The sequence below is a fragment of the Sabethes cyaneus genome, chromosome 2 (genome assembly GCF_943734655.1).
Source record: "Sabethes cyaneus chromosome 2, idSabCyanKW18_F2, whole genome shotgun sequence".
Lineage (NCBI taxonomy): Eukaryota > Metazoa > Arthropoda > Insecta > Diptera > Culicidae > Sabethes > Sabethes cyaneus.
In genome coordinates this window covers 168,950,438-169,005,830 of record NC_071354.1, presented here as the reverse complement: position 1 = coordinate 169,005,830, position 55,393 = coordinate 168,950,438, and the positions used below count along the sequence as shown (strand labels likewise).

Genomic DNA, 55,393 nt, shown 5'->3' with positions numbered 1-55,393 from the left:
AAGAAATCTTGTTGGGGTGACTTCTCTAACACAGACATCAAATTGGTCTAGGTTTATAGCTCTCACAGTTCATGGAACTAATGTAACGATGAACAAACTCTCAGTAGAAATAACGAATAATGCGTTCCTCACGTGTAAGCTGATTGATAACACTTTCGATTTTATCCATAGTGTGTGAACCAATCAAGAGGTATGATTGAACATCTTTGTGGAGACTGATGCTTACAGTATGTTCAGCACTGTAGTTCTACATAGTGGCACGTTCAGTTTTCTATGGTTCAATGGTAGCGGAAGAGGAAGTGAGACAATTACTTCAGGTGTTTCCACAATCACTGGCAGTTTAGTTGCTATAGATGATGCCTTACCAATGCACTTTATATAATCCACAGCATTTGGATCAAATGGCTATAAATCCGTACACACGGAATCCGTTCTGGATTGCTTTAGAACCTTTAGACGTAAGTTTTTTCAAGAACGATTCCAAAGCACAGCATTGTAAGTGCACATGCCTGGTTCTCAAAACTCCACATTTCAACTGATCGTTTCAATTTGCTCTTTGAAGGCTTGAACACAGCTGCATCCGCAGTTTTTTTATTTACTTGGAGCAGAGAAAAGCCCATTTGAGTGAACCGGTAATTATTTGCCTTGTAAACGTAAATATTATCGTTGTTTTGCCTTCTAAGAGCTTACTCGACTTCATACACGATGCGAGAACCTGTTGTACGGACAGTGGCCTACTTCGATTTTGGATAAAAATAAAAAGCGATTTCGTCCCCGTTAAAAACTTTTGTTGGGTCCTCCAATAACTATTCCGCGTATTTGGTTCACAGAAAGCCAGTTATGTACTACCGGAAATCTCTTTCTCAGTTTCCCGGCCGCTTGCTAATGATACTACTTCTGGTATGCGGATAGAAAATCCGGGATTGCGACCCATTAGAAATTGGAGTATTTCCGATTATAGCCACGGATAGGCTTGGGTTGATCCAAGAAATGTTGGACGCTTCTTCCTAGTTGCCTTCCTCATTTCATACCCTTTAGAATTTTTTTTTAATATTTAACCATTTTCTTTATTTGTTATTTATTTACAAAAAAATAAAATGTTTTTGACAAAAGTTCGTATCAAACCTTGCGCTGATGTTTGCACTAGAATTTGATTGCTACATTTTTCCGTTAAAATATAGATAAGAAAAGCAGAGCGAGCACTTTTATTCATGCAACCCAAGAATGCACATTTCTACCGTCGGTCATCGCCAATGTTCGCTATTTATATTATTGAGGATATGTCCACACAAATGTCACATATTGCACAGGCGCAGTTTACCTCTCTCACGCGAGATGCGGTTACGAAATTTTGCATGTTTTTATTGCTAAATCTTCATCACACCGCACGGCAAGTATTGTGCCATAGGGACGACTCTCTTCCATTGTGTCGGCGACTGCCACGCTGTTCGAGTCGTCTGGTCTCCGTATCCGTAACCGTAGCGTGTCGCGTATTTCAACCTGTTCAAAAGGAGAAAAACATGGCGCCCGAAGGTAGACTGCAGACCTGCCCGACTTATCACCTCTAGAAAGCTGACCATAGTTGTAACGTGAAGCCAAGCCCATTAGAATGATAGTCGTGTCAAACGCAACCGTATATCCGCCAGTATTATCAACCATATAGCCTGAGGAGCGCGAGTGCTGGCCTCTCCATCAGTGCTGTATGGTAAAATATTAAATTTGTTTCAATCTCAATCACCAGTACCACAGTGTTCGTGTTTTATGTATTATTTGATAAACAAATAGTCATCACCTCAGTAATTAGCATGCAGCAGTATAGTGCATAGAATGAATGTTAAATTAGATTCTTTCAAATAGCCTGCCGTGTCCTGTCCTCTAGTCGAGAATACCAAATGTAACGAACAAAAGAAGAAAAATCGATTTGCAGCAGAAACGTGTATATAGCAATAAGCAAAATTGCGGAGTGCGTGATCTCTAGAACAGGTGGAAAGTCAACATTCTAAGGTTATCGACATCGTCTAGTTAAGTAGTTAGATCTAGTTTGGTCCAACTATCGGTCCAGGCCAAACTACACAATGAACGCAGATCGCAGCAAGAGACAGTATCGATCCGGAAACAATCTGTACAGCGATGATGAGCTGGAATTATCGTCGGTAAGTATTCTACGTGGATGCCGATATCTCATATCAGGTGTATAGCTGTGCGGGTTGCGGACTTAGCTCTCATCGCATTAGAATATTGCACAGAATAGTAATGAGGCCGTGAATCACCGCCGAGCCGCCTTTTCGTTCTGTCGCACACTGGAGCTCGGTTCTACCGCCGCCGTTGTATTTGTGATCAACAAATGCAATTATTATTGCTGTATAAACCTAACAGGCTTCGCTTGTCCGGGCCGTTTTTGTTTTTCTTTTTATCGGCAAGGCTGTAATGTTCGTTCACAAGGCTACGTTTAATTCGCGGTTGGAAGCTTCGTTCTATATAATTCGGTATCTATTTGATTAGGTTTAATCAATCTGGTAATTTTTGGTACACAAACTGTATTGTGAGTATGCTGAGGTTTATTGAATTTCGGTTAAATCGATCGTAATTAAATAGCTATCGTAACAATCAGCTTTCTATGCGCTACTAGTAAGAAGAGACTGATTCTATTCGATCAGCTTTAGAAAAACAAACCAATAAGCCAAGCTATCATTCTACATTCTTTATATCATTCATAAATAGAATGACTAGATTGCACATCGTTTAATTTAATCATTAGTATGCTAACAGCAACTTATTGTTTGACAATTTATGATAGACGATTGTTCTATAATAGAAAAAAAATAACACTATCGTGAAATTATATCCGGAAAGCTAACGATTAACGACGGTACATGTCCTTACCTTATCGCTATTGTGATCTTTATCACTAAAGAACAGTAAATTAACAAATAAGAAAAAAATATTTGAAACATTTTCTAACAATCAGAACATTGTTTTTCGACTTTCTTTAAAATTTTCAACTGTCGTGGAAAATTTTGTGGAAAAGTTTTTCCTGCTGATATTTTTGTTGACTGAGTTATTCTATAACACTTACTTCAAGGATTTTTGTGGATATATCCGAAAAAATCGGAAATTTTTCTGGAAAAATAAGCGATCTCGAATTTTTTAATTATTGTTTGCATTGATAAATCAATAAACTCGTAGGGGAACAGTGGGTAAAACCGACACCCTAACAATTTTCACAGAAATTCCATATTTGTACGTCAATTATTGTCCAACAAACCTCCCAGAATCTTAGATTAACTCTAAATCCTTCATTCCACGAGGTACGATTGATACATAGTTTGAATTGTTTTGATATATAATGAAAAAGAAAACTCTGTATCTTCAGGCGAAACAAGCAGCAGTGCGGGTAAACTCGACACCCTGTCTGGGTAAAACCGACACTTCATAAATATCAAGTGAAATCTTTTCTTTAAAAAAATATGATTCTCAAGGAAGGTGCCTATAGTGCCTAGTGTGTCACCTGACTCACTGCGAATATGCGTTCTGTTCGCGGGATCATGTGGGTTCGAAAGGTTTCGAAAAATATCGTCCTTGTATCGAACATATCATTAATTTTGATCACTAAAAATAACGTACTTAAACGTTATATTTCATGTGCCAGTAGGACGCAATAATTTTATTGTGAAACTGAATTATGATTTATGCAACTTTTTATAAGTTAAATGAAATAATAAAAGCATCTTATATATAAAAATGGAAGTGAAAAAGTTCGACCGCGCATCACTTGAGAACGGAGCGTCCGATTTGAGCCGTCTTTTCTTTATTGTGTTCGTTTCCACCACCGCTATGTTTTTACGGGGAGAAAAGTTGAAAAATTTACTCGGAAGATAGGAAAACTCGAAAAATTAGTTTTCCATATAAAACCCGCCACGCATTGTATGCGCCATGTCGTTGGCTGCTATGATCATCGTACGATTTTTTGCAGCACCGTTGTCGCATTCAAACAAACACGTGGTTACCTTCATTGGAATCGCCACATCTAATAATGCTATTAAACATTTTGGGGGTTTACAATTTCAGAAAAAAACCAATCAATAGGTCCAACTTATTAATCAACCTAAACTCAAGCCTAAAGTGTCAGCAATAAAATTCGTTAATTTCATTCATTTATCAAATTTATGAAACAAACACGAATCATTTTTATTCCTTTTTACTTCGGATGCGTAGCCAGAAGATCCAATGCAGGTTAACAAAAGGTTTAAGCACTAAATTCACTAAATTGCCATTTCCCAATCGTCAAATGAAGAATACATTTTGCATATGTTAACGGATTATGAGCATATTCGGTTTAACTGAATATCAAGCTAATAAATCAACAGTAAGAGCATATGATTTAGAATTTAAAAAAAAATAGTGAACGAATCAACTATTATACATCGTATTTAGGGGTTCAGTCCCGGGGTAGTGGTTAGCATTGAATACATGTCAGAATATAAAATTGGCCTTAAAATTATCGAGAAATTCCAAAGTTGCAGCAGACGATATTAGCCGTCGTACCAAATTTTACAACAAATATATTAACATCCAGTATTACTATTTTTAACCAGCAGAGTATATAAAACAAGACTCAATGCAACTACCACAAACACGACTGTTGATATTGCGGGGATTGGCAAACCAACTTTTACACCGATATGCATTTCTTACTAATGACTTAATATAGTTGATAAATTTAGACATTCTCTGAAATCCCAGCGTTTAATAAACCAAACGCAGAACTCCTTAGACAACAGCAAAACTTGACTTATACCTATAAAATATCCCTTTTTCTAAAACGCAGCAGGAGTTCATCTGAAGTTTACATATCATATATTTAGCCCAATTTGAGGCATGACGAAGTTTGCCGGGTCTTCTAGTAACTTATAAAAATTAGTTTGTTATCGATATTAACTGCATATGCGTTATAAACGAATAAAACTTATGGTTACGTTTTATTTCAATAACACGTATATTCGCAATGAGTCAGGTAAAACAGTAGCGATAGCGAGGAAGAATCAAGCCCCTCTCCTCCTTCCCCTTTTTTAATTCAACGGTCAATAGCACTTTTGACATTTTTCACTTATTTTTCGGCCCAGACCTCTTAATTTTATAACAAAACATAAAAATAAACGCATTGAACTTAAAACACCTAATATCTAGAAGCGCCAAGCCTGTGTCGGTTAACTTCCCGTTTGGTACCGTCGTCGGTTTGGTAACAGGAACTCAACCAAAAAAAATATGCTCTAAACTAAATGGGTTAAACCGAATTCGGTTCTACGGTCTTCTTTACATAAATTTATTAGGGTTTTGAGCTTTGTTTTCTAAAAGCTTTGCTTGGTATAGTCGAATAAGTGCAAAAATAATCAGAGGGGTTGTGTATAAGACACGACCGCATATTCAACGTAGGACTACGCAAAGTTAATGTAAAGGTGCGTTTAGAATGGGCAATTTTGGCTACGTTGGGAATGCGATATGTTGCTAGTTTTTGCTCAATGTTGCTTCTGTCGCCACCTGCACATTTGTGGTACGTCGCCATAGTTACTTGGAAACATCAGCAACTGTTAGGAACAATGGCATGCCACTAGTTGCCAATCTAGACACACATTACTAAAAACACTTATGAGAAAATTGGTTGCTAATGGAAATCATAATACTCTTCATTGACAGTTAGGATGGTTCTGAAAAGAACCATTTTGAAAGTTTAAAATTGACTGAAACGATTGGATTGGCTACTTTGTGCTGTAGAGAAAAAGCATAGTGTTAGCATTACAAAAACATTACATTACATTACATATTGCAGAACTTCGCATCGTGTAAATTATAAGCAATCTGGCACATGCTAAACCGTTATTTAGAGCAGCGTGGGGTCGAAATCAGACATCATGATAATGCTGATAATTTAAGTTTTCTATTTCACACTGTGAATTAAAGTAGTGTACGGCATAATCATAAATGACATTCTTTTTCTTACATCTAATTTCCTGTGGCAACATTATCGAGTTGATGTCGCTTGTCCGAATATTTCAACTGGATTGTTTAAAGGGTTCAAGGGAAGAAATCACATTGACTCTGGTTAAGATAGTGGTGAATACAGAGTAACAATTATTAAAAAAATTGATTTGGCTAATCAGAAACTTACTAGCCGTTAAAATCAGGTACATGGTGTCATCTCCTTACCGGTTGGTAAGGAAAAGCTCCCTGCACTAATATCGATATGGAAATAACTTCATTACTGTCCATCCATGTTTCGCTGAGCGCGAGGATATCTGCCTGTCTGAGAACCGCATCGGTTGAAATATCTGCTGAATGTGCGTGCGTTTAGACTCTGTACATTCAGGCTCAGCAGTACAGTAAAATGGCTTACGTTAGATATAAATTCTAGAAGTTTAGTACCTAAAGTAACCAATTTGTGGTTTTTCAGGCTCCTAAGTTCCGTACGTAATTCCTGGATTCTCGGTGGTGCAGTTCCCTTGGCATGGTAAAACTTAAATATGCCTCTGTTATTCGTCAAGTACAATCCTTCAATCGATGTAACCCTTGACATTCCCACGTACACCAACTGCTGTTCCTGTCCCTTGCCACACTCGTACGCGATTTCAGAAAATGTGCCGCCTTGACTCTTGTGTACAGTAAGAGCATTCGCACCTACTAAAGAAAATTGTATATGTTTGCACTTAATGCTACTACTTAGCTTAATATTTGCAGATCGCTTTTCAATAGGTGTCCAATCGGGCTGAAGAACGTCATGCTTAGAGTACACAGCGGGCCTCGATTTGACCCGCAAGACCTTTCCAATGGAGTCGTTTTCAAATTTGAACAATAATAATAAAGCACAGGTTGCGAGTATTTCACATATTAATATTTTGAACCTACATTATTTTTTATAATATTCTATCCGGCAAGTTAAAAGCATGGAATGGTATATCCATAAACAAGCCGAAAATGTTTGATGACTGATCCCGTACCCTACATTTTTCCATCTTTTCGGCTTCTATAGGACTCAGCTGTTACGTTAGGCGATACGCTGAGCTCTACGTGCGCCGGAGCGGTCACCTCACGCAACACTTCAACGTTGGACGGACCAGCTATTTCGTGCGATGCACCATCTAACGATGTATTGCCCACTTCAGGATACATTGAATCACTACGATTTCCTTTTCTTCTCAAATGGTAGAATTTACAGTGCTCTGTCACCGTCAACGCTGGCCTCTTGCTGGTCCAGTTAATAATGCCTGCTCACGGACTCGCTTGCGGTATTTACGCATATATTTTGCTTGAAGCAATTGAGACATTGTATTATGGTAACTATGGCGACGATTGAACGAATACTGTAGGGAATTTGGAAAAATTGTTCAACTTTACGTGGAAATTCCAGAAGTTACATACAAAATACAATCTTCTAATAAAAACTATACAAAAGACTGATATTTTGTGATTCGAATGGTATGCAAACCATAAAAATATATTCAGAATTGGCTGAGCTATAAGCGTTCAAAATCTATCACTTTGTCGTGTCGCGGTCATTTTTGCTTCTCCAACGTGCCACCTTATTAAAGTAAGACGTAGTCCTACGTCAAAAATGATAAAAATAGGGAAAATCGAGCAAAATAGGGCACTTCCCGATGACACACAGGAAAGGGATTGCGTCCGTTTTCATGCTCGTTTTTGCCCATAATGCAATGGTTTATGGCAGCAATAAACGGAAAAATCGCCTGTATTTTTACAAAGTAGACTACAGAATAATCGCTGATAAATCAAGGATGCAAAAAGCATCGAATTTTATAAATTTTTCCTACTAAAACACTTAAATTCCATTTGCGAAATTTTACAAGGACTGTTTCTTCACTGCTAACCGGTCTTGTTTTGATGTTTCTTTTGACAGCTACCCGATCAGGAAAACCTAACAAAATTATAACAGATCTTGTTATTTTGTTATCAAATTTTCTATCAACAGTTGTTATTAATTTGATATATTTGATCATATTCTAACAACCGTTGGTATAAATTATCCTCCGTAAGTGGTGAAAATATCAAAAATTATAACTAAACTGCCTCTAATTAATACCTGATTCATAACAAACCATGTAATAAGTTTATCTTAATTGTAACACATTGCGTTAAAGGTTAATTGTCAACATTTTCAAAATATTCCAAAAATAACAGCTAATAAAGATATATTAGCAAGTATTAGTAACCCGTTAGAAAACAGTGAACTCTCGGAAAAGTTAATCGATTGGGGAATGGGTCGATTAACTTTTCCGAACTATTAACTTTTCCGAGTAGTCCTAAAAATCATTGAAAATGATAAATACAAAGGCGAAAAATGCATTCCGGGATATAGGATACACATTTTTATGTATTTGCAAGTTGTAATGGAAAGAAATATGTGGCAAGATCTTTATGAAATAATACTTAGTTCCTTTCAGTAAGTTTAAAATAATCGGTTACACTAGTTTACTCTTGTTTTTTTCTGCGACTACGTTTTGATAATGCTCGCGCTTATTATTAGTTCCTTGCTGTTCCTTTTTTGCATTTAAAATTCATCTGAGTTTGCGCTTTTCCAGTATGTTTTCAATAATCCTGAAGTAACTATGTGCTCGTATTGAACTATTGTTGCGACTGTCCGGTACAAAAATTTAATTTAATCTCAGTTATGATGCGACTCTGTATGAAACTGTGGAAAGGCGACAATAAACTGAAAAATGAGAAATAAAGATAGAAGGTAAACTCACGTGTGTGGACGAACGCTTGGACAACCAATAAATTCAAACTCTCAGAAAAGTTAAGGCAAAAATTAACTTTTTAGAGCGTTGCATGAGAGCTGATATTCGCTTAACTTTTCTGAACAATTAACTTTTCAGAGAGTTAGCTTTTCCGAGATTCTACTGTATTAGAAAATCCCGAGAAATAAAAAAAAATTATCAACTTTTAAATGAATTACCGTAATCGGATAATGTAAATAAATTAATAAGCAAATAAAGTTCAAAATAGTTTTTCAAAAATAGTCCATTAATTTTAGATTTGCCGGAAGATTTACATCTATATTTAACAGCTGCAATAGCTTGTTTCGATGACAAACTAACGAATTGTTCAAAGTTTCTGCAAAAGTGACTGAGAGCCAGATCAATGGAATACGGTGGGTGCTTAAGCAATTCGTACTTTGATTAATCTTATTTAGACATCGTCAAAACAATTCCAAGAATTTTATTATGTTGGATCAACAAACAGTAAAGGAAATATGCGCATAGAATATATTGAATGAACACTTACAATGGCTCCACTTTTGAATCACCTACGTAAAGTTCAATCTTAGGTTCAACATTTACACATGACCTAATAGCGAAACTCTCTGTTCATGTATAACAACTAAAGCCGCAGCTCCATATTACTTTTTAATATTAAACCACGAATGTGTTTCACCGAACACAATGAAAAAAACTCAACGTGGCATAACACGCAGGAGGGTATGTAAAAAAGGAATAAAATGCACCCTTCGAATAATTATATAGGAAATATTAAAATGATGAAAAACTGAATGAATAATAAAATAAATTGTTAAAATTTCTAATAATGGTTTTAACCATTTCGTCATTCACCACGCTTAATTAATTTAATTATAACAATACTTAAATTTTGGATAAACTTAATGATGCATATGTTGTTAATGATGGTACATCATAATGTAAAAAAATTATGCCGAGTTATTTTTGCTGAAACAAATGTTTCACAGTACAACTCTATGTTTTACAGTAAGGATGCGTTTGGCGCAACTACCCTTGCCTCGCCTGTGCGGATTAATATTCGTGCTATACTTTGCCTAATGTAAAAGAAGACATGGAAATAGGGGGCAATCTGTGATAGCTGCAGGACTTTTGCTACGATTAACCTTAGAACCGAAGATATTAACGCGAAGTATGTCATGGAGTGCAATAGAAAGCAATCTTGCTTTGTGTAAACATGCACCAGCACCAAAGGGAAGAAAAAGAAAGCTTGCCTCCGAATATGATTTCTGAACATTTGTGGTTACGCTATTGACATAGTTGAAAAGATCCTGCTGTTAAGACCGATAGAGATTGCGACTTCAAGTACTTTCTCATAAAGAAAGTGCTTTTATATCAATACACAGAAGGCAGCACTGTGTCTATATCTGATTTTTATGCAAACGCTTTTCTTCATTTGCTTACCGTATCTCTCACGTGATAATATTCCTATTTTAATTTTTGCGCTATTAGTCTTACGACAAATGTTTAGAAAATAGAGTTCAACTATTTAAATCAATTGCCAATAACAACATTTTCTAGCATTTAAAACACCAAAATACAGTTCCGTAAACTTTTGGGAAAGTTTTCTAATTAACCAATTTTACGCCAACTCGACCAGAAGCTGGCATGACTCTTTCAGATTTCAATGAAACTTTTTGTGTGTAAAGAGTTCATGTAAATAAACAACTTTGCATACTTAGTTCTTTGAAAATTGGTCTAGACTAACATTTGGAAAGGGCTCAATTTTTTCTTTTTTATTATAAAAATATAACTCGAAAACTATAAAACCTACAAAAAATGATCTATGGGTAACTTTTAGAAAATCTTCTGAATTTTCGTAAAAAAATACCGAAAAAAATTAAAATTAATTTCTGCTAAAAAACCCGAATCCACCCAGCCAAAAAAGCACAGTAAAAAAGCGTTCCACACACGCGCGCACACACACATACACGCACACACACACGCACACACACACACACACACACACACACACACACACACACACACACACACACACACACACACACACACACACACACACACACGCGCGCGCACACACACACGCGCACACACACACGCGCACAAACACACGCGCACACACACACACACACCTGACGGTCCAAAGCTCGAAGTAAAAGGACCTGGTGGAACAGTCCCTGGGTAAGACAGACCAGGTCAGGGCCCTATAACAGCGTACTCTTGTCGAGTGTAAAAACCCCGACGAGGTTACGACGGCAGATGACCAGCTTGAAGTCGGGGTGGCACCCTCAGACATCAAAAGTTTACAGCAGCCAGGTTGGCGCTTAACAAAGAGGTTAGGCATAAGAAATCCTGTTTTTAGGAGCTATGTCGTGATGCGAATTCAATAACCCCTGGGGTGATACTCACCAGGTGGTGATGAAAAAGATGATGGGTGCATCTACTCCGCTGGAAACCTGCTCACACAAGCTGAAAGTCATCGTGGAAGGGCTACTCCCGTAACACGATCCAGTGACCAGGGATGGTTCGATCACTTTGACTCAATTTTGATTCATTTGACACTACCGTCTCAGCCGAGCAAAATTTGACAAATTGATGTATGGGACATTTGTAGATAATAACTAGATCTACAATTTTGCTGAATAAAGTGTTGCTGTAACTTTTGTAGTTACGGCGTTACAATGCTAGTACCTTTTTAGTAACTAAATGAACGTTCATTTAGTTACTAATGAGGTACTAGCATTGTAGCACCGTAACTACAAAAGTTACAGCAACACTTTATTCAGCAAAATTGTAGATCTAGTTATTATCTACAAATGTCCCATACATCAATTTGTCAAATTTTGCTCGGCTGAGACGGTAGTGTCAAATGAATCAAAATTGAGTCAAAGTGATCGAACCATCCCTGCCAGTGACGTGGCCTCCGACCTCGTACGGTCAAGCGAATGCCATCCTCGTTCCGGTCACGAATAAGGAGCTCATTGCTCAAAACGAAAAAAAAACTTCCGGTCCTGACGGGATTCCGAACGAGGCACTGAAAGCGACGATCCAAACATACTCTGATATGTTTATAGAGACTCTTCAGAACTGCCTTAAGTATGCGAATTTCCAGACAAATAGAAAATTCAGAGACTGGTACTACTACCGAAGCCGGGGAAAACACCTGGGGATCTGTCATATAAACCAATTTGCCTACTTGACACGTTAGGCAAGTTACTAGAGCGGGTCATCCTAAACAGGTTACTCTAGTGGGCTTCATGACCAATTTCGTAAAATCGCTAATAAAACTATGAGCTCCACCAGAACCCACTCTTCAGAAGGTTTTTATTACCTCTATAAGAATCGGGTTATAAGCTCAAATAGTAGAATAAGTTTTCGCTGCTTGACAGCCACCGCCATGCTTTAATGATGCTTTTCGCTTTTTGCTTTGGTAAAAGCTTAATCTGTCCACCAATTTCAGCAGCTTGAAAATATATCCGTGAATACGAAAAAAGTTAAATTTTTACTGTCAGCTCATCCTGACTGATTTGGTTTATAGCGATCATAATAAAATATCCCATATTTCATCAATTTTGAGCAATTTGGTTGGTTTGCAGCATGTGAGCATTAAATTTTATCGTGTCTATTGATATGATAGATGGATAAAATCGACGCGTTCCAGATATTGCAATTTTCGAAAACCGGTGGGTTTAACAAAATAAATTTATTCAGTTAGTTAATCTCAATTTCCAACAAAATCATGTTAGTTGCTTCCTGTTACAGGAAAACCGATTGATAATAACTTTCCTTCTGCAAAACACGTTGCTTTGATAAATTTTTGCTTGCGAGCTAAAACTAGAATATGTCAAAATGGCCTCGCATAAAAAAATGATTTCGGCGTTGCACTTTAATGTTCTTCATCATAGCAACAATAAATCTGATTAGTCAGGATGTTACTGTTTTAATAGCTCTATAAAACTAACATGTTCATTACGTGATACAGCCAACTAGTTTTATTGTGGTAATTAAACCAACCACAATAAATTTGCTTTATCAACAATTTTATTATGGTTTTATAGCTAGCTATAAGTGTGTTTCGACTCATATCCTCTTGGTATTGCGTAATACTAGGATAAAACCAGAGGTAATAACTAATACCACATTTTTCAATTAAAACCAAGTGGCTTTGGAATTGTCACTTGGGTAACGCCTGCTGTGGAAAGTGATACCGGGCTGGCAAGGACGAAGTTTGGATTCCGTAAGGGGAAGTCCACTGTCGACCCCATCAAGTCCGTTATAGAGATGTCTTGAACAAAGTTTTCAGACTAATGGCGCTACGCGTAGCGTGCGAATACCGTACCATATCGCCGGATGCGGTCGGGGTCATTGTAGCCATGATTGCCATATGCATACTTCTAGGTGAGGATGTCGATTGCCATAGGCAGAGGAACGCCAGGGGCGCTCGGGACAGACTTAGGCTCGACTCTATTAGGCGGTGGCAGGCGGAATGGGGCCACACTGAACACGGCAAGTGGACCCATACTCTGATCCAGAACATATCGTCCTGCATCGATAAAACACACGGTGAGGTAAACTTTGATCTCACTCAATTTTTATCAGGTCATGGATGCTTTAAGATCTATCCTCTTAAAGTATCTACCATACGCGAGGACGGGTAGTGTTACCCTTTTGCCTTGTTTGCACGATAGCTGAGGAAACGCCGGAGCATGTGCCTCGTTGCCTATCGTGTCGGATTTCGAAGCTGAACACAATCTATAGCATGCCTCGTCATACGCGGAAAATTTCATCACTACTGTTGAACATTGAATCAGTCTTAACTTTGTTGAATTTTGCCAACAATTTTGTTTCATTAAAATTAAAAAATAAGTCATATATTTAATCAAAGTGAAACTTATTGCGCATAGGAAAGCAGGCTAGACCATGAATAATAGTAACAATAACACAACTGAAATAATCAATTTCTCCATACTTTCAGTCTCAGATCCTGGAGAAGGTCAAGTCCGATCGCATTCCTTCGACTAAACCGGACGAAGATCGTCGCCGGCGAACGATCATCGTCGAGAAGAAGAACGGTTCCTATGGATTCACGTTGCAGAGCTACGGGATCCATTATAAGAAGGAACAGGAAGTCGAAATGATCACCTACGTTGACTATGTCGAGTACGATGGCCCGGCCTACCGAGCGGGAATGCGCGAGGGCGATGTCATCTTGTCAATCAACGGGTACGACATGGAGAAAGCCGAACACAAGACCCTCGTTAATTTCATCAAAAACTGTGATAACCGTATGCGAATGGTGGTGCTGTTTGAGGATTGCTGCCGGAAGGTTGTGTCAGAAAGAAATATTCGATGAATAGAAGATGAAATTGCTGTTGTTTTTTTAGGTTGAACTTCATCTCAAGTACATAGAGCTGCAAGAACTGCTGAAAAGTAAAATGAATGATCTGGAACGAATCTGTCTCCGAGAACGAGAATTGCTGGAAGGAAAGTGGAAAACACATAGTCTGCCAGCACGTAAGAAAACTACAGTTGCCAGTGACGATATTGATCCGGGTTCTACAACTGATGTTGAATCAGCATCTGGTCCATCATTCTGTCGGCCAGCCGCTTCGACCGAAGATGTTAAAAAGTTACTACGACAAAAAACCTACATTGTACCACCTCCCGCCCAGTTTATGCTGGCGTATCATGTAAGTATACAGATTAATATGAAAACGTTGATAAGTTTAAACTGATATAAGCATAATTATTTTTCAACACAGTGCCTGGACAGCAATTACCGTTATGTAATTCATCCTTCAAATTCACCCAGTGGTAGCGGAAATGCCGACTATACATCCGGTGCTGCATCATTCAATAAAAGTTGTGCTCAACCGTCGGCCAAATTGTGTAAGGATCATCAATACGTAATGCGCGGTTCTTCACTTGACAATAGTAGTTTAGGGGGCAGAAACACTGCCGGTAACCAGCAGCCAAAGTCTAGTTCACCCACGAAAAGTCTACACAACTATGATACCAAATCAACAAAGTCGTCATCGCGTCGACATTTGCATGGCCATTCGTGCAATCCATGCATGGGCCATTTCCTGCGAAGTAGCGATAAAACCGGCAAGGGCGCAGAGAAGGACAACACTAGCTTGGATGCATACGATCTTGCCAGTCCGTGCTGCGATCCACAGTGTGTTCCCACACGGCGAAAGTCCAAACACCATAAAGATCACCACCACAAGCACAAACATCGTGACAAGGAGACGAAGGAAGGTGGCAAAGATCGCATCCCTCGTCCCAAGTCGCAGCCACACATCTCGCCTCAATCGCAGCCCAACTACCAGTATCGCCATAACAAAGACAAACATGTAAGTTTTGATGCATAGCGACAAGTTACGTCGGTTGGTAGAACGATACTTTTTGACCAGTTTTATAGATTACGAAATTGGAAGGCAATTGCTGGAAAAAATATTACCATTATAATACCAATAGGCTATCTGATATATATGATCTATAGGTCTGTTTACAACAAAATTTAGAGATAACTCACTCATCAGTAATCTATAAAACAGCACTAGGAATTATCATAACAATTAAATTATAATAGTACACGACTCCAACCCTGTATTTTGACGCTAGCGCATAGAATTCAGTCATGAACAACATCATCTGTCATTGTCCCCATTCCTTATCGCATTACCATCCTTTTTCTTAGGAGCACCATCACGCCAAAGTGTACGATCTAAACGCTAGTCTTACCAGTCATTGTAGTCTTCATTCATGCACATCAAGCGAGTTCAATGCCGCAGCTGAGAATTCGCCTGCATCCTACAGCACTTCAATCAGTTCCGATACGCTTTACTGGGAACCGCACAACGAAGCGACACCGGCATCGGCGGGTTCATCCCACAAGAAACCCCCGCCGACTAATTCCGCAGGTCCTAGTCGACCGCATACTCATCAACATCATTACTATGTGCAGAAGTACGTCAATCCACACACCGGACAGATTCAGCCAATCGCAATGTACGCTGGACCCCCGGTGCACAAACCCAAATCATGGGACAACCTCGCAATGAAAGGTTATGGCGGTTATGGCTACGGTTACGGCTATCTCGAAATGGGCAAGGCAAATATTCCGGCGCAGACTCGCACTCAAACTACAATCACCATTCAGCATCGAAACTCGATTCCGAAAAAGAACGGCTACGAACGTTACTCGGCCTTTGTGGACGTGGAGAACTACGCGCCACCACCGACACAGTTCCTACAGGAGACAACTACAACAACGACAACAATCACCACGAAATCGACGGAGAATCTTTTAGGACCCTACAACATATCCGATTCTAGCTTATCCTGCGAATGTGTAGAGGGCCCTTCGGCAACAAACAGCACAGGGGGCAGTAGTGCTGCTAGCACAATGGAGATTCTCCACGATAAGTCCGGTTACTATTCCACTATCGGTGGAACCGGCTCCGGTGGCAAGAAACAAATGGCCAATTTAACCGAAATCGCTCGACTATAATCAGCTTTTAAGCTAGATATAAAAAAAACAGGTGCTTTCTAGAACGCTAGTCACGTTTTTTCGTAAGCTGGCGTCCGTTTTGCGCATTCGTTAAAATTTTGTATTATCACAGAACGTTTAACGTTTTTACGTCTGGCGAAAACATTAAACTTTAGATACTAAAGTTTTCAGTTTGTTTCTCGTCTAATTATATAAAATGTTTAGTGTGCTTACCTACTGAATACTGTCGTAATATCAAACGAAAATACCCAAATTAAAATTGTAATCTAATCTATTCAGAAGCCAAAATACCAAACGGAACCATCAAACCTTTACAATTTTCCTATAATTAGGAAGTTACTTGAGAATATTTTTTCTTGAGAGTAGCAAGAAAATCCAATACTCTAATAATCATTTAGAAAGTAGGGAAGCAATTTCTGTATTTGTAGTGTATTGAGGAAATCGCAAAAAAAAATCTGTTCGTCAGAGGTTATCAAACCCGTAAATGCCACATAGAATAGTTTTTGCTTGAATACAACAAATTTGCATAATTTACATGAAATACTAATACACTCTGCGGAAAGATTTCGATCGAGAATATCGATACCTACAAGCCAAGAATCGAACGAAGATTAACTAGAGAAACAGTTCGGCTATAATATTTTCCATCTTCCAGAAAGGGCTTCAACGAAATAGATAAGGAGAGAAAAAGACCCCACATTAATGTAAATTTGTCATAATAAAACGCGTAGATGAAAAACTTATCCGCATGGAAACATTTTTAAATATCCGATATCATTCATGACAAAAACTATTATTTCATCCGAATGATTATAGATCGTACAATTATATTTTATTTACTTCCGAAACGTGAATGGACTTCGAACCAAAATCGAGGATTTTTATCGCTGCAACAGAGGTCGACTTCGATGTAATCGTTTTAACGAAACCGTGGCTTGACGAGATAGGAACATTATTTTGAAACTTGGCCTTCTGTTTTTGTTACACAGACTTCGCACGTTGCGCCCCTCTATTTCTAGTGCCGGTGGGGTTCTTGAAGAGAACGGATTTCACTGCACAATCGTCCGGAATCCTTGCGACGTGGCCGGCCCATCGTTGTCTCCCAACTTTCGCCAGGTGTACGATAGGAATCTCTTCAAGCAGTGCCTGTAGCTCGTGATTCATACGCCTCTGTCACTCTCCGCCTAGTGATGATGTCGAGGTCGTCTGCGAAGGCTAGGAGCTGGCTACTCCTGCTGAAGATCGTTCCTCTCGTTTCGATGTCCGCTCGCTGGATCTCACGTTCAATAGCAATATTGAATAACATACAGGACAGTCCATCCCCTTACCGCAACCTGCTGCACGAAACGAAGGTACTCAAGAGTCTCCCCGAAACGCGCATATAGCACATCACTCACTCCAGGGTAGCTTTGATCAGCCGTATCAGTTTATCCGGAAAACCGTACTCATGCATTATCTGCTATAGCTTTTCGCGTTTAACTGCATTGTATACTGCTCCGAAATCTACGACAATATGATGCAAGGGCACGTTGTGCTCTCGACATTTCTGCTGGATTTGTCGGACAGTAAAAATTTGATCCGTAGTAGCACGGGCCTCATAAAGCCCACCTGATACTACTGATACTATGAGTTCTCTTGCTATTGGGGATACAACGCATAGATACAACAAAATCTGGGAGAGCACCTGGTAGGAGGCGTTGACCAATCTAATGCCGCGGTAAATACAGCAATCTAGCCGGTCGTTCTTTTTGTAGATGAGACCGACTACAGCTTTCATCCACTCCTCCGGTAGTTTCTCCTCCTCCCAAATCCTAGAAATTATTCAATGAAATGTCATTGCTAGCCATTTTTGTAAAGTTCTGCCGAAAGTCGTTCCTTTCCGACGGCTCTATTATTCTTCAACTGACGAATTTCTCGCCGAATCTCTTCGAGATCGGGAACCGGCACGCTGTTGTCGTTTGTAGGCACTCCTAGCTTAACTTTTGTTGCGTCTCCTTTTGCTATATCATCATTGAAGTGCTCATCGAAAAACTGCGTCGAAAAAAAAAGGTTTCTACACCTAGCACCGCGGTTGCGGCCTCGTATCAAACTCCATCCGTTTTCGAGGATTGGAGAATCTAGCTCCACAGAGGAAGGCAGAGCTTCATCCAGGACGCGGACCGAGGAGAGCGGTTTTGTCGCGAGGTATAAATTGTCGATAGTTTTGAGTGCACATGTACTGCAACTAGGCAATGGTCCAAGTTGATATCCGCACCCCGTAAGGAGCGTACGTTAGTGTTCAAGAAAAACCGGCCCTCGATGAGAATATGGTCGATTTGGTTCGAGGTTCGTTGGTCAGGTGATCTCCAGGTGACTTTGTGGATATCTTTGTGAGGAAAGAAAGTGCTTCTGATCACCAAGCCTCGGAAAGCTGCAAAGTTGATGCATCGCTGGCCGTTATCATTCGTATCGGTGTGCAGGTTATGGGGCCAGATTACCGGTCAATACATTGCTTCCCTGCCGACCTGGGCGTTCATATCCCCGATGACGATCATGATATCCCGTGGTGAGCAGCTGTCGTACGTTGCCTCCAGCTGCGCATGGAATGTTTCCTTCTTAACGTCAGGTTTACATTCGTGTGGACATTGCAGTTTTTGATCACTCTCGACGCAGACTGGACGTTATGTTGAATCTCCCAGCGCCGATCATTTTTTAGGATGCCTTCGTGAATGACGGTACACCGCATCATCTCTCCTGTTGACTGACAGACAATAAATACTGCTATATGTATTGAAGATGCCGTCGATTATTTTCAGCGAAAAATTTTGAACCGCCTCAGCCTCTTTGGATTACGAAGATACTGCCGGAATTGTTCTCACCTTACTAAACAGGAATTCAACTGTACGAGTAACCACTACAAGAAACTCAACAGATTTCTGTACCAACGATATGTTCTCCATACTTAGGCATCTTTGTGCAGGAATCCATATCGATTTTGATATTTCGTAAATTCTAAGAAGAAAGAGGCTGGTCTATCAATGTCAGTTCACCTTGGGGAGCAAGTTGCCAACTCTGGATTGGAGAAGTATGCTCGTTTTATCCAATACTTCAGGAATTCGTTCAACGAAGTCGACATTGCCAGCAACAACTTGCCTAGTGATGCTTTTGAGTTCCGTCCATTTCACATTGGAGAACAAATCGTCATGTCTGCACTCCAGGGTATGAAAGGAGGAAGGCAATGAAGATGCGTACACCATAGCTCTAGCCTTCCCAAGTTCCTACCTAGCGTCTCCACGTGGTCATACCCGGTAACACTTAGTTCTATCCACAAATATATATCTTTGCTACCTTGGAGCTTTCCATGCACCCCAACAAGGTATGACACCAACAACCCTTATGCAGGAATAACTAAAAGAGAGAAGGGCTACAAGAGGAAAATCACTCGTCAGCAAGTAAATACACTCGAGTCTTTTTTTACACGGTTTGTTTTTTTCGATTACTCAAGAACGGTGCAATTTAGGGACCACTTACAAAATACGTGACGAATGTCGGGCCTCTCCCAAACGTATTGAGAAATAAATGAATGGTCCCTAAATAGCCCCGTTCTCAATATTCGAAAAAAACAAACCGTGTAAAAAAAGTACTTGAGTGTAAGCAATGCGGTTAGTGTCATACCTTGCTGGGGCGCATAGAAAGCTCCAAGGTAGCAAAGATATATATTTTTGGATAGAACTAAGTGTAAACTTAATTATTTGAACAATTTTAGACGAAATTAAAGCAAAATTGTAATTGTGTGGTACATACATATTGTACCGGGATGTTGAATCTAAACATACTGTCGATAATTGTAAGCGGTAGGCACCATACAATTGTCCTAGAGCTATCGAAACATCAGTATTCAGTCTAGATTTGAACTCTTTTGAACATCTTTTTAGATATATTTTTTTTGTTGGGTGTTGAGTTGGAGCTGCCAGGCAGCTTGATTTTCAAGGCTCAACCCAAAAGAATAATAAATTTTAGCTTCTATCTTGCAACAGTACTCCAGACGGACTAGCCTATGTTGGCCGGTTGAACACTGGTTGGCCAATACTGTCTTTAGGTAGGTTTTCAAAATAAAACAAATTGACTGTAGTGCGATGTGGTTGTTCATGGTGGCTGAATATGAGTCTGAAGACGAGTGATAAGGTCAGATGAATAGGTACGTCACGTCGAGTGATTCTCCCGTCTTAGCTAAGAAACAAGTCGGGGAACAAATTTGAACTTGGTAATGCTTTTTCGATTTGAAGATTCTTCATAGGATTTTAGAATTTTTAAACTTTGTCTTTTTGAATCTTTAGAGATAATGGGTATGAAATGGGGAAGGCAACTAGGAAAAAGCGCCCAATATAGCTCTAGCCATCCCAAGCCCCTACCTAGCGCCTCCACGTGGCCATACCTGGAAATACTTCAATTTGTATAATTGAGTAGCCAAGCTAGGAGGTGCGGGGTCGTGCGGTTTTCAGTTTCTAACCTTACAAATGTAGTTTTAGGCAACCATTAAACCACACGACTTTATTTTCAAGTATTATATGATTTAAACTAATATTTTTGGCAAACTAATCTATTTTCAGAGAGCGAAATAAGGCGCTATATCCTTGGCCAATTGCAGCCTGGCTTCTGGTCTAAATGCCATTAGTTCATCCCTGAGGGTCCGGAGTATCACTTAACCTTTATTAGCAAAGATACTCCCTACGACTGTAAATAAATCATTATCTATGTATATGGGAAGCGTTTGGTACGGGAGGTCCACGCTTCCTTCCTTCCCCTTGATTTCAAGGAGTTTAATGGAATTAGGTATTTTTTCTGGTTCCACTTGATTCCTTGGAATTCTCTCTGCGGTACATGCTGCGCAGTTGGCCTGGCCGTTGACAAGAAAAATGATTGATTCAAGTAATCGTCATTTTCCAGGATGCCTTCAAGAATTGGCTGCGTTAGTGTGAGATTAGATTAGATTAGATTTGTCTTTTTGAATCTTTAGAGATAATGTCACCCACTAAAATAATGTTTTACTAACATCATGCGCATATCTCCATAAACAGGGTACATACTTGATATGTGCATAATAGCAGTATATGCAGTTTGGTTGACTGTATAATATTGCCAGATGAATTTTATACAATAAATAATAGGGTAGGACGGGGCAAAGTGTGTCACGGGGTAAAATGTGTCAATAAAGTTTTCTAAGTCCTATGACATTATTCCAAGTTTGAAATACTTTTCTTTCAAATATCTTATCAGTACCTTTTTCTACCAGGGATAAATAATAACCAACAAGTTAAGAGTGTCTATTTAAAAATCATTGAAATTTTTGGCACCGTCGTTTATGCGATACTTCAAAACGGAAAACTAGTTAACATTTCAATGTCTTTGCTCCATATTACAGATAAATTATTTATTTAGCTTTTACGACTGCATAGAAAAGTGATTTACAGGCTATTTATTTGCAAGCAAGCGTTAATTTTCATGTTTGTTCAAATAACATGCTTCGGGGCAAAGTGTGTCACAATAGTCTGGGGCGAGGGGTGTAAATGTAAAGTTGGAAAAATATTGCCCCCCCCCCCTCTTTCTCTCTGGTTACGTTGCTGGTTTCTGCTAAACGGCCACTCTTTTTACTACTAGCTACTACTACTATCGTAGCAGAGAAGTCTGCAGGCTTTTAAGTCATACCAAACTAATGATAGGTTTTGATAATATTTCTGAAAGCTATTCCGTTTGTAAAATTAATGTTTCATTTCTTTCACGATTTCACAATGTCATATGCAACGAGTTAACTTTTGTTTCAGTCATGTATTTAGCAATTTTTACATTTATTAAAACTTACGCTCGTAACCTTAATTTCCTGTAATCAGATGAAATAAATATTTCGACTTTGTATCGTATCTTAACAGTTTCAATACTTTAAGTGATAAGTAATACATGTAGATATAAATATCATATTATTGTCAGAGTTAATACTTCGTAAATGTGAATCTTTCGACACATGAATTAAAAATGAGAATTGTTACCTCTACATCAGCAAGGTAATAACACACGCCCTACTGTCACAAAAGCTTGCAGATCTAATATCAGTCCAAATGAATTCTATTCCAACGTTCTTGATTGTGCAGCAGTGAGCCTGAAACCGCGAGTCCGCTGCTATCCAGGAAATTATTAGGCGTACTAGTAACGATTTTACAGTGATACTTTCGAGTAAATTTGGACAGAACGAACTTTTTAAGGCTACCTTTTGGCTTAAGGGCACGCAAATTGAACCGCTTACGTGAACGTTTAGATTTTTTACCTGGATTGGTTGCTGCATCGTCATCAGCTGCATTTTCTAAAACAGCGGCATCAAACTGGAGTTCTCGTCGAGCAGAGTTGGAAACTTGAGTATGCTTTGTAAACTCAAAATCGCAGCTAACCCAGGATTCGGAACGTCTGGAGGCTGACATCCGATTTGCATTTTTTAAGGCAGATTTATATAAAGGGGAAGCATCCCTTCGGTTTGGACGGTGTTTCTTCTTGTTTGAACTACCTGTACTTAGCTCCTCGAACAAATCGCTTATCCCAGGAGAACACGGCACACATTTGATGCTCGGTTCGGCAAGAAACTTTCTTTGCAGACTATTCTCTTTCACTATAGTTTGCCACTTGATTAAACAGTCCCGACTGTGGCTATTCATGATATGCTTCGGAAGAGCAGATATGTAGTAGAACAATGCCCCACAATACGGACATATGTTGCTATCGCAAAACTTAATGCTAGAATCTGGCGACTGAACAATTTTAGATAGATCTTCTACGTGGTTCTTCAATAAATGGTGACGGAGGGTAAACTCAAACAGATACTCGTCGGCACAGAACGGACAGTGAAAGTACTTGGAAGATGAGAGCAATATTTTTACGATGTTTTTCACCAAATTATTTATATCCGCCTTTTCCGGACCGTTAGTTAACTCCATTTTGCAAAATATTACGTTTAACCTCAATGCATCCTTAGCGGTCAAATCGTTTAATACGTAGCTCAACCTGTGAAAAACGTAGCGAAAATTATAATTGCTCGTTATGTAAAATTAATTTGAGCTACTGACCTGTTTTATAATTTTAATTGTGCAGGTATCGGTATGCACATAAAATTGTAAACGTCTTAAACTTTTAGTTCCTTCGCTGTTTTGATTACCAAACAAAATGATTTCTTTTTTCTAGGAAGACAAATGGCAGAGTTGCCAGATGTATTCATCAAAATTCTAATTTGCATTATCTGTTCGTGAATAAAAATGCTTAACTGCTCGAAACCCGAAAAATATTTATCAATTCGTGAATACGAAAGTAAAAGAGATTTTTAAGCCTACTCGAACTTACACGAAAACCTAAACCGAATTGTCAAAAATTGCGTGAAAAAAAAATCAAAAGCACGAGCAAAAGTATGTTGTGCTTCCCGAGATAGGTACACAGAGAACAGACTACCAGGTAATTGACAAAAAGTGTGTAAAAGGTTTTTTATGTAATCTACGAGTCCAATCCAGGGATGCCAGGTGATTTTTTGAAAAGTCTTCACGAATCAAGGAAAAATGTCTTCATTTGTCTTCTTTCGGCTTTCCGCTCATTTAAATTGCATGGTGAAGACATGTCTTCACATGTCTTCAAGCGAAGACATTTCACTTTTTTGTAACCAAAATGTCTTCAAAATGAAGACATGTCTTCACTTCTGGCATCTCTGGTCCAATCCATCTCTTCAATAGAGCACCCCTCGAGCAGTAAGTGGCAAACTAAATCTTGATGTCGCTGCAATCGCTGCTATGTAACTCCAGCACAAAGAAATGTTGATAAAGGTACATGGATATTTTTCTATACGTTTGGCAAACTATTTCTGGAGGGCGCTACCGACAGATTTTACACACAAAAAATCGATTACTTCCTTCGAGGCTGTTAATCTGTTCTCTGTGATAGGTAGGACACACATGTGATAGGTAGGACATACATACATGTTTCGTGTAGCCAACATCTCATCTAGCCCACAACAAACTTCGCTTCGGATGCAATGTGTTTGTGAGTAGCCCGCTCTAGCTTCAGCCTCGGATAAATGTATATTGGTAAGCGCCCGAACAAAGTTGTTGTTTTACTTTTTTTCTTTTTGTATCGGACGTGTGGGAAGCGTAAAAAGATGTTAGCCGCATCTTTACCCTTCAGTTTCATACGCCTGGTTTTCCAGGTTTACATATACTCTGAAACAAAAACCATGGTATCTCGTACAATTTTGCAGAAAACGCATGCTTTTTGTAACTACCATGGAAAAGCTATTGAAATTTACCATGATTCTTGTACAAGTAATATGTTCTCAGATAATTTTACCACCTTTCATGGTCATGTCTAGTAATTTTGACTACGATTCTGTTATTTTCGTTATGTATCCGGGTAACGCCGAAGGTAACGCATAGTAATTTTGACCAGAACACTGCTTAAGCTAAACAGAAATCTTTTCTGCAAAAATTCACTGGTGTGTCCTCTTAATTTTACCCTCTAATATGGTAACAATTACCATGATTCTTGTTTCAGTGTAGTTACATATAGTATAGCAAAGGTAAATCATGTATTATTGAGAGTGTAAGTTTTCCAAAAGTTTTCTATGTTTATGCTCTTATTCTTTGTTTAGATAACATTTATTTTGTTCTATTACGTACAGCCTCGTCACAAACAACACGGTTACACTGTCTTACGTTAAGGTGAAATTAGCAGTCATCGATTCTGCCAATTTCAAAAGCAGTTTGTTTGAAACAAAAATTCTGATCATGAAAATATATTTGCTGTGTTCAGTTTGGCAAGAAGAAAGCAGTATGTACATTTTTACTAACAGAACCCCGCGTTTGGGCCCCAAAACTGCTTCCGAAATTGGGCTCTCCAACGAAAAGTTAATGACTGTTAATTTCCCGTTAACCGAAAATGCTAATTGCGTTTGTAAAAAAATGCTAAATCTGGATTATTTTCCCTAATGCTAATGTATATGTCGGAACGAAACAGCAGCATAGCCGTTGTTGCTCTTTCTCTCTCTGACTACAGTAATTTCAGTATGTCGCAGTTTGATCGCAGTTTTAAACTGCTGAGTCCAGTTTGGTGGGAAGTGCGGTATACAATAGAGCATGCTAATTTGCGGTTGTGTTGGTAGTTTGTTTTCCCCCAGTTTGGAAAACGTCATGGAAAAAACAACAACAGCAGCAACAAATCGCGTGTACGTATACGCGGCATAGCTTTCAGCAATCTCAATTATCAATTTGGGCGCACTGCCAAATTAAGCGTGTAGAATTATTTTTGCTGCAAGGGTGCTTAATTTGTTCGGCAAGTTAAATTTTCGGCATCTCAAGCCGGTGCCTTCTACATTTTGACGGATCAATTAGCTGACGTTTTGTTCTTTTCGCTGCAAACATTTTCAGTACGTCGAAGCTGCTGCAATTTTTACAATATTTTCCAATAAAATAGTACAGTTATTCAAGAGTAGGAAATAAAATGGTATGTGGAAGAAACAAAACAGAAGAGCTTTCTTGTTTGCTATAACTAGTGTTATTGGGATAACGAATATTACAAATAACTCGAACGCACCGAAGTTCTAACCTCAAAATTGACTACATATAAATTTCGTTTACAGAAACCGCTGATGTTACAAGGGCACGAGCGTGCCATTACGCAGATCAAATACAATCGGGAAGGCGATTTAATTTTTTCAACTGCGAAAGATCATAAGCCATCGGTATGGTTTTCACTAAACGGTGAACGGTTAGGAACCTACAATGGTCATCAGGGTGCAGTCTGGTGTGTTGACGTCGATTGGACTACGACCAGGTTGATAACCGGAAGTGGTGACATGTCTACAAAGTAAAATAAAGTACCCAAAGCGTAAGACAATTTGTTAAATGTTTATCTTTCAGATTGTGGGACGTTCAAACTGGTCAGGTGCTTGGAACGATCAGGTGCAGTTCGGCAGCGCGTACCGCTAATTTCAGTTATTCGGGAAACCAGGCGTCATACTCGACCGACAAAGCTATGGGAAGTAATTCTGAGTTATTCATCATTGACGTAAGAAATGTTGATTCCAGTATCAGCGACCAAAATTCAGTATTCAAGTTTACTATGAATCAACAAACAAAAATTACTTCAATGCTCTGGGGCGCTTTGGACGAAACTGTTATTACTGGTCATGAGAATGGTTCAATCCGGATCTGGGATCTGCGCGCAGCTAGAGAGCTAAACTCGGTCACTGCTCACACTAATGCTATCAATGACATGCAGCTGTCAAAGGATGGAACCATGTTTGTATCCGCTTCCAAGGACAATACTGCAAAGCTTTTTGATTCGGAAAACTTGATGTGTCTAAAGACGTACAAAACTGAACGACCGGTTAATTCGGCTGCTATCAGTCCTATTAATGAACATGTTGTTTTGGGTGGTGGTCAAGAAGCTATGGAAGTCACTACAACTTCGACCAAGGCCGGTAAGTTCGATTCGCGATTCTTTCATCTTGTATACGAAGAAGAGTTTGCTCGCGTTAAGGGCCATTTCGGCCCTATCAACAGTCTGGCCTTCCACCCGGATGGTAAAAGCTACGCGACAGGAGGAGAAGATGGTTTTGTGCGTGTTCAAGTTTTTGATCCTTCGTATTACGAATACGTATTTGAGTAAACGACTTCGGTATATCGGTAATTAAAGGTTTCAAGACTTGAAATTTATTAGGGAAAAAATTGTCCAGAACCGTGTGAAGTCCAAAAAAATTTGCGGCTATTGTAAACGTCATACATCGTTTAGTATAAACAAAAATAACTCCAGTACTAAACGCCAGCTCCTTTGCCTGAATAAAAGTTGGATGCTGCTAAAAAATTGATTTTTATTTCGGAGAAATAGGTATGAATATGATGGTTAAAACAAGTCTCTTAACAGTGACATCGCAATGTCATTGTTCTTCAGCCCAGCCGTTAGTTTTTTGAATTTTGAAACTAGAAAGTAAAAAATGTCAATGGATGTTATTCAGAAAAAAATCAGACTTCATTTTTGGTTTTTCGCTCAGGAGATCAGGAGATGCTAGAAATGATCGGGTATTAAAATTTAAATACCGAACCCGACCCGCACTCGGTTTAAAATAAAAAGTGTCCAACCCGAAAATATTTCTCTCTCGAACCCACCGGGTACGGGTAAGGATGCGGATTTCGGGTAAATTTTCTGCTACCAGACCATCTCTAGTAGTTGCTCATTTGATTACAGCGCCTTAACGAAACAGAATTCGAAAAATAGTGTAAAGAGCAATTGTAGAGTTAATTATTATCTACAACAGGGATGGTCTGATCACTTTGATTCATTTGACAGTATCGTCTCAGCGGAGCAAGATTTGACGAAGTTATGTACGGGACATTTTTGAAACTGGTTATTATCTACAATTTTGCTGAAAAAAGTTTTGCTGTATCTTTTGATAGTTACGGTGCTACAATGCTAGTATCTCTTTAGAAACTAAATGAACGTTCACTTAGTTAATAATGAGGAACTAGCATTGTAGCTCCGTGACCACAAAAGATACAGCAAAAATTCATTCAGCAAAATTGTAGATAATAACTAGTTCCATAAATGTCCCTTCCATAACTTTGTCAAATTTTGCTCGACTGAGACATTACTGTCAAATAAATCAAAATTGAGTCAAAGTGAACGAACCATCCCTGATCTATAATATTGTTTAAGAAAGTTTTTTCTTTTCTATTTATGGCGCTATGGGGCTACTACCCCGCTTATTTGGCTTGAACATTCGGCGATTAGACAACCCGCGAGTTGCCAAAGTTTGTAGTAGTGCCTACAAATGACAACGGTGCACCGGCTTGCGATCTTTAAGAATTCCGGCGAAAAATCGGTCAAGGATCGCTAGCAACGACACCTTACTGGATAATTTCAAGGATTTAGGAGGAGAAACTACCGAAGGAGTGACTGGAAGGTGTAGTCTGTCCCATCTACAAAAAGGGTGATCGGTTAGATTGTTGTAGGGTAACCAACCCCTCAACAGCTGTACATAATTTGGACACTTACAGCAAAATCAAATGGAAGTGTCCAAATTATGTACAGCTGCTGAAGGGGTCCAGAATAGGTTGGTTACCCAAATTACTGCGGCATTACGCTGGTCAACGCCACACACAAGATGCCCCCCCCCCCAGATTTTGTTGCGTGGTCTATCCCTAATAGCAAGAGCATTCGTAGGGCAGAATCAGGCGGGCTTTATGGGGGGCGCATACTACTACTACTACGGATCAAATTTTTACTCTCCGACAAATCCCTCCAGAAATGTCTAGAGTACAACGTGCCCACGCATCATATTTTCGTGGATTTCAAGGCAGCATACGATACAGTCGAACGCGAACAGCTATGGCAGTTGGCAGATAATGCACGAGTCATTACTTGAGATCATGGGACGGTGGAGACAATTTACGCCAGATTGAAAATGGAGGCTTGGAGGATTGGATTACAAATCAATATTTCGAAAACCACATACAGTGGGATTTCGAATTTGGCATGGTTCGATTTTGGCATGCCTCGATTTTGGCAACAAAAGTATCCGTTTTCGGCAGCACAAAATATTTTACTTTTAAAAATATGCTTATATCAGTTAGTTTCCGCATATGTACATACTTAAAATGACGAAAAAATATTGCCCTAATTGTGTTCATGAAAAAAGTTTGCGGTTATAGAATGTTTCGAGCAATAATATTTTTATTGCCGTAGGACTACGTCTTACGGCAGGTCGCCAAAAACTTACTTGCATCGCACGGATAGGCGGATTTTGTAAACATAAAAAGGTTGCAATCATTGGTTAATAATATTTAGTCAATTTCTAACGCACTTACATTCAATTTTTTCATGTTAAAAAAGGGTCTCGATTTTGGCAACATAGGCGACGCGCAACGAATTGGCAACGAGTAGTCCAGGACCGAGTACAATGGTGGTCATATTTAAGAAAATAGTTATTTAAAAAATAGCTTAGTTAGGAGGTGCGATGCTACGTGGTTTCCGGCCACTTAACTTACAACTACATTAACTGCATTTCATAGTTAAGTCATAGAGAACAGACATCCATTCAGGAACAATTTTTTTGGGAATTCTTGGATAAAATTTCAAATTAAAATCACCTAATATGCTAGAGTCACCACCACTATAGTTTCCCAACTAAATGATTCTTTTGATTTGCACACTGACAACCTTTCGCTCCTCTGGCGCTAGTATATATGGACAATAAGCGTTATGCTAGCGCCAGAAGCTAGCTGTTGTGAGTTTAGTGTAGAATTTTATGCGCCTTCAGCGACATCATCACTATAGTTTCCCAACTGATTTGACATAAGTTTTATCCAAGTGGGGACCTTTCGCTTGGATGTCTGTTCTCTGTGGTTAAGTTACAACTGTTGTTTTGGACAGACGGCTGATGCACTCGACTTTTGTTCCAGCTAATCAAACACCTACTTTACAGAGGAAACATTGGCCGCAAATATTCTCAAAGACGTATTGTTCCTTGCAGCAATTTTACGATTTTTGTCAAGCAAGGAGGGGTGCAGTGGGGAGACAATAACGAAAAGCTGATGGTTCAATTTGCTTAATTGCAAATTTGTGTGGTAAACGCAGAAAATAACCATGCTTAAAATTTTCGCGTGGGACTCTAAATAGGAGCAAACTCCACAATACATTGATTGTAAATTTACTCAAATGACGCAACTATATTTATTTCATTTCATTACCTGAAAACTATATTAGGTAATATCACAATATCAATTGATTATTACATGGAAGAGTGTTAATGCTGAAAGGAGTTTCTTATAATCCAGGAATGTGCAGAAGTATCTCTGTTTGTGGGTCCACCCAACCCTTTTTGACCCCTACTTATCAGCATTAACGTGAAATTAATTAGATAATTTAATTTGGACCTATTGTCACAGAGAACAGACATCCATTCAGGAACAATTTTTTTGGGAATTCTTGGATAAAATTTCAAATTAAAATCACCTAATATGCTAGCGTCACCACCACTATAGTTTCCCAACTAAATGATTCCTTTGATTTGCACACTGACAACCTTTGGCTCCTCTGGCGCTAGTATATATGGACAATAAGCGTTATGCTAGCGCCAGAAGCTAGCTGTTGTGAGTTTAGTGTAGAATTTTATGCGCCTTCAGCGACATCATCACTATAGTTTCTCAACTGATTTGACATAAGTTTTATCCAAGTCGGGACCTTTCGCTTGGATGTCTGTTCTCTGTGCTATTGTATGTCTGCTTACATATCATTGGGGCCAAATCCAGCCCGTTGATTAATAATAATAATAAATATAGGGACGACTCAAATATGACGTCCACCAAATTTCTGCTTTTTTAGACCCGCCTGCCCCCTCCCCCTCTGTCCGATTGTGTTACAAAGCTCAACCTTCCCCCTCATTTGGACGCCACACAAACTCAAAATAAAGATGAAAAGCGTGTTGAAAGTACAAAAAGTGGTTCATAAAAGTATACTATAGCTTAACCTTTTAAGAGTTGTCTGACCTTAAGGCCCCCATAAGGTTTTGCAAGGTGACGTCACGAATGAACCGGAATGAACGCAATTCACCCATCTGACATCCACTCGTGGTTTACTATTTGTTAGGCGAAAGCGATATGCATAAATTGGAGTTAAACGTATTAAAAGCGTATTATCCAGCAGTGTCGCCCTCCAAACTACTCGGAATGGCAGCTTTGTGCTTTTCCGACTGCCGTTAAGACCTTTAAGCAATATTCAGTTTCAATATGTCAACCCATGTTCTAAGTCCATGTAAACAAACCACTGATAGACGTCAAAGAAGTGAGGTTATGTTCGCCCGTGCAAAACCTTATACACGTACGTACATGTTGGCCGAAAATGCTGGCGAATTCATGTTCGCCCAACTCGCTCGCCGGTGTGTGAGTGCTACGAACTAAACTGACAGAAGAAAATGTTCGGCTCGCCGCTCGACCGGAATGACCCTCCAACATTTTGTTCATTTCCAACCCAACATATGCGTACGTGTATGGGGGCCTTTAGAGTTATCTTTTTAACAAAATTGAAGATAGAATTAACAAAAGGGCGAATGCCGCAAGCGTAAACAAACCGAGTGAGGATTGATTTTCCCATGCTGGTCCAGCAAAAAATAACTCTCACCCGTTTTGTTTACATATGCGACATTCGCCCTTTTGTTGATTGATAATCGTGTAAATCGGAGTAGTCTAAATAGGGGCAACTGTCGCAATATTATATATTAATTCTACTTATAGCGAATTTGTTTATTCAATCCGGGTTGGAACTGGATGAATTTTATCTGTCAGATAGGAGCAAATCGAGGGGCAAGACACTGTTGAAAATATATTACTTTTCCCTATGGAAATATTTTTCCAACCTTAATATATTGACCTTTCCCACCCATAATATAACCTAAAGCCCTATAAAGTTACATTTATTTATACATTTATAGGGTTTTAATAGGGCCTAATATATTAATATTATGATAATATTATGAAGTGTCTTGCCCCTCGGAGCAAATGAACACAAAAAAGTCATCCAGTTTTAATCCGGATTGAATAAACAAATTCGCTATTAGTCGACAAAATGTCGATCAACATTTGAAAAGGGCGGATAAGCCAAGCGTCAAACAAACCGAGCGGGAGCTATTTTTTGCTGGAGCAGCATAGGAAAATGAACTCTCACTCGTTCTGTTTGACAGTTGGCTTATCCGCCCTTTTCAAATGTTGGTCGACAATTGAAGATAGAATTAACAAAAGGGCGAATGTCGCAAGCGTAAACAAACCGAGTGAGGGTTGATTTTCCTATGCATAGGAAGCATAGGAAAATCAACCCTCACTCGGTTTGTTTACGCTTGCGACATTCGCCCTTTTGTTAATTCTATCTTCAATTGTTCAGAATGATTAGCATGGGCCCATTGTATGCGTTCTTTGATTCTTTGCCTTGCTTTTTCAGTGAATTTCACTTCTTCGTTAGATAATTTTTTGGTAGAGTGTACAATGTTTAATGTTTTGCTGCAAAGGCTGAACTTGAGAACTGTCAATTCCGTCAAATTGATCAATATTAAAAATTCCAAAGAAGCAACAAACTGATAAACAAAGGATGGTAAAATATTTTTATAGCGTTTAATTTTACTTTTAACCTTACAAACGGTAATGAATTGGTGACTGGTAGAAGGAAACGTTTTCTGTGCAGATATGAAATGTAGTTAATGCAAATGGAAGTGGTTTTAAAGTGTGTAATAGTGCAGTTGTCTGCCAAAAACTAGACGTTTGCCCCTCGTTGAAACGAATATTGATTTTTCCTTGTGCTGGTCAGGTTCCCAAATCAAGCAGCAGTTCAAATAGCAGCTGGTTGATCTTAAAGCGAGTGTCAACGCTAAATTTGCGTGTGTCAAGATCGGCAATAAACAAATATGTGTCTAGATCTGCGGCGTAAGTTCGACGGCAGACCCGAAAGGAACAACAGTACAGTGTAAATCCGGAAGGAACACAAGCAGTAAACAGCACTTTTATGTTCTGTTTCTTCGATTGCGAATGATTGAAGACTAAGGTAACATTGTGTTTCTATATTTTGTATGATCAAACACTAATAGGATTACAGAAATAGAATATAAATAAAAACGTTTTGTTTGGTGTATCATTTATTGCATAACATTGAAAGCGTTGCTTGCAGCATATTCTATAAATAACTATAAATGTATAGTTTGTCGGAAATTGTGGCAAAAATGTGCACTAATTTGCGACAGATAACATGTAGAGAAGTTGTTACCTCGTCAGACTATTCAATTTTCATTCAAATAGTTTCCAGGACGAGAGTGAATCAATACTACATAATATTTTGCGATAGTGTAAAAAGCACAATTCACTACAACATAAGTTTTGTTACGGGTTACAAAACAATTGATGGAACTACCGATTACACTCTGCATAACCGTAATGCTTTTACCTATTCCAGATGTAGTGCTTGTTAGCGAGCGGCGCATTTAATCGCATTACTTTGTGACGCAAACAACGGTTTGACGTCGCAGTTGCGCGTTCCTTTGCTTCACCATAAATTTGCTTTCTGTACCTGTTTCCATCAGTACTTGCTTTTGGGAATTAGCATATCCTCTGAAAACATTCCAATCTCTGGGATTTTCTCTTTATAGTTTGCCAGTCTATTCAAAAATTCGTTTTCGTATCGATGTTTTATCAAATATGGCAAAAATGCATTCAATTGTTCGCTCAATACTTACGGTTTTGTTCAAAAGTTATGTTGTAGCGACATGTATATTTCATAAAAGCGCATGTTTATGTTTTAAATATTATCAGGCAGGTTTGTTTTAGGTTTAGGTTCTATACATCACACGCGGATTTTCATCTTATCCAAATTTTACAGCTCCTTAACATATGTACTGCTTTCTTTTTCAAGATAATGTTATAATTACGTCCCAAAAGCAATCATTTCAATTGAAATGCGCGGCATAACTCTGACTCAGTTTCAGTAAGAGGCCAACCAAATATAACGTCTCACAAATTAACATTTTTACCGACACGCTTCCCTTATTCTTATTCTTATTCTCACACAAACTCAAGAAGTTCAAAAATATTTTGATTTGAAGACATGGAATCTAAAACCTTCTTATGAGTAGAATTTATTGTAATGTAGAGTCAGGTACGTTTCTAACACTTAAATCAATTTAATAATGTTTCACAATTTTTTATTTAAAAAATACAGTAAAAGTATATTAAGGTGAAATGAGTCGTCATGATTTTGTGAATTTCAACAGCAGTTTTTTCGTTCAAAATAAAATTCTGTTCATGAAAATATATTATTCTCTTTGTTCAGATTGGCAAGAAGAATGTAGTGAATACATTTTTGAAAACAGATACCCTGTTTTGGGCCCAAAAACTGCTTTCGAAGTTGGTCTTTCTGACGAAAAGTTAATGATTGCTAATTTCCCGTTACGACTCATTAAAGCATGTTTCACAGCTCTACAATTTAAGGAACTTGAAATTTGAAATATATAATTTTGACAGCCAAAACCTTTTGAGTGTCAAAACTGATTCGAATCAATGAAGTATTATTTTTCATATTGATAGCAAAAGTAAATTAATTTGGTCATTCGGGTCATGCTTTTTAGGTCCGATAACAATAACCTAAAGGGACTCTGCAAAAAGTTGGATAGATTCAGTTTTTTTTTCAATATAATGAAAAGTTAGTTCATAACATATAGGGCAATGCCATTTTGCGAATAGACAATATTATCAGCAGATTATCGAATCTATTAACACATTTGAAGCGATTGTATATTTGGAAGTTATTTGTTTATCTGTCGTGACAATATTTTTATTCGCACGTTCGATGATGACGCAGTTGCCGAGTATTTTTCGAAACCCTGTAAACCAAGTGCCAGGCACAAAAAGTGTGCGGTCAATTGAAGATAGTAGCATTAGAATGATTCGAATTGAAAGCTTCCAATGGGGATACCTAATAGAAAGAACTAGGAATACAAACCGTTTACTAATTATGTGCCACGTTTTTCTATTTCCAGATCGTCGACAGAGCGTACAGAGCGTTTGACCCCTGCCGGACGAATCGGCTAAAGCGACGACGTTATATAAAAGCAACAACAGTAACAACAACTGTTGTAAGAAGTGACTCGTTTTTTGTTGCATTCGTGTTCTACGCGCGAGAAGGAAAGCAGTCGTTATTATTCCTTCGTCTGAATAACTGGACGCTGCCACATACCTAATGGAAGTTACTAAACTGAAGTGGTTGGTGAATTATGTTTTGATCCGTAATTATAGACCAGAGCAAGTGAATTAGTGTACGAAAGTGTTGTCACTGTCGAGGAAAGATCTTGTTCTTACTGTGTAGTAACCGAACGTGAACGTGATAGCACTAGAGTTGCGGTTTTAGGTTTGCTCGCTAGGCGTTTTATCGGCGGCATGGGAGGATCGGTCAGTCAGGTTTTCCGATCTGGGAGTGCCCTGCTGTCCAATCGTGACGGGCACAAAGTTTCGGAAACGACGGTCGATAAGGTGAACACAATATTCGACGCACTCAGGGCGAATCCAAAGATTTCGATTCAGCGGTTGGAACCGCTACTGCTGCAAATACCGAAGGTAAATTGAACATGGTTTTGTTTATGAATTTATGTTACAGAATTATTACACTTACTTTACATGATTTAGTTTCAAGATTTTTGAATTACGCAGTTTTTATGAGAATTTTTAAATTGACATGGTTTATTTTTATGACTATTTATGAATTAACTCGGCTTTTTACAACAATTTTTGAATTTGATTTTTGGATTTTGAATAGTCTTTTTTAATTACCGCGGATTTTGTTTTGTTTTGTTCTACAACTTTTGTGAAGACAATTTATTTTTATATACTCATTTGAATATTTGTATCATCCTAATAGGTGGATATATGGCCAACAATATGATGTAAAACGATGGGCTATATTCTATTAATGAACTTCTCTGAAGAACCAATCCTTGAAAAATTACGCATTTGAACGCTTTAAAAACTATTGTGATTTTGATAGTTTCGTTCCACGCATTACTGTAATAAAATTTTTTGGTTTTTTCTGATTTTTCAAAAAGGTATAGTGTCTTCAAAAAAGTTGTATTATACACTAAAATGAGCATGATTCCGATAGATTTCGATAGATACTGTAAATACTATATCCAGCAAGGTTGCTTATTTTAGTGTGTTCTATTACTTTTCCGAAGAAACGTCCATTTTTTGATAAGCATTTTTTACGCAATCGCTAATGATCGTGTTTTTGCGATTCGCCACCACTGTTAAATTGTTATTAACTTTTAGAGCTGTGCGGGAATTTCGTTTGAATTTTGACCTTATTCAAATCTCACAACAAACTTTCACAAGGGTTGGCCTCTCTTGCTGGCTCTTAGTGAGGGAGTAGAGACTAGGCTAGACGAGGTTCTATTTCTACGAATCTGAGAAATCAGTAATTTCTCTAATTTGACTGAACTGAGTTTCCCTCGCAAAAACCTACTGTTTTACCTGACTCATAACGAATATACGTTATATATGGGGAGGGTCTCGTAACTCATAAACTTTGTGGTTTTTCGTTTAATTGATCATAAATTCGAATAGAGCATACAAATATCAACTATATAACATAGGAAATTACATGCTTACTCCAAAAATAAAAGCATGAGAGATTTTAGAATTTCAGAAATAGGGGTTCGTTATGAGTCAAGTAACACAGTTGTTTATTACTTTCTACTAGTAAGCAAAATGACATTTCAAATATTCAAGCGATGAGTGCTAACGGTTTTCATGGTTTCCATCATTTGCTAGCCACCATCGATCTTGTCTAGCCATCTTACACACTGTGTTTTTTTTGTTTTTGCTTTCAAAAAAATTGCTTGCGATATGTTTGTTCCACTGAAGTCTACTGGCTTACAATGGCGATCTCTGGAAACAGTGCGTACAGTTCTTGGTTTATACTACTTCGCCATACTTTGTCTTTTGTCTGTACTCCAGTGTTGATAGTCGCATCAATCACAAAATGGAAATCAATTAGGGGTTTGCACAACGTCAACTTCATTTGCAATTCCCCGTGATGGAAGAAAGGCTGGAAATGTTCTTGGAGCTACTTTTTTACATGTGTTTTGTTTTCGACGCATTCGCACGGTCGCAGTTTCGTGTTATAATGAGAAAGTTATCAGGAAAGCCAAGGAGCCGAATCATCCTCGATAAAACCATAGTATTTGTGAAGATTCCAGATCTCCATAGCTGGGGTCAGTCCCGGCGTAGTGGTTAGCATTCACGCCTCTCACGCCGAGGACCTGGGCTCAAATCCCAACCCCGCAGAAGTCACGAATGACCCAAGCTGGTTAAAGTGACTATAATCTAACAAAAAAAAAAAAAAAAAAAAAACGCACGCACGCAAGACAGCACATGATATATAATAGCCTTGATAGTTTGTGTATCAGGAAATATTGCTCGATGCTGTTCTTAATCGACTGTATCATGCGCAGCTTTAAAGTCTTCTAATGGTTGATCGCGGCGTTGTTCGAACTTTCACTTCTATTATGTGGCATTGGGTTCAAAAAAAAACAACTGCGAGGGTCGTAATAATTGTCGCAGTAGTGGCTTTTTGAACCATATGCCATTTGAACCATAATAAAGCAAAGCCTAGGTGCTACATTCCGTTATCGAAACTTAACCTTCTGTTTTTATACGACAGACTTCGCAGCCAACTGTTAGAGTACAGGACAATTGCAGAGCCAATTGCTACGATCCTATTGACTCTAACAGCCTCTCCCAGCCGAGATTCGAACATACGACGACTGGCTTATTAGCCCAGTATCATACCTCGAAGCCAACTGGGAGGCTTGCCTTTATAATATACAGATAAAAAATTGCATGTTCCTGATTTACTGTGATAGAAGTCATAATGAGATTCGGAAAAATATTTTGTGAGTGGTGTAGATTAGCTCAACACTCTGGTGCTCTTTGGTTGACCTCGCCATTTGGTGGAAATTTTTATAAGTTCTACAAATCCTAGATCAGGGACTTCTTTTTGTATATTAGCATATACTCATACCTTGTCATTATGGTACAATCTACCTAATCCAGTGGTGGCCACGGTATAAGCATAATGCGGGCTAAATCAGTTCTCTTCGATAGATCCGCGGCCCGAAATTCAATCTATAGTTTCCGTCCACCATCCATCAAACCTGTCCGCGGGCCGCAAGGACCATATTCAAGAGCGGCAGTTTGGCCATCATTGATCTAATCAAATACATAGTTTGATTTAGCACGTTAATTTGAAATATTTTTTTCATGCAAAATTTGAAAAATTGAAGTAAACTTAAAAAATAACTTGTGCTTTAGAACAGTGGTTCCGAACCTTTTTTGGTTCGCGAATCCCCTGGCGGAACTTCGTATGCTATTTGGAAAGTGCCCGTTTAGAAAACACTGCCCTAGAAAGTTAATGGCACTATAGTTGCAGCACTCATGACCTCTTTCTCCCACTCCTTCCGGTGGAGCTTCATTCTCCCAGATCTTGGAAATAGTGTGCATTGCTTAAGTAACTGTTTCTCTAGCTGGCGGCTTAGTTATCGTTCACCCTATCAATCTCTGGCTCGATCTCGTGAAAGCCAGAGATTGGTTTCCAGTCCGATGCTACTCCAACGTCAGTTCTATTTCCACTTCTACTAGCTAGATCACCATTCAGGTGCTCATCGAGGCTTCCACCTGTCGACTTCCTTCGGTTTTTCGTTTGTGAACAAGATCTCTTTCTGTACATAACCTCTGAGGGATTGGTTAATCTACTCGTACAAGCTTCCATGTATTATTGCATAGCTTCCATGTTTTATTGCAGACACGGGGCAACTATTTCACCCCCTCATAATCACGGTTTTCCTGCTCTCGTTTATTTACTGCCGATCGGTGCCCCTATAGCGCCCAGTTAGTTTCGAGGTACGATGCTGATATTTAAACATACGCTCCTTCCTGGCAAGGTTCTGCAGCGCTATACCGAACTAAAAGATAATCCAGCAGGATCCTGTATCTACTCCGGGTATTCATTAATCTACAACTCCGAGTACCGAAATTCCATTTATCCTACTTAATTCATCGCTTGATATACGTAGGTATTCTCTTTTTAATTTCTCATAGTAAGTTTTTCTGCTGTATTGTTGGAGTAAGGAAAAATATAAATGTAAGTTATTTTAGCTAGTTATAGACACCACATTTCGATCTCCTCTCCCATGAAGTACAGACGCTGTTTTTGGCCCTCTACTTGAAGAATGGACGTGTTTTCTAAGTGCCATTAGCTAGTTCTAAGAATTAACTGAACATGAAATGAAGGTGGTCGAACGTAGAGCATACATTTTGCATGCTAACTTAGGGTGTTGATTACCTGCGAAGTCAGGGAAAACCTGGAAAAGTCAGGGAAATTCGTTTCAACCTAGAAAATTCAATGAATGTCAGGTAATTTCATTTGAAGTTATCACTTTTGGTATTGGTAGTGTAGTGAGCATACCGGAAAAGGCATAGCTTCACAAAGATAACTTTCATATTAAGTATTTGGCACCTTTTTGTTCTATGCCTTCGGGTTTGCCCATGTCACGTTATGCGCGCAGTCTAACAATCTGCTATACACATATTGCAAAGAGTTTCGAAGTTTAGAATATTCTGATTTTAATCGATTTTGGTTTCAATTGGAAAAGCTCGCAGTCTAATTCAACACTATCAATATTTTTGGATTCTTTGATACTGTCCGGTTATGTAGTTCAAAGTTAGTGTTTAAAAATCTATTTATTTTGTATAGAAAATTACATAAACAGTCTATACTAGGTTGGTGGACATTGACACGCAAAGCGTATGTTTATAGTCTGTATCTGTACAGGACTATTGTTGGAACAATACGTTCCCTGTTTTCTTCCCCGTTCACTTCATTCTTGACTTCTATGCTTCAAGAACAAGTAGGGTATGTTGCTGCTTCGTCGTAATTGCCTATTCCCGTCCTATCCAACTCAAATTATTAAAAATATCAGGAATTTTTATGATACTCAATGCCAAATTAGTTATTCCCCAATATTTTAATTTGTTGACTATCATACGCGATCAATCCAAGTGAGCTGAGATCTATTTAAATTTAAAAATTTAAAAAATTTTCATCAAAGAATTCCTAGCAGTCAGATTTCCTACGTTTTTTCGTGCGACGAAGAAGACTATTGAAGAAGAAGATTGAAATGTCGACTAATCGTTTCAATTTCCGTCATTCATAAAATAAAAATAACTCACGCAACGCATTGTCGTTATTCTGCAGCCGAAAAAACTTGCATGACCAGCAGAAATTTTGCAGAATAATATTTGTTATGCCATCCTACACAAATGCATGAGCGCTAGCTTTGTAAACATTATTGTTTGTTTTTAGTTCGGACGATGAAAAATTTTGATAGGCGGATTTTAAAACGGTACGACGAATTTAAGAAATATAGTCAGTTGCGTAATTTCAATAAAATGCTTTACTAATCGCTTTTTAGTGAATTCAAAGTGCACGGATCGGAAGGTAAGTGTGTTTGAGGCAAATCAGCACAAGAACTTTTGGAGTTTTCATTAAATCCACCTAAGAAATGATGAAAATTAGAGTGGCTTTCCTTACTACGACGGGAAGTAGAAATAAACCCTATTCAGTGAGTCTTGGAAGTTGTCATTTAGAAAAAGACTAACACTTGAAACCGGCAAATTTTGCATCCAGCTAATTTCGGACTTCCGGTTCGAAATCCGACTGTAACCTGAACGAAGACGAATCAAACTAACCAGGATCCGATTGAAAATTCGTTGGGACATTTAGCCTGAATGGGCCGGAACCCCGACTTTATTTTGATTTTGTTGTCGATTACCACTGAAAACCTATGTTTAATTCGTTTTCGACGAAGAGACCATTTTAGCTTCCAAATTCTGATTTAGTCTAACAAACCAGATGTCATGTATTTGAAACTCCACTGTAAGCGACAGAATCAATAGAATCGCAAATCCGAAGTTGTCCTCAATAAAGCTGGCTGGAAGTAGGTCAAACAAAAGCAAATAATAGAATGAACCTGCTATGCGTCATCGTTGAGTCATTTGGTTCAAGAGTTTTTATGATTTTGAGGAACCAATATTTCCTTAAATTTTGTTAACAAATCGAAATATCCGGTCAGACAAATCAGTTTTTGTATCAGCAAATTTCTTCAAATTATATTCTAGACTAAAGACCAACTTTTATGCTTTCTGTTTTTCACAGTTAAATGTTTGAAGTCGATTTATTATGGTTTTTCATTAACATATGATCAACTACTAATATCCCCCTCCCCCTCTCTTACCTTTTTGCTCTTTCTTCATCACTCTAAAATTTCATTACTTTCTTCTACCGTCCCTTCGTCATAAGTACTGTTTTTCTGTTTTGTTGTTTTGTTAGTCTTTCAAATGTGCTGCTTACCAAAAGCTTTTTGAGAATTCTATCGATAATAAAATCTGAAGTATTTAAAAGGTTTGTTTTAAGCCTCTCGACCAACAATGATCCCTGTGGTGGTCCTTGGTCATATATAATTTATATTGTCTAAACATGGCAATATGCATATAATTTTGTTGAAATTCACGGTAAAACAATTTATATCTGTGCTACTAAATCTCCACAACATTAAAACTAAGTGTTATCAATATTATCTGTGAAAGGCTATGTAGTTACAAGCAAGTAAGTGTAACAAATTAGATTTAGTGTACCGAATCCAATTTACGCAGTTCGCAAAATACTGCAATCGTTATTGGATCGGACGATCAAGCCTCACGGTGTGCCTTCCATCTTTGGAGGGAATACTGCCGCCAATCACAATCATGGCACATCTTTGCATGCATGCGCGTCATATTAAACGGTCATCTCACATTCCAGACATAAGCAAAATGATGGTGACGCGCATACAGTAAACTATTGAATATGACCGGCAAACCGAACGGTGATTTATCGCCGCAACGAACATCGGCGGCGACGATGACGATTGCTGACAGCTTCAAGTCTGTATACTGTATTGTTGCCACATATGTTAGCGTTATTACTGAAAAAAAATAATACGGCAAGAAATATTCTAATCAGCTGCGGGGTTTGACGCAATAGCCGACAACGTTTTTTACCGCCTCTTGTTATCATATTATTACGTGACCTGATCTCATTCATTGGGCGCCATTGTGCATCATCATTCTAGAAAGGGTGGCTTGTCGAAGGTCTTGGAACAATTTCAAAGTGAAAATTCCTTTTTATAAAACTCGCGTATCGCGTCTATATTTCTGCTTTGAATGCCATTTAATGTTCATTAGAATATAGGCGATCTCTCCGTAACCCCTGGTAACCAGTTCTAATTGACGACATCGATATTTTCAATTGTTAGTGATCTGGTGATGAACTCTGTAGATGAGACTAAGCTGGCTCCCACGATGCAACGATTCGTTATTTACATACTTTGGAGGCACGGTTCGCAGCTGCAAAGCACGCGAATCTTCCAACGCGATAAGGAACGGTCGAATTAGTTTTTTTTTCGTATGTAGACTCACTAACATACGGTTTGTTTTCTAAGAATATGATGATCGTCGTATGTAACTGAAATGATTTTATTTTTCGGTAGAAATGGACAATCTTTAGTACTTTAGTAGGTGGCTTGAATCATTGTTTTCAATCTGTTGGTTGCTGAAGTTTTACACCTTCCTCTTTTCATTTTTTTCCAGTATGAAAACATCTTAGCAATACACGACGAAACAGGTTACAATCTTCTACAGAAAAGTGTAGGTCTCAATCACATAGAATTAGCCAGATGGCTGTTACAGCGGCACCGTCCAGATGTAAATAGGAGTTCTTGTTCGCTGCCACTGCACATCGCCTGCCTAAAAGGGTTCGTATGATAAAGAATAAGTTGGCTATCCTGAGAGTTAATGGCACTCTTTTTCCTTTGCTTTTAGGTACGAGGAATGTGTAGAATTGCTACTAAAACACGGTGCCAGAATTGATACAGAAGCGAGAATGTGCTTCCCCGGTGTTCATTCTCACAACTGCGAAGAAAGTGGAAAGTACAAAAGTAAGATTGCACCATTGTCCATTCTTATTCAAATATCCTCAACGAAGCTTCATTTTCTTTTGAAGATCAAGGTGACGATGTCGGCGTATGTGAGCGACCGAATACAAAGTTGCAAAATGCAGTCTGTTACGCCATCGACGGCGATCAGATCAACGTACTTAACATCCTAGCGCAAAAGATGGAAGAACCGTGGATGCCATTCCGAGTGCGAAAACCCTTGCTACACATTGCATGCGAACGAGGCGCTTGGAAGTGTGTGCAGCATCTCGTTCAAACCCGGTCGGATGAGATTAATCTCATCAAGGATGAGTACTATCCGATACACCAGGCAGTACTGCACGATGGACGCTTCCTAGAATTACTGATTCAGCATGGTGCCATTACGACAGTGCGTACGTGCACCCAGCAGATGACACTGCTGCATGTCGGTAACTATCGAATTAAGATGAAATGTAAAAAACGAATGTTTTGTTTAACAACTATTGTTTATTTCAGTCATCCTAGCGGCCAGGAAGTCGGCCGAAGATACTCTCAACACCATTCGAATACTGTTAGAACGTGGCTGTAAGGAACTTATCAATAGTCCTGATTCGCTAGGCAATACTCCTTTACACGCAATTATTGTGCGCTACGCACTAGAGGAAGCGAGGTTAGATTTGCTCATTTCAAGAAACTAATAAATTAGGATATTATTTTTTACTTATTTTAATAGGTATGGTTATGACAAGTGGAATAAATGGGATGTTTTGCATCTAGTGCGCTTTCTGCTGCAGAACGGTGCTAAAAGCTCAATCAACCAAACAGGAAACAGCGCATTGGCATGCGTTTTCCGTCATATTCGAGATTGGGAAGTGTGCTATGAGCTGTTAAACATGCTAATAAAGGAAGGAGGTATGTAAAACTTGAATGTCAAATCGAATAACAAATTGTGATTAACCTTGTTCGACAGGCGATCCTAATATTGTGGGAAGAGACGGGTCAGTTCCGATTATGGTGTGTTTAGTACCTCTGATAAACAAAGATCCATTGCATCATTTCACTCATTCAATGAAGGTAAGTTCTTATGCACACCCATCCAGCGGCTAACTTGTAGCCGAAGGGCGCAAAACAGTTAAATTTCATGTGCACCTTCGCACTATTATTACCGCTCTGGTTAGATGTTAACCGACTTAAAACGAATGTTACGTTACCTTTCCAAAGCCGACACAATTACCGATATCGGATTTTTACGGCGTCTATTCCATCTATTGCATAAGGCTATTAGCTTTTTCACTAGCAGTACGAACCTGTCCTTCAAATTACAATCGTAGCTTATGTATATTTCATGTTTGCAGGTCTGCTATCTGAACTGCATTCGAATATTGCTGCAGAATGGCGCCAATCCCAATTGTTCGTATCGGTCCAACTTGACGCCGCTGCACGTGCTGATATTTACCGTGTCCGAAAACTTTACTCTCAACTGTGATACGCAGAAGCGCGCCAACTTCGACTTCATCAAAAATATTCTAATCCTGCTGCTGCAATACGGGCTGGATTGCAACATTACGTCGCAGCACATTCTGCAGTCCGTCATTGACATGATTGTCAACGTTCGTACCTGTCCGGATATTCTATGCGTTTACGAGCTGCTGTTGGTGCTTATTCAGTACGGTACTGATCCGAACATTACTCTGAGTAATAAGCTCATGATGAGCGGTAGTAGTAGTTCGTCCATAAATTACGTGAACGATTTCATTAATTTTGGTGGTATGCGAGCGGTAGGAGCCGGTGAAGTTGCTGGTCCCAGTGGAACTGCACCCGCCGGTTCATCTTCAGCCACTAACGGAGCCGTAGCTACTGTCAATGGCAATGGTAGCGACAATCTACGGAGCTCCTTCCGGAACAACGCACGTAATTATCTGTTATTCTATTACATTATGTTAATTACAAGGAAAGAGTTCATTTTACTGGATCGCGAACAAACTTATCAACGTATTATATATCTGTTCTACTACTCTATGAGGCACGAAACACTATTCAACTGCCTAAAATCACTGCACAATTTGTTCATAGCGCAGGTTCCGAACAAATCTATCGATAATCTAAGGCATTTGATCATCACCCTGTATAAGAAGCCTCGCAGTTTGAAACAACTCTGCCGGGTGTGTATATACAATAGCCTAAACAAAAAGCTTGCCCCTAGCATAAATCGGCTCAACTTGCCGCTTCCCTTGAAAGAATACGTGCTGAACTTTGAAGGATAGGCAGTGTATAAGCCGGCTATATTCGCTATCCAAATCAATCTCTCTCTATAAATATAAATGTCCACGTTTTCAATGTTAGATATCGTGTAAATAGGCTTATAATAAAATGAATCCGGTCGATAGTACACAGAGGAACCTAATAAAACAATCACTACCGATGCTAAAGCAGGACACAAATTGCATTACATTGATGACGACGGGGTGTTAACTGATTACAGGTGAATTAGGAAAACAAAAACCCACAGATATTGCAAATATTTTGTCCCTTCAACGTTTTTCCTGACACAGTTTTTTTTCACAAATCTTTTTCCCACAATTCCGAGCAGAAAAGAAAAACACACTTTAGAATATTCGCTTCACCAGCAACAGTCGACTTCACGTATATTTACAAGATAACAGAATAGTGTTTAAAAAAATGTTTCAATGAAATACAGGTTGGAAATATTGAATGACCGGAATGCTGTTTCCGATGACAATCCTTTGCTTGAATTTCGGTCGGTGCATTATTTAATATAGTGTGAATGCGGTGAGTTTCTTGAGAGAGTCTTGAGGTGATGACAGAATCCTAATCTGGCAAAAAATATTGGCAAATACAACGAACCACGAACCTAGTAAGACCAATATTGATTTTCATCTGATTTTATGTTTATAATCATATTGTTTCTGGATTTCTGTTCTTTTTCGAAGTGTTTTAATACATTTAGTGATGTGGGCAGCCAAAAAAGAGTACTGGATCGTGAATTTTTAACAAAATGGACTGGAATTATCACTCAGCACTGAAACTCAAGGAGCAGTTATCCGTCAAATGGCCAAGTAAGGTAAACCCCAACGAGAGGTTGCAACCTTTTTTGGTTGATAAAAACATTCGTTTTCAATCCTCTCTTTGACCCATAACCTCGTCTGGCAACGGAACGTACCCGGAAAACCACAGCTAGGGATGACGAACATATCAAACGGTTGCCCAATATTGATCCGATCAAAGCAACATCGAGGATTAGGGGTCATCTGAGTTGGTCAGTGAGTTTCAGAATAATTCAGGGACGGCATGTTGAGGAGCCATATGTAGGAGTCCAAGAAAAGTTCGGCTGAAATTCGCCAAGGAACATCTAGACTGGAGTGGACTCGAAATGGGTAAGAAATGGCGAAATATTCTATAGTTTGATAAAACAAAAATGAGGTCACCGCTTTCTGCTGGTACGAGGTTGCTTCAAATTTCTGGATAAAATCAATAATAGACCAATAACTGTATGCTGAAATCTTAAAAACTCCAATTCTGCTACATGTGGAATGTGAAATGCCGTTACAATAGCAGTTTATGCAAGATAATGCAAGATTATGCAAGATAACTCTAAACATACTACTCGATCGATCAAAAAATGTTTTGAAAGTTTGGTTCATTAATCCTCAGCTTCGAGTGGATTGTAACACCTAGATCGTCGGTAAAGTTGACACGTTCCCTAGTTGCTGCTTAGCGCCTCCACGTGGTCATATCCGGTAACGCTCTAATGCTAAAATTAAGTAGCCATGCTGGAATGTGCGATGCTGCCTGGCTCCCGGTTGCTTAATCTCACAGCTGTAGTTTTGAGCAGCTGGCAAAACCATACAGCCAGGTTAACAGGTAAGCCCTGGTACATATTATTCAAGCTATTTTTTTGTTTCAATTATTAAACACCTCATACTGTATAGTGGTTGTCATAAATTAAAATGGTGTACATAGATATTAGTAGCACTAATGGTAATTCAAATGACCCAACTATATTTATTCAATGAATTTCTGATGAGGTTGTTCTGTTTTTTTGTAGTCGTACCTCGAAAGCACCAGTTTAAGTCGCCGCGCACTAAGTGATATTTTCACCAATTTCATAAAACTGAGATCAAAACTTTTAATGCTATGCATACAGTTCTGTTGTCGCAACAAAACGACATGGATTCATTTGAGTGTTTTCGATCGATGAAAATATCACCTAGTGCGCGGCGACTGGCGCTTTCACGGTATAATCTTATAATATCTATATAATTTATATTTTGGTGCTATATATTTTATGTGCAATATATTTTGGAAAACCGTAAACGATTGGGTGAACACATATGCAGATTGCATGAGTTTTTGCGCATCCGCTAAAAGTAGGTGTTCGATTAACCTACCCATTGGCTTTCTACAATCGTAAGGACATGGCCAAGTGTATTGTGTACTTACAGGTGTACCACCCATGATGTGCTTATATCCAATTCTATGACCTCAACATTTTTGTTGATATTATTAAACGTTTGATCCTCGAGGATTATTGACTGTTTGAGCATATTCGATGTGCTCGATTCGGTTATTATTCAAGAAGAAAATAGGTATCTTAAATATACTTTCCTGCTTAAAAACATCTACATCGAGATTGAGCTTAGTTCAAAACCTACAAACATTTTGCATTTAGCAATAAAGGGAAGCAGACCAAATTTGATTCACAAAAAATAAATAATAAGCTTTGAATATGACGAGGTTCATTCAGGAAAGATCTATCCTGATTAATGTATTGTATATTTTAATAATATGTACATGAATGACCAAAAGTATTAATACATATAGTGGATTTCACATAATACAGTGCATGAGTAAGTAACTAAGCTGAGACCTAGAGAAGCACATCCGCTTATAGCACCAAGAACGTCGCGTATCGGTGTATTCATATTTACGCAAATCATTCAGCATTGCACCTTTATTCATACCTATATATTGTTAGCTTTGATTAGCTGCACGGTGCCTCCAATCATTATGCACGTTACCTATTATACGTATTGGCGCTAAGGTGACGGAACTAGTTCAGACGAAATTACTTATTATACAGCTCTACATATTCTGTCTCAGAACGCGAATGATTCATATCAACAATGGTACAAGAACTATAACGTAACAAAAAAGAAGTATATAAAGTTCCGAAATCAGTCATAACATTTTTCACTTATAGCTATAAACCGTGCCGTCACCATACTGGTAAAAAAATATACACGTGTGCAACAGGTAAGCAATAAAAAAATCATCACTTCCGAGGTTACCCCAGTTCAAAGATTGCGACTTTAGTTGGCATGTTTCACGGACACCAGCGAAAAAAAACCTTACACATTCGTAATTTGCATTATTCGTGGGAACGGTACTGTCAACTTTTAGGTATTTTCAAGGCTAGATAATTTTTTTTACCTCTTTTTCATATAGAAAGGCCACAATGAATAACCGACTGCATAGCTGAAATAGAAGGAATGAGTGTCTTATACTTTATGACTGTGATTGATCAATTATTAAATGAATCCGATTTTTTTTAGATTTTAGACTAGCTCATCGTAGTCGAATAATAAACAATAAAACTAAATAATAATGTGATATGACCATATGTACTCAATGTTCATATCACAAGTACAAATAGATATCCACTTTTACAACATGCGTGTTGACTAGTTCACAGCTCACTTAAAATAATTCTTTTCTATACGATGCTTGGTTCAAGAGTTATTAATTTTTAAAATGAAGAAAAAAGTCCTAGAAAATTGGAAAATATTACTTGAGATTTTTTAAAATATTTTTTTCGTTCATTAGTTTCCAGTATGTACAATGTTTCATGGAACCCTAAGACTTATGGAAAGAAACCTGTACAATAATTTTGAAAACTACCCCAATGCACAGTAGAGATTTTTTCAGAAATGGTCCTTTATCCCAATATCTCCAAACACCACTGGGCTGCATTCAAACGTTTGATGTCAAAAAGATATTTTTATAGGAATTCTAATTTTTATAGAAATTTCAAAGGAATTACAATGGCGTGGTTCTTGCCCACGGCAAGTGTCTGTCTCTAGCGGTTGAGCCCTACCTTTCTCGGTATACAGAGATGTATTTATCAATAACTCTGGAATCCGGTGGGATAAAACAAATCTTTTTGCCTTTCTACTATATAAATATCTATATGTATAAAAAAGGATTTCTGTCTGTCTGTCCCTATGTTCCTTTTAGAATCGAAACCTACTGAACCGATCGGCGTGAAAATTTGCATGTAGGGGTTTTTGGGGCTACGGAAGGTTCCCTCGATGGCAAAAGACCCCTCCCCCCACTAAGAGGGGGGGCACCCATACAAATCTATGCCTATAAAAATGGATTTCTGTCTGCTCTATGTTCCTTATAGAATCGAAAACTTTTGAACCGATCGGAATGAAAACTTGCATGTAGGGGTTTTTGGTGCCAGGGAAGGTTCTTATGATGGTTAGAGATCCCTCCCCCCACTAAGAGGGGAGGCTCCCATAGAAATGAAATACAAATTTCCTCATGACTCGAGGACTAATCAAGCAAATGGAACCAAATTTGACATGTGGGTGTTTTTGGAGACAAGAATTTTTCTATGGTGAATTGAAACCTTTCCCTACTTTAGAAGGGGGGGGGGGCGAAAATTAAATAATCAATCAATTAATTAATTTGGCAAGTGGGTGTTTTTGGAGGCATGAAATTTTTCTATGATGAATTAGGACCCCTTACCTTTTTAGGAGGGGGGGGCTCCCATACAAATGAAATACAAATTTCCTCATAACTCGATAACTAATCGAGCAACTGGAACAAAATATGACATGTTGGTGTTTTTAGAAACAAGAATGTTTTCTATGGTGAATTGAAACCTCTCCCCGCTTCAGGAGGGGGGGGGGGGGCTCCCATACAAATGAAATACAAATTATCTCATAACTCGATAATTAATTAATCAATCAATTAATTAATTTGGCAAGTGGGTGTTTTTGGAGGCATCAAATTTTTCTATGATGAATTAGGACCCCTTACCTTTTTAGGAGGGAGGGCTCCCATACAAATGAAATACAAATTTCCTCATAACTCGAGAACTAATCGAGCAACTTTAACAAAATATGACATGTGGGTGTTTTTAGAAACAAGAATGCTTTCTATGGTGAATTGAAACCTCCCCGCTTCAGAGGGAGGGCTCCCATACAAATGAAATACAAATTTCCTCATAACTCGAAAAGTAATCAAGCAAATGGAACCAAATTTGGCATGTGGAGGGTTTTGTAGGCAGGAATTTTTTAAATGATGGTTTGAGACCCCTCACCCCTGTGGTAGGGGGATAAGGACTATCATACAAATAAAACAGAAATTTTTGCGTAACTCAAAAACTAATCGAACTCGAGAAATTTTAGACTCTTTCATAAAACATTAATCAATAACAAGACCACCAAAAACTATCAATATTAACATTAGATAATTCAGCGTGAGACGACCACTGGCCGCGAGTGTTGCCGGCGATCTGCCGTCGGAAGCGCCGGCCACTGCGGGGGGCAGCACCACGTAAAGATCACCTCTATCTAGGTTTATTTATTTTTATAGATCTTCTTCTTCAGCAGCATTGAGCCGGGGTGGCTCGTGCTGTTTCAAGCACTCGTCTCCATTCAACTCGGTCTTGGGCCACTCGTCGCCAATTTCCTAGTCGTCTCAGAAGTCGCAAATCGTTTTCGACCTGGTCGAGCCATCGTGCACGTTGGGCCCCCCTGTTCCTGGTGCCGGTGGGGTTGTTGAAGAGGACTATTTTCGTCGCACTGTCGTTCGGCATCCTTACGACGTGTCCGGCCCACCGTAGCCTGCTAACTTTCGCTAGATGTACGATGGGAGTCTCCCCAAGCAGTGCCGGAGTAGCGGCCTCTCCGATGGCCGAGCGTATTCTGCCCCAACCGTCTTCGAGGTTTGAAGCACCTAACTCCTCGGAAGAAAGCAGTGCCCCATTCAGTACTCGCGCGTAGTTCTCGGCAGCTTGTGGGTTATCTAGCTGCCTGATGTTCAGCCGAGGAGGGCGGCTTTGACGTGTCCGGTATACGGTGGACAGCTTTGAGCGCACATGTACTTCTACTGTAATGGTCAGAATCAATATCCGCACCCCGACGGGAGCGTACGTTCGAAAAACCGGCCCTCTATGAGAACGTGGTCAATTTGGTTCATTGTACGTTGGTCAGGTGATCTCCAGGTGGCTTTGTGGATATCCTTGCGCAGGAAAAAGGTGCTTCGGATCACCAGGCCTCGGGAAGCTGCGAAGTTTATACATCGTTGGCCGTTATCGTTTGTGTCGGTGTGCAGGCTATGGGGACCTACCACCGGTCTATACATTTCTTCCCTACCGACCTGGGCGTTCATATCCCCGATGACGATCTTGATGTCCCGTGACGAGCAGCTGTCGTACGTTGCCTCCAGCCTCGCGTAGAACGCTTCTTTCTCATCGTCGGGTCTACCTTCGTGCGGGCAGTGCACGTTAATGATGCTATAATTGAAGAAACGACCCTTTATCCTCTATACACACATTCTCTCGTTGATCGCCTTCCAATCTATCACGCGATCCTGCATTCCGCCCAGCACTACAAAGCCCGTTCCCAGTTCGTTGGTAGCGCCACCGCTCTGGTAAGACTGGGCCTTTTCGCCACGGATCTTCCATACCTTCTCTCCTTTGCGACAGATTTCCTGCAGAGCTACGATGCCGAGTTTGCGGGGTTCCAGCTGTTCAATCAGCACCCGCTCGCAACCTGCGAAATTTAGCGATCTGCAGTTCCAAGTCCCGAGCCTCCATTCGTCGTCCTTGTTCCGTCGCCTAGGTCGATGCCGAATATTCCGCTCCGAATATGCTTGAATGTTGTTAATTTTTTAATTTAGGTGTGTAGCCGTACTGGGGCAACACTACCGAGTCTCGCGATGGGGCTGCCATCTTATAGTGCCGAGACTCACTATACCTTCTTCCCGGTTAGTACACGACCTTAGTTTCCACCGTGGTTGGTTACCCGATCTCCGCTAAGGTTGCTCGTATTCCGGCTGGTACCACGAGGAGGTCGGGATCGGAGTTGCTGGATAAGAGGCTAACGACCACTATGGGGTCTATATTCCGCATTATCCAGCCGTTTACCAACCGTTTATAGATCTACTGACCTCTATTACCTTCCTTCAGTTGGGTCACCCCTGCGAATTGGTACTTTCTACGAAAAGATTTTCCGTGAAATGGTTCATCCCGCGTAAGGTTTTTCGCGAAATGGTATTCTGCGAAACTCTATATTCCGCGTTATGGTCAACCAAGAATTGGTATTCCGCAAAATGGTATTCGGCGAAATGGTTTGTAATGAGGGCTAATATTTAAATGCTCCGTTAATGGATTATTCTTGCTAAAGAAACTGACTAAAGAAGTGACATGTAACTCATTTTCGTTTCGTCGAAACCAAGTGCGCATGAATCTCGATGAAACCTTCTGAATCTTTTACTCGAAAACTTGCGGAGTATCAGTCGATGATCGCGGCAGAAAATAATGACTGCAAGCAAACGGCAACAAATATCATCGTATCATTACAATCAAATTTATATCGTACAGTTCATAAAATCGCCTAAATGTTGAACTCGAAAAGATATTGTTCGAACTTTTCCTAGCAACTTTGAACAGAGTCACGCACAACAATCATCGTTGAGCAAATCAGGTTTAATGATGACAGGAGGCCGCGAGTGACTGAGCTCCAGTGTCTTTTCTTTAGTCAGATTCTTTAATTCTTGCGTTTCGCACCGTATGGAATGAATGGGATTTGTTCCTTCTGACGTTTTGACAATGTTTCGAAGCTATTTGAGTTCATTTAACTGGCGGCAAATAAGTTTTTATACTATTTAATTAGCTTTGATCATGATTTTTGGGGATAATAGGGCAAAATGGACCACTTCTTGAAGTCTACACAGGATGCATTGCATTTTTTTACATAGGAACAGGTATCTTCTTAGATTCCAAACCAGCGGCTTCTAATTCTTGGAATTATGAGCTCGTTTTTGCCCATTGTGCATTGGCGAGAATTCTTAAAACCACTTCTACTGCTTTTAGGCTCCAATAGTGTTCATTTGTAGTTGAATATCGTAATGACTCAAGTAATATGGCGGACCCATCCATTATCATGATTGGTCGACGAACAACCACCGGAGGAATTCAACGCGGAAAGCAAGTTTATGGCGCTAGACATTTTGGAATGCGCGGCGACCGACATTGGGCAACCAAGGAAAAGTCCAGCACAGATGCTACTTTGGCAGCCGAAATTCAGTGCCTGTTTCCAGGAGACTACGATATCCAGCTAATTAAATCGTTTGCTCCATTCAAGGATGAATTATCTGGTAGTAATCTGGTAGCCAGAGGAAATGAACTGGTTGTTCCGAATGGTCTGACATCACGTATGCTAGACTTGGCTCATGACGGCTATCTTGGCGAATTGGTAATGAAATGAAGGTTGCGTGTCCGGGTTTGGTAGCCTGGAATGGATGGGGATGCACAGAAGGTAGTTAAATTATGTATTTGGTGTTGATTGGTCGGTATGCCCAATAAATCAGAACCGACGAACCGACTTGACCATCCAAGACCAATAACATGACAGATAAGACCAAAAGACTTGACAGAATATTCGAATCGGTTTCCCACAAACTATCGTATTAGATAATGCTGAAAAGTTTGCTGGAAATGAGTCGGATGAGTTATGAAGAAACCCCTTTAGATTTGCAGACTACGTACGATAGGATCAGGCGCTTGAAAAAGGGGAGATGCAGTGCAGCGTGAATACGGACCTGTACAAAAACAATCGTGTTGTAACTGTAAACGAGATCGATTGCGCTTTTCTTGATCAAAAATAAAGTTAATTGTAATCCGTTAATAAACTGTGTTTATTGATCATAGGTGTCACCGAAAGTATCACAGTTTCAAATAAAAAATGTTCTAACTGATACTTGAAAATGTAATTTCCTAAATTATTAGATTAGATTAGATTATTAGAAAAATTAGATGCAATTAATCTACGCTACAAGAACGCATTTCATAACCATTTCATTTCATTTTATTAAAGGTAACTAGGAACAACGATCAATTTAATTTTCTAATTTTTTTATGGAAACCTTTAATAAGCGTGAAAAAAAACTTTTTTGTTCTATAAAAGCTGGAATACGTCCTGCTAACTGCTGGCTGCGGAGTAGGTCGAATTAAGCCAGAAGGATATGCTTTGAAGCCGGAATGTAGCACCATGGCTTTGCTTTTTTATTTTTATTACGGAGGTTCTATGACAGTAACCTAAGATAGTGTTACGGGGCTCTTAAAGATAGTTATAAAATCATTCATAAAATAAAAAAGTTATTTTATTTTTTATCATTTGGTTTGATACGAGTATTTTGTGTAATTATATAAAGTATTATAAATAACTATATTAAAGACTTTTTGCGGACTAAGCCGTGGTAATGTTTATTGCGGCAATAAAGCCTTTGACAAACTAATCGAAATTTTGCATGGTGTATCGTTTGTCGAACTTTCACCGAAATTAGAAAGGACTTGGCTTTGTCAAAGTTGAAAAAGCAGTATTACTCATTCATCGAATTTCGCAAGAAAATTCATTGTTTTAGTCCATTGAACCGGCAAACCAGTTAAAATGTACAATGGTTGTGACTAACCAATTCCAGGGGAGTTTTATGGAAGAACCAAATCCATTATCCATTTCCGTTCGAAGGTCAATCCACTAAGCGACAAGCAGGCAATCCGCTAGTGTAACCGGTAAGACCATTCATTGCCTTTCAAAATCGGCGTGAAACAGTTCCATTCAACTCCAGTGCACATGAATTGCAGATTCGATAGATAACTTGGCTATTTTTCTTCGGTTGAGCGCCAGCTACTTGTAAAAGTCTGCTTTACCGAAATCACCTCCACAGTGTCCACATTGGACCGGTTGAATCGTGTTTCTCTTGGTTTTAAGTACACTGAGTGTACCAGTACGATGCACCTACCGTCGGAATAAACCTGCCAAATCGTTCATGTCACATTGTGTTGCATTGAGCGAAACTGACACGAAAAATCGAAGTTTACTACTAGTTTACTATGTAGAACTAGAACCTAATAACGTTGTTATAACCGAATATAACCATGCAATGCAATATGGGCTCGTTCGTTGAGAGAGAGAGAGAGACACGGAACGAGCACGAGAGAATTGTTGCTGTTAGCAACGAATGGACACTTCGGGTGGTGGGCAGTAAAAAAGTTGCATTTTCCAGCAAAACTGGAAAAAACGTTTCGAAGGAACAGCTAGTGTGGTTCGGCACAGGGACGAGTGAAGTGATTTTGCGCGGCTTGCGATCACGATCGTGTCGAGTTGAGTGTAGAGCAGAATTAGGAGAATTTTTGACTAGTGAGAGAGAATCAGCTAACCGAGGAAATAGTGTCCTTTTTGTTCTGGATAAAACCGTGGGAGT

The 55,393-nt window shown here is 39.0% G+C and overlaps 4 protein-coding genes across 5 annotated transcripts; 3 read left to right on the top strand and 1 right to left on the bottom strand.

The window, feature by feature from the left end:
* Positions 1 to 1,463: 1,463 nt before the first annotated feature.
* On the top strand, positions 1,464 to 17,018 carry LOC128734147 (uncharacterized). The gene is made up of 5 exons (XM_053828186.1): positions 1,464 to 2,153; positions 13,744 to 14,094; positions 14,153 to 14,458; positions 14,531 to 15,124; positions 15,472 to 17,018. The coding sequence occupies exons 1-5, from the start codon at positions 2,076 to 2,078 to the stop codon at positions 16,282 to 16,284; spliced, it is 2,142 nt and encodes a 713-aa protein (XP_053684161.1). The 5' UTR covers positions 1,464 to 2,075; the 3' UTR covers positions 16,285 to 17,018.
* Positions 17,019 to 22,129: 5,111 nt separating this feature from the next.
* Positions 22,130 to 23,445, bottom strand: LOC128737753 (uncharacterized). The gene is made up of 2 exons (XM_053832456.1): positions 23,373 to 23,445; positions 22,130 to 23,310 (listed from the first exon to the last, which is right to left on the bottom strand). Exon 2 carries the CDS (start codon positions 23,241 to 23,243, stop codon positions 22,368 to 22,370), a length of 876 nt encoding a protein of 291 aa, XP_053688431.1. The 5' UTR covers positions 23,244 to 23,310; positions 23,373 to 23,445; the 3' UTR covers positions 22,130 to 22,367.
* A 2,228-nt stretch (positions 23,446 to 25,673) lies between these two features.
* Positions 25,674 to 27,135, top strand: LOC128734981 (eukaryotic translation initiation factor 3 subunit I). Its single transcript, XM_053829404.1, has 3 exons — positions 25,674 to 25,785; positions 25,922 to 26,148; positions 26,202 to 27,135. The coding sequence occupies exons 1-3, from the start codon at positions 25,783 to 25,785 to the stop codon at positions 26,950 to 26,952; spliced, it is 981 nt and encodes a 326-aa protein (XP_053685379.1). The 5' UTR covers positions 25,674 to 25,782; the 3' UTR covers positions 26,953 to 27,135.
* A 5,286-nt stretch (positions 27,136 to 32,421) lies between these two features.
* LOC128734251 (ankyrin-3) lies at positions 32,422 to 45,565 on the top strand. Of its 2 annotated transcripts, XM_053828328.1 has the most exons (9): positions 32,422 to 32,868; positions 34,853 to 35,426; positions 42,552 to 42,715; positions 42,783 to 42,898; positions 42,964 to 43,326; positions 43,394 to 43,547; positions 43,611 to 43,789; positions 43,848 to 43,951; positions 44,233 to 45,565. In XM_053828328.1, the coding sequence occupies exons 2-9, from the start codon at positions 35,250 to 35,252 to the stop codon at positions 45,139 to 45,141; spliced, it is 2,166 nt and encodes a 721-aa protein (XP_053684303.1). In that variant the 5' UTR covers positions 32,422 to 32,868; positions 34,853 to 35,249; the 3' UTR covers positions 45,142 to 45,565. The 2 variants fall into 2 exon arrangements, with proteins under 2 accessions (XP_053684303.1, XP_053684304.1); XM_053828329.1 differs by lacking the exons at positions 32,422 to 32,868; positions 34,853 to 35,426 and adding an exon at positions 42,065 to 42,174.
* Positions 45,566 to 55,393: the final 9,828 nt, after the last annotated feature.

Excerpts from the sequence above, each read along its gene's own strand:
- LOC128734147 (XM_053828186.1), top strand. The coding sequence starts at position 2,076 with ATGAACGCAGATCGCAGCAAGAGACAGTATCGATCCGGAAACAATCTG. Across the intron at positions 2,154-13,743 it reads ATGAGCTGGAATTATCGTCG|TCTCAGATCCTGGAGAAGGT; the intron begins GTAAGTATTCTA and ends CCATACTTTCAG. Across the intron at positions 15,125-15,471 it reads GCCATAACAAAGACAAACAT|GAGCACCATCACGCCAAAGT; the intron begins GTAAGTTTTGAT and ends CCTTTTTCTTAG.
- LOC128737753 (XM_053832456.1), bottom strand. The coding sequence starts at position 23,243 with ATGGAGTTAACTAACGGTCCGGAAAAGGCGGATATAAATAATTTGGTG.
- LOC128734981 (XM_053829404.1), top strand. Across the intron at positions 26,149-26,201 it reads AGTGGTGACATGTCTACAAA|ATTGTGGGACGTTCAAACTG; the intron begins GTAAAATAAAGT and ends TTTATCTTTCAG.
- LOC128734251 (XM_053828328.1), top strand. The coding sequence starts at position 35,250 with ATGGGAGGATCGGTCAGTCAGGTTTTCCGATCTGGGAGTGCCCTGCTG. Across the intron at positions 42,716-42,782 it reads CACATCGCCTGCCTAAAAGG|GTACGAGGAATGTGTAGAAT; the intron begins GTTCGTATGATA and ends CTTTGCTTTTAG. Across the intron at positions 42,899-42,963 it reads AGAAAGTGGAAAGTACAAAA|ATCAAGGTGACGATGTCGGC; the intron begins GTAAGATTGCAC and ends TTTCTTTTGAAG.